The sequence below is a fragment of the Myodes glareolus genome, chromosome 16 (genome assembly GCF_982192425.1).
Source record: "Myodes glareolus chromosome 16, mMyoGla1.1, whole genome shotgun sequence".
Taxonomy (NCBI): domain Eukaryota; kingdom Metazoa; phylum Chordata; class Mammalia; order Rodentia; family Cricetidae; genus Myodes; species Myodes glareolus.
The window spans coordinates 53,274,964-53,347,052 of NC_142041.1; the positions used below are offsets into that span (position 1 = coordinate 53,274,964).

Consider the following 72,089-nt stretch of genomic DNA (forward strand, 5'->3'; position numbering starts at 1 on the left):
GGAGGTGTTAGCTTTAGATTTTAATTTTTTCTGTTACTTAGAGAGGAATATGAAGTCTGACTCTTGCTGTTGAGGACAGTATCATAGATTTTGGGTCTTCATTCTGCCAATGAAGATTGTCCCATACATTCAAGAATTTGAGCTGAGCTGTAGAAAATGTGTAAAGCTGGCATGGTATGAAATTCAAGCTAGAAGTTTACCAGTGTATATCTGAGGGAGGCAAAATGACATGGACCCCACAAAGCAAGGATTAGTAAGATTAGGGAGAGTCAGGAAAAGCAGCCATATTGAGCTGATATTTTGATGTGGTAGGATTCTGGAGGTATCAGTTCAGGAAGGCTCCAGAGGCCATGGGGACAAGCAGAAAAAGACAACTGAAAGACATGGGTTCTTATCCTGTAAGGGAGTCTCCTTTGTTTACGAGTGGCAGATTGCATTAAACTACTGTTCTCTCAATAGTCTAAGCACTCTTCCTATGAGACTATCAAGACTGCCTAGTTAATGAATGTAGGAAAAAATTTCAGCAACTCAAACTATGAAGAGCCCATATTTTAAAGCTTCCTTATTTCTTTGCATTCTGAAAACTAAAACCTGTTAAATGGGTTCTGTTCAGTGATAAAAATGTGTGTGTGTGTGTGTGTGCGCACGCGTGCACAGGCATGCACGCACGTGAGAACACATGTGTGTGCATTTCATTTGTGTTTCGGTTTTTTGAGCTCACGTTTCTGTTTACCTTTTCTTGATGATGATTCTTTCCAATGCTGTCAATAGTTTTACATTTTATAGCACTTCTAACTTTGAGAAATATAAAAGTATCTTTTGTTAAGTTGTAAGAATCTTTTAATCTTTTTTCTTAATAGCAATCAAATTTAGCAAATGACTGAGAATAAGTCATGTTGAAATTTTCTAAACTAGCTTTAGAATTTGGAATTTGGTTAAAATGGAAATTAGGCCACATGGCAGCCAGAACTTCAGATAGATCACCCAGCCACAGACATCTCCACCTTTCTAAGTGCTTGTTTACCAAGTTCTCAATTCCCCCACACCTTCTAATCTCCATGTCCTTGCTCCCTACTTAGGTGGGGGCCTTCTACTCAACAAGAACCCATCCCAGACAACAGAAACACAGGTAGACTATCCATACTTGGAACTCCCACATTCTCTCCGTGCTCCCTCAACCCTATTCCAAATCCGTTCACCCTTCCTTGAAGCCTTGTTCCAGACCCCATCTTGGGTAGGCTCCTTCTCAACCACAGGTCACACCTGTCTTAAGATCAGAATAGAAGCAGAAACCACGTAACAAAACACCCATTCAAGAAAGACTAACACAGAAATACCCACATAGACCGAATCATATGTCTAAAAGGTCTAATTACCCAGAACCAAGATGCCTAGATTTCAACTTAAGAACACAATCAACAATAGCAAAGGCAATAAGCCTAGCTATAGCAAGCCTTGAATATTATGATCATAGATGAAGCATAAGAAAAAGACCTTAAACCAACTTTGTGATGATGATAGACATCATTAAGAGGAAATAAATAAAATCATTAAAGAAATCAAGGAAAAGAAAAACATAAAATTAGAGGAAATGAATAAGTCCTTTAAAGTGAGTCAAGAAAAAAATGAGATCATAACTGGTGAATGAAACTATTAAAACTATTCAAGACCACAAAATGGAAATAGAAACAATAAAGCAAAAAAAGAGAGGGAATTCTGGAATTGAAAAAAAATTAGGTAAGCAAACAGGTACTACAGAAACAAACATTGCCAGTAGAATACAAGAGACAGAAGAGACAGAAGAGAGAATCTCAGGTGATAATATAGTGGTATATTATTTATTTATTTATAAATAAATAAAACTTGCCTAAAGATCAGAGGGCAAAACAGTCACACTAGTCAGTCATACACACCAGGGAGTGGTGGTACACACCTTTAATTCCAAGACTCAGAAGACAGAGGCAGACAGATCTCTTAAATTCAAGGCCATCCTGGGCTATTCATGACTGAAACTGTCTAAAAGATAAACAGAACTCACACTAAGGTGAGCCCAGTACTTGGGATCACATGCCTTTACTCCCAGTTTTAACAAGGTGGAGACACAAGTGATATGGCTGAGCAAAGAGAGAAATACAAAGGGGAAGAGACAGAAACTTAATAGAGTGTGGAGTCTTTGGTTGGTGGAGAGCATTGCAGGATTGGTCTTGTGGTCTGAAAATTTGGTAGAAGTGAATGGTCTCTCTAGTGGTTGGCTATTTTACTTTTCTGATCTTTTTTTTTTTGAAAGTAATTTTATTAAATTATAAAAAGTTTCCATTTACGCCCCTCTTCCCAACGCCCTCCCACTCCCCCCCTCCCTCTCCTCCTCCCTCTTTGTCCCTAAGGGCAGTCAGGGTTTCCTGCCCTGTGGGAAGTTCAAGTTCCTCCCCCCTCCCTCCAGGTCCAGGAAGGTGAGTATCCAAACAGACTGGATCCCAAAAATCCAGTATATGCAGAGGAAACTAGTTGGACTGCGACTGAACGAGCACGTGATCCAACCAGATTCTCTGAATGTGGCTGGCCTGGAGTCTTTCTGAGAAGCCATTGACAAAGACACTGGGACTAGTTTCCTCTACTTTTCTGATCTTCAAGTTGAACTTCAAAACTTGTCTCAGGAGTTCATGTTACAAGATACAGCAGAAGAAATAGAAACATTAGCTAAAAACAATGTTAATCTGGTGTAGGAGGTCCTTCTGTTTATGTGTTGCTTTCATTGGTTAATTGATAAAGAAACTGCTTGGCCTGATAGGGCAGAACTTAGGTAGGTGGAGAAGAAAGAATTGAATGATAGGAAGAAGGGCAGAGTGAGAGATGCCATGGATCTCCTGCCTGAGGCAGACACTGTTTAGAATCTTGCTGGTAAATCACAGTCACATGGAGATACACAGATTAATATAAATGGGTTAAATTAAGATGTAAAAATTATCCAATAAGAAATTTGAGCTAATGGGCCAAGCAGTAATTTAATGAGTAGAGTTTCTGTGTGGTTATTTTGGTGTAAGCTAGCCGGGCAGCAGGGACAAACAAAGGGCCCCATCGTCATGTAACATTAATCTTTAGAAAATTCATGAAACATTCTCACTTCTCCCATTCTTCAACTGGAATTTGGGAGCTCAACCAGTGCTGTGCTTCCAGTTACTGCTTCTGTTTCTAGCAGTAGCTGGATGAAGGTTCTATGTGGTCAAGACCATAATGGAGACACCCACTGAAACAGTTTACCTGAGCTATTGGGAACTCACCAACCCCAGTTGGACAGGGAAGGAACCAGTACAGGACCAAACTCGAACCTCTGAATGAGGGTGACTGTTGTATGGCTGAGGCATACTGACAGTGTCACCAGAAATTTTCCCTACTGCTTTTACTGTTTTTTTTTTTTAGAAACCATTCTCTTTGAAGGGATACCTTGCTCACTTTAGATACGGTAAGAAGGGCCTTAGACCTTACCCAAAGTAATGTGCCTTACCCTCTCTGAGGATTGGATGGGTGTGGCATGGGAGGGTATTAGAGGGAATGAAAGAGAGAGAGTGGGAACTGGAATTGGTATGTATAATGAAAAAGGATAATTTGTTTTCTTAAAAAATATATAAAATATTTCTGAAATAAATCATCCAGAAATATGATACACTATGAAAAAAACAAGCTGAAGAATAATATGAATAGAAGAAGAATCACAGCTCAAAAACTCAGAAAATATTTTCAACAAAATCATAGAAAAAAAATTTTTAATCCAAAGAAGTGTATGACCATAAAGGTACAAGAAGCTTACAGAACATCCAATATATCGCACAAGAAGAAAAAGGTCTTCTCACAGCTTGATAATCAAAACAATAAACATATAGAACAAAGAACAAATATTAGAAGGTATAAGGGAAATGTACCAAGAAACATTTAAAGGCAGACATATTCGAAATGCACCTGACTTCCTAATGGACATTCTACAAGCCACAAGGGCCTGGACAGATTTCACAGATGCTAACTCTGACTACTCTATGCAACAAAACTTTCAATCATCATAGATGGAGAGCACAAGTTATTCTGTGATAAAGTCAAATTTAAAAATATCTATTCACAAATCTAGCCCTACACAAGGCACTAACAAAAAAACAAAACAAAACAAAAAAACAACTCCAACCTAAAAAAGTTAATTACACCTATGAAAACATGAGAAATAACTCACACTAGCAAATCCAAAGAAGGGAAATACACACACATGCATTCCTCCACTACCACCAGTAGCATCACCACCAGCAGCAACTGCAGTAGTAGCAGCAGAAGGACTGCCACCATTGATATCTCTCAATATCAATGTTCTCACTTTCCTCTTAAAAAGAAGCAAGCTAACAGAATTAATTCATAGACAGGATTTTTCCTTCTGCTGCATATAAGAAACACACCTCAATAATAAACATAGACACTACCTTGGAGTAAAGGGTTTGGAAAAGACTTTCCAAGCAAATAGACCTAAGAAAGAAGCTCATGTAGCCATTCTAATATCTAACAAAATAGACTTAAACCAAAATTAATCAATAGACAGGGAGCAATACTTCATACTCAGCAAAGAAAAAATTTACCAAAATTATATTTTTAACATCTATCTATGCTTCAAATAGTAAGGCACCTGCGTTTGTAAAAGAAGAATTACTAAAGCATAAATCACACATTGATCATGCCACATTCGAGGTGAGAAACTTCAATATCACACTCTTATCAAAGAATAGGTCATCCAGACAAAAACTAAACAGGGAAATAATGGATCTAGTAAATGTTATATATCAAATGTACCTAACAGATATTTACAGAACATTTAACCCAAAACCAAAAATATACATTCTTCTCAGCACCTTATAGAACATTCTCCAAAACTGACCACATAGTGAAAAAGCAAGCCTCAACAAATTCAAGAAAATTGAAATACCTCCCTACATCCTATTAGACCACTATAAATTAAGACTGGGTTTTAATAACAACAGAAACAACAGAAAGATTGCAAGCACATAGAAACTGAAAAATCGTCTTCTAAATGACTAGTGGGTCAAGACAGAAGTTAATAACTTTCTAGAATTCATTGAAAATGAATATACTATATACTCAAACTTATGGGACTCAATGAAATGGTTTTAGGAGAAAAGTTCAAAGTACTAAGTGCATATATATGTGTATGCACACACAAAGAGAGAGAGATCACATACTAGCAACTTAATAGCACACCTGAATGCCCTAGAACAAAGAGAAGTAACCACGCCCAAAAGGAGTAGATGGCAGAAAATATTGAAACTGAGAACTGAAATCAATAAAATAAAAGCAAATAGAACAATACAAAGAAGCAATAAAACAAAGAATTGGTTCTTTGAGAAAATCAACAAGATAGACAAACCCTTATCCAAACTAACTAAAACATACTGAGAGAATATTGAAATTAACATAATCAAAAATGAAAAGAGAACATAACAGCAGACAGCCTGGGAATTAAAAAAATCATTGGGTTATGCTTCAAAAACCTATGCTTCACAAAATTGGAAAATCTAGAAGAAATGGATAATTTTCTCAATAAATATCACTTGCTAAAGCTAAATGAAGATCGGATGATCAACTTAAGTACACCTATAACCTCTAAAGAATTAGAAGCATTCATTAAACTCTCCCAAGTGATAAATCTCAGGGTCACTCAGTTTTAGTGCAGAATTATACAAGGCATTCAAAGAAGAACTAATGCTAATCTTCCTCAATTACTCTATGAAATAGAAACAGAAGGCACATTGCCAAATTCATTTTATGAGACCGCAGTCACCGTGATACCTAACAACACAAAGATTCAAAAAGAAAGAGAATTCCAAGTCAATTTCCTGACCAAATCAAAGAATACATAAAAAGATCATTGCTTCATCCCAGAGACACTGGGGTGGTACAACACATTAAAATCAGTAAATGTAATCTACCATGTAAAAAAAAATGGAAAGAAAAAAAAAACACCTGGTCATCTCATTAGATGCAGAAAAGGCCTTTAACAAAAGCCTTTAATCTGTACCCCTTCATACTAAAGTCTTGGAGAGAGTGCGAATATAAGGAACATACCACGACATAATAAAGGTAGTTTGTAGCAAGCCTATAGACTATTTCAAATTAATGGTAGTGAAAATTAGAGCAATCCCACTAAAGCAGGAACAAGACAAGGGTGTCTACTCTTTACATATTCACACTGTAATAGTATTTGAAGGTCTAGTTAGAGCAAGAAGACATCTAAAAGACATGACAAGAATACAAATTGAATTAAAGTATCAATATTAATAGATAATATACATTTAAGTGATCCCAAAAATTCTGGCAGAGAACTCCTACAGTTGATAAACATTTTCAGTGAACTGAAACACACTTAACTGAAAGGATAGATGATTAATTGAAAAAATAACAGTAGTGCTCCTTTATACAAATGACAAACTGAGAAAGAAATCACAGAAACAACACCCTTCACAATGGTCATAAATACTATAAACTATATTAGGGTAATACTAACTAAACAAGTGAAAGACTTATATGACAATAACTTCAAATCTTTGAAGAAAGGAATTAAAAGAAGATATGAGAAGATGCAACAATCTCTCATGCACACGAATTGTTAGGATTAACATAGCAAAACATGGTCATCTTATCAAAATCAATCTACAGATTCAACACAATCCCTGTTCAAAATTCCAAAACAATTTTTTACAGACCTTGAAAGAATAATACTCAACATCATATGTAAACCTAGGGCAGCTAAAACAAACCCACACAATAAGAAAACTTCTTGAGATAACACCATCCCTGATTTCAAGCTATACTACACAACTATAAAAAGTAACAGACTTCACATTATTGGCATAAGAACAGATACATTACTGTGGGCTCACAGGAAGTTGTATCATTCAAATACCTAGGACAAGACACAATTCAATAAGAGATGAGTGATTCCAGAGATCCTAATAGTGACCTTAGCAAAGACTTAATACAAAATTGAAACCTGTGGCTTTATAAAGTCATCATGGAGATTTTGATTTTGGCTTGGTTATGTAGTACTGTTTATTGTGAATACTAAAGTTGACTGTGATATATTTTAACTGAAAATAAAATATTTTATGTAGTACATACTATAAAAATAGCTAGATAGATAATAGATGATAGACAGATGCATACATACATACATATATACATACTTAGATAACTTTCTAAAAGAATCCATAACTAGAGCAATAGTAAGATTTATCTGGGTGTTGAATGATATTTTATTTTCTCTGCTTCTTTATGTTTAAACTGATTTCTGAAATTATTATTAGTTATTTGATTTGCTTTTTGTATAACTTAAGAATTGTTTCAATTTTGAAACATTGGACATTAAAGCTACTGTTTTTCTGAAGGATAAAAACGTTGATTAACGACACTGACTTTAAGACCCAGACGTAAATCCACACACTTGTGGAAACCTGATTTTTGATAAAGAAGCCAGAAATATGCAGTGGAAAAAGAAAGCATTTTTAACAAATGGTACTGGTCTACCTGCATGTAGAAGAATGCAAACAGGTCAATATTTATCACCCTGCTCAAAACTCAAGTCCATGTGGATCAAAGGCCTCAATACAAAACTAGATACAACCAACCTGATAAAAGAGAAAAATAAGAAATAGCCTTGAATGCATTGACACAGGAGACAATTTTTTAAACAGAATACCTATTGTGCAAGAACTAAGATAAATAATTAATTAATGGGATCTCATAAAACTGAAAAACATCTGTTAGACAACAAACACATCAATAGGACAAATTGATAGCACACAAAATGGGAAAAGATTTTCACCAACTCCACTTCTGGTAGAGGGATAATATCCAAAATATATAAAGCATTCAAGAAAATAGATACCAGCAAACCAAACATTTTAATTCAAAAGTGGTATACAGATCTAAATAGAGAATTATCATTAGAGAAATCTCTAATGCCTGAGAAACACTTAAAGAAATGTTTATTATCCTTAGTCATCTGGGAAATGCAAATGGTGTAGAAGTTCATTCTGTTTGTGTGTTACTTTTATTTATTAATGATTAAAGACTACCTTGGCCTAGTTGATAGGGCAGAACTTAGGTAGGCGGGGAAGGCAGAACTGAATGGTGAGAGGAAGAAAGGCAGAGAAAAAGAGAGACACCATGAAACCACCAGAATCAGACATGCTGAATCTTTCTTGGTAAGCCACTGCCATGTGATGATACATAGACTAATACAAATGGGCTAAATCAAGGTGTAAGAGTTAGCAAATAAGATGTTAGAGCTAATAAGCAAGCAGTGATTTAATGAACAGTTTCTGTGTGATTATTTCTGGGCTAAACTAGCTGGGTGGCCAGGATGAATAGCGGCCCTCTCCCTTGCAACATGCAAATCAAAACTACTTTAACATCCCAACTCATACCTGTCAAAATGGCTAAGATCAACAATACAAGTGACAGCTCATGCAGGTGAGGAAGTGAAATAAGGAAAACACTCCTCCAGTGGGGTTGCAAACTTTTATAACCACTATGGAAATCCATATGACTGTTTTTTAGAAAACTGAAAATTCGTATTTCTCAAGACTCAGCTATACTACTTTTGGGCATATACCTAAAGGATACCCTGTCCTACCACAGAGACAATTGTACAACTATGTTCAAGGAAGCTGAATTCATAATAGCCCAAACTGGAAGCAATCAAGATTTCCCTAAACTGAAAAATAAGGGAAAAATGGTATATTTGTATAATAGAGTATAACACAGCTGTTAAAAACAATGACACCAAGAAATTTGCATAAAATTGATGGAACTAAAAAAAAAAAACATGATGAATGAGTCTTTCAGACCCAGAAATACAAAGATGATATGTATTCACTGATAAGTAGATATTAGGTATAAAGTATGTGGGGAAAACTAAACTGAATACTGGAAGAAAGAAGGCAGAGTCAAGGAGACCCAATAAATCTGCTTCTGGGAACAGATACCAGAAACTTACCTGTAAGCCACAGCTATGTGGCAATACACAGATTAGTACAAATGCATTAAATTAAGATGTAAGAGATAGCCAATTAGAACCTAGAGCTAATAGGCCATGCAGTGGTTTTATTAATACCATTTCTGTGTGGTTATTTTGAATCTGGGCAGCCAGGAACAAACAAGCAGTCTCCCTACAACAGACTACAACCCCTCACCCCAAAGTTCTCCTTGAACCCTTAAAATACTTTACCTAACAAACAGCAGAAAACATTTTCGAGAAGACTACACCAAAATTCCCAAAATGATTGTTTATAAATGTTTGTTTTCATATAACAGGGGATAAAATACAGAAATGAATACATCACCTTGGTATGGACTTTAAATTATTGGTACAAATTTAAGGTCAATTTTGTTAAATTTAAGTTTCTACTATTTTTAAAATTATTATGTTTAGACAGATCATTTAAAATGTATAGTTAAAAATACAGATTAATAGATAGTCATTTATTATAGTCAAACTTGCATTCATGTTAGTTAAGTTTTCTAGATATACAGAGATAGATTTCTGTTAGATAACCTTCGACACTTCAAAGACTTATAGAATATCACACTTAAAATTTAAGAGCTTAGACTTTTCTTGACAGTGAGACATGTCTGCTTCTGGCAGCACCAGTTTCTTCACAGAGGTTGATGAGCATTGAAGAAACTCGTTATGGAATTTGCCCTCAATATGACAGGTCTAGTCATTTGGACAAGAAACTGCTCTTGCTTGGACTGCTTGATGGTATGCTGTATGAACTGGGCATGCAGAACCCATAGAAAAATGACTGTTGAACTTACCAAAAGAAAGTGAAACAGTCCTTCAGGGTTCCTGTTTCATGAAAGCGTATGCCAGATATTCTGCAGGACACAGAAGAAAATGACTGACAAACTGCCAATATAGGCAGAACAGTCATTCAAATTTCCTGCTTCATGGCAAAGTCTGCCATGTACTATGGACATATAGGCTGAAGATGAATCCCCCAAAGTTACAGAAGAACTTTGGGTGACTGTCCAGGCAGTGAGATGTCTCTGTCATTTCGACAATTTTGGAAGTCGCTTATAGTCCACTTCCTGTTTTGTTAAGTAATATTATTTCCTTCTGTGGTCTTTGATGGAGTTGAAGACAGATAGTTATAGTTTTCCTTAGTTATGATAAAAGATAAATTAGATATAAAGTTTAGGTTCACAAAGATAGGATAAATGGTAGAGTGTTTTCCTTAATTTGCCAAATGTAAATGGGCCAAATATTATAACTATGATTCTTGCTTGATAACTGTTTTGTTCTATGTATGTAATATTTCTATGTTAAAATTAAAACCTTCCTTTTTATTAGAAAGAAAAGGGGAAAGATGTGGGATGTTCTTCTGTATATGTGTTGCTTTTATTGGTTGATGAATAAAGTTGTTTTGACCAATGGCTAGGCAGAGTAAAGCCAGGCAGGAAATCTGAACAAAGATATAGAGAGGAAGTAGGCAGAGTCAAGGAGATGCCATGTTGCTACTGAAGGATAAAGATGTCTAAACCTTACCAGTAGTCCACAGCCTTGTGGTTATACACAAATTAATAGAAATAGATTAATTTAAGATGTAAGAGTTAGTTAATAAGAATCCTGAGCTAATAGGTCAAACAGTGTTATAATTAATATAATTTCTGTGTGATTATTCAGGTCTAGGAGGTCAGGAAATGAATGAGCAGTCTTCACTTCCATTAGTGCTTTGCAAATATGCTATGGCTGTTAGCTCAGTGTTTCTGTCAGACTTCTAATAGTGGAGGCAGGGATGTCTCTGACTTGTTCTTCTGTTTTTGGACTCTTTCCTTCCTACTTGGTTGCCTCATTCAACCTTGATATGAGGATTTGTGCCTAGTCTCCTTGTATGTTGTTGTGAAGTGGTCCATTGACATAACTGGGAGGACCGCTCTTTTCTGAAGGGAAACAGGATGAGGGTATCTTGGAGAGGAGGAAATGTGGAGGTGGGGACTTCAAGGAGTAGAGGTAGGGGAAACTGTGATAGAAATGTATTTTATGAGAGAAGAATAAATAGGAAGGAAGAAAGAAAGGAAGAAAGGAAGGAAGGGAGGGAGGAAGGAAGGAAAGAAGAAAATCAAAATTAAATACTACTCATTTAGAGGCATTTCCTTAGTGCATTTTACCTACCATGGCAAGTGCTTTTGTGAAACTTTTATTGTTACTGTCATTTTGTTGTAATTCTTAAAATCTTCATAACATCTGCTTAACATATTATTCTGTCTCACTTGTCCTTTGAAAATATGTCTTGAAATATAATTTAAAAGTTAACTAGAAAGTTCAGCAAGGGAAGAAAAAAGAGATAAAGACAAACAAATAAACTAAAGTAGCCCCTGAAGAAAAAAATGGTCAATAGGTTGACTAGGCACTTAAAGGTTCCTGTCACCAAGACTAATGGCTTGTGTGGGATCCCTGGGACCCACATGGTGGAAGAACTGACTCCTACAAATTGCTCTCTGACACACACACACACTTACACACACACACACACACTTACACACACACATACACACTTACACACACACATACACACACACAAACATACACACACACATACACACACACAAACATACACACACAAACAAACATACACACACATACACATACACATACACACACACACACATACACACACAAACATACACGCACACACACACAAATAAATGTAATGAAATGATGAAAAGGAAAGTAATAAAACAGGGAAATAAGTAAAATTAAATGACGAACACAAAAATAATTTAGTAAACTGGTATCAGTTATAGGACAAAAGTGGCTTATATTTAAAAATCTATGATGTATGCTTTAAAGGACCTACATCACTTTTATGTGTTATTTCATGTAGACCATTTCTATAAAATAAAATGAAAGCAGACATATTACAAATGATTTTAATAAGCACATACTGGCAAAAGCATGTCTGCAACACATACAGCTAGACAGGCTGATTTCAGTATGGAGTGAGACTAATACCAGATGTGGTACATACAGGGTCAGTGCCGCCTTCAAAAGATTCGTAGTGTGTACTTTGACAAACAGTTGCATTTTCCAGTTAGAGTGAGCAATACATTTCATATGATTAAATCTAATTGGGGAACAAACTTAATCTCATAGAATTCCATATAAACAAATTTGAAAAGCAATTTTTTAAATCTGGATTTTCTATTTAGAGAAATGTTTTTGATATTCACCCATATTATTGCACACATCAGCAATTCGATTTTATTCCTGGGAAATAGACTTTTCTATGGATATATGATAATTGTATGTCCACTTATTCACTCATGGACATATGGTAGACATTTGTAGAATACATATTTTCATTTTCCCCTCACTATGTTACTAGTAGTAGAATTCTTGGGTTGAATGACAAATGTAGTTTTAATTTCATTCATGCATAAATGGTTTCAAATAGATTGTTAACATAGCTGTAACATTTTAACATTCTACCAGATGCACGTAAGACTTCTTGACTCCAATCCTTCACAGCACTTAGTATTGTCAGTCTTTTACATTTTAACTTCTCTAATGAGAATCTTTAATTTTTCTCTAAATGTTTCACTTCTGGTGTAGGACAATTGTCTGTATTCTGTCACTCATGTTTTAAATAAAATGCTGATTGGCCAGGCAGGAAGTGTAGGCGGGAAAACCAGACAGGAAGTGGAAATGATGCAAGGAGGGCAGGAGAATTCTGGGAAGAAGGAAGCTGATTCCTTCCACTCCTGCCCAGATCACTGAAGCAGCAGGATGTGAGCTGCCCGACTGAAAAAGGTACTGAGCCACATGGCTAACATAGATCAGAAAAATGGGTTAATCAAGATGTGAACCAGTAAGAAGCCTGACCTAACGGGCCAATTAGCTTTATAACTTACAGAGATCTGTGTATGATTTTTCATTGGGGCTAAACATGCTGGGGAACCGGGTGGGACAGAAACCCACAAATAAACAGGCCCTTTCATGTTACAGAATGGCGCCCATGTGGATAACTGCATCCACAGAAAGCCTGAGAAAGCTTGATAAAGACTAGAGTAAAACATTTTGGTTTTCAGCCATAGCAGGAAAAAAGTTGCGCTGTTTTAAAATGTCGGCTTTCTGGGTCGTCCTGCCAGGGAAAGCTCTGACTCTTTCAAGCAGGTGGTCATGAATACAATGTTGCAGCTTGCTTCCTGGTGAGGACCTTGAAAAGCCATAGGAGCTTTTGAGTGTTGTCTTCTCCATATTCCTTAGCAAATTAAAGACCTATGTGGTCAGAAAAAGAGAGATATATAGTAAATAGAGATTCAAAGAAAAAAAAACCTCTAAATGGTTAAAAGTCCTTAGAAATAAAAAAAAGAAAGAAAGAGAATAGTTGGATGTGGTGGTCCACACCTTTAATCCCAAGGCTTGGGAGGCAGAGGCAGACAGACTTCTGTAAATTCAAGGTGTGGTGGCAGACACCTTTAATTCCAGCACTGGGGAGGCAGAGACAGGAGGATCTCTGTGAGTTCAAGGATAACTTGGTCTACATAGGGAGTTCCAGGACAAAGATATGCAGAGAACCTGTCTCAAAAAGTCAAAAGTTAAAAGTAAAAGTAAAAGTAAAAGAAATAGAGGTTAAAATAAAGCTGCATAAAGATGGAAAATGTACAGAGAATCTTGATACTGTTTGCTATTATGCTCTCTTTGAATTGCTTAACTGCTGAGGAAGGAGCAACAGCTGCTAAAAGATATTTGCTTGTAAATGCTGCAGAATTAATCCAAGATAGACATTTTGAAAATACCTTGGCTTCAAAATTGAAGTCAAAAGATATGTTACTTTGGAGAAGAGATTTTGCTTTTGTTTCCACAGAAAATGAGAGACTGTGGATTTATTCACACATTTAATCACAGGCCAATTAGCTTTATAATTTATAGAGATCTCTTGTGTAATTTTTCTCTGGGACTAAACAGCTGGGGGTGCCAGGCAGGACAGAAAACCAACAAACAAGCCAGCCCTCATATTACAACTTCTCTTATGTGGTAACTTTGTGTGGTAATTTTTCTTGAATTTTACATTGCCTATTCTGGCACACAGAAATAATAATGCCATCCTATTACCAAGTACTTTGTGTCCATTTTCTAAATTTGTTTATTAATTCTACCAGCTTATTACTAATTGATGCCTAAATGGTTATGATATGTACAAATAAGAAGTTCCACTCCTTTAGAACAATCTTATACTGTTGTGGAATATTATTTTTAAGGTGTGCTGTATTTGTTTTGCTGTAGAATATTACTTTTGTGATGTAAGGATGCATTGCATTCTTTGATGTTGCATTCGTTTAACTCTGTAAAGTTGTAATTTTGTGTGCCTGAAACACGTGATTGGTGTAAAGAGCTGAACAGCCAATAGGTAGGCAGGAGAGAGAATAGGCAGGGCTGGCATTTAGAAATAATGAATAAGAGGAGAAATCTAGGAAGAGAGGGACAGAGTGAGAAAAGTCGGAGAGAAGGACATCAGATGGCAGCCACCCAGCCACACAGACAACCACAGAGTAAGTTGGAAAGAAAGATATATAGAATAAAGAAAGCCAAAAAGCCCAGAGGCAAAATGTAGTTAAAGAGAAACAGTATAATTTAAGATAGAAAAGTTGGCTAGAAAAAAGCCAAGCTAAGGCCAGGCATTCAAAAGTAAGAGTAAGACCCTGTGTATTTATTTGGGAACTGGGTGGCCAGCCCCCAGAGAGTTAAAAAAAATCTACAATATACCATTTATTTCTTCTGCATATTTATTTTCTCTCATTGTGGTCAATGGTACCTTGATATCCTTAAAGTAACCTTATCTTATATTATTTAACCACAGCTAAATTGTTATTCACTTCAATGTTAGGGTGTTTGTTATGCAGTTTTATCACTGTTTTCATTTAAAGGCAATTTTACATATATTGTATAAACTGTGTGAGTGGGGAGGTGAAGACATACATGCAACAGAAAATATATATACTCCTGCTTTTTGGATAAAAATTTCTTTGGACAATCTTCCTTTAAAGTATTTAGAACAGACTTCTTCAACTTTCTTATCACATTCTCAATATCACTTGTCCATAAACTATGTCTTGAGTGACATTCACTCTGCTATAAAACAAAGAATTTAAAATATATGTTATTATATTTTAAGATAATGTAAGTACATTGTATGACTGTACAAAACTTGAGGAAAAAATAATTTATTTTAAGTAAAGTTTCTGAAAATAGTGGCTTTAAATATCTTCCAGGTTGATTAGCCCAATAAAAGATGACTAAGTTTGTGCAGCTGCTCTGACAATGCCTTGTAAACTGCTCTTATACACAAATATACAAAGAAAACCTGGATCCACAGAGGTGTTATGTTTGAAAACTAGAGAAAAATTCAGCATTCTATATTTGACTTGATCTTTCTTTTGTAGTACAGAGAAGGCAAATTGCTCTTTAAGACAATATATTTAATTGTGTCTTGTATTCAGTGAATATTCAGAATACGCAGAAAAGTTAGTGATTTTGCACTAACTGTGTACTCTGTACAGAGATGCTTGAGAAAGTATGCCAAAGTCCAAGAGCCTTCAGTAATGTTCCTGTTTCCTTTAACTCAAGATTTGAAAAATACTCTTGTACTTTGTTTCTGTTATTTTAACTGCAATTAATTCCCATTCACTTTGGAAGAAGAGAGTCTAGCCTAACTTAATCCCAAATAGAGAACAAATTTTCTCTCAAATATTTATTAAACAATTATTTAATCTTTACTCAATTTATTTTTAATTATTTCTTTGCCTAAGATTACTTGGTTGTTCTATATCATATCCATTTTTCTGACTCCTATATTTGTAAATATATTTATTTTATATCTATTATACATTATTGTGATTAACTACTATATCTTTATAGCAACAATGCAAGTTCTTTGACTATTTTTTTTCTGACAAAGTTCTTGGTTCTTCTTCATCACTTTTTATATGTGCATGATATTCAGTGTGTGAGTTTATGAAGGATTCTGGTAACTTTAAGTATAATTTATAGCTTCACAGTGCTGAGGCTTCTCATAAGAACATACTCTAGATCTCTCTTTATTTAATCTCAGAAATATTATAATTTTTTTAGCTCTTGAGTAGTTATTAAGTTTATTTATGGATAATTTTCTTTTAGAATTTCATACCTAAAAAGATGTTATACCTTCATGTGACTCAGGAAAGGCACCTGTTTGGACATTTGCCACCTTTTTCTACTTGGTCAGGTACAAGTTAATGCCTGATCATTGAAATAAACAAACAGCGATACTCAGGATCTTTTTTAAGAGCAAATGAGTCAAAAAGAAACACTTTTAACTGCATAGTGGAAGTGCATACGGAAGATCAAGACAAAGATTCCTGTTGAGAAGTTTGGGAGAGTGAGTTTGTGCTCAGTTCCATAAGCTCTAGTAGACATCTTTCCCCTAGTAGCTCTTGCACTCTCTTGGCTACAATCCAAATGCTGTTAGAAAGGTAATGTTCTATCTAGCACATTTTAAAGAGGGCAAAGTATGGGTATGATGTAAAGTTTATGAACAAAGTCAGAGGAAATGGTAAGAATAGTTACTCTGTGAAGTTCTATTTACATATTCTTCCAATGGCTATATGAGGAAAGTATAGTCATGAACAACTTAATAAGATGAATTAAAATAGAATTTAAAGAAATAGGCAAAGCCCTTGCTGTGCATGAAAAAGGTAAATTCTAACCAATGAATTTTGACTTGTATGATTCTCAGCCTATGTGTAGCCATATTCTGATATTGTGAACACTGACAAGAAAAATGACAAAGAAGGAAGATGCTGAGGAGGAGGAGGAGAGCAAGAAGGGGAAATGGCAGAGAGAGAAAGAGAGAGAGAGGGAGAGAGAGAGAGAGAGAGAGAGAGAGAGAGAGAGAGAGAGAGGAAGAAAGAGAGAGAGAGAGAGAGAGAGTCACTGTCTCCAAAATGTAGGCTATGGAGTCTGCCACTGACACTGCCTAACTGAAAATGAAGCCGTGACAGAATGATGGAATTGTGGGGTAATTTTCCTTTGTTCAAGACTCACTATGTAATATTCATATTTTTTTGCAAAATAATTTGATAGAATCACTTGAGAAGTTTAGGTGAGTTTTTTTGGTATAAGTCTTAGGCATTATGGAAATGAGGAAAGGTCGAGAAGTTGAAGAATTCTAACTGAGGGTAGAGCAAAGTAAAGGTTTAGCAGTCATTCAATTAATTCAAATTCTTCTTGTTTGCAGTGTCAAAAAGCACATAGGCAATTTTCATGTAGAATTGTTACAGGGCAAAAGTACAGATTAACATTTACTGTAGTAGACAGTTGCTAAAGCTAACTACTTATTATGATTCATCTCAGATGCGGCACATGCAAACCTTTCATGGCAGTAGAACATATTCTATTGCAAGCACTGGGCTGAAGTGGAAAGGGAATGTCACTGCTAAATTCTAGCCAAGTACTTGCAACAGTGCACAAATGACCTTAGTACACAATGTTTTTGTGTTCTCAATCATTAAGAAGGGCTCTATAATTGCTATGTTTAGTGGTTTAATAGAATAAATAAGTTCATGTGTTTTAAGCATTTCATAAACTGTGAGCAATATATGTGTCAGGAGGGACACATAGGAATATCCATTATATAGTTAGGTTTATTTAAGTCTTCTTATATATGCTCCACACAAAACAACAACTAACACTGAATAAAAGTGATTTTTCATTTAAAATATTATATATATTTATTTAGTACAATTTAGGAAATTTAGAGAAAGAAAAAACTCACCAATTTAGACTCAAAACTGGATAATAGCTGTGTAACTGTTAACTATTGATTTATTAATGAATTTAAGAACTTGTTAGGTTCCTTTTGATACATGCCTAACAGCTAATAGTCATGGTTAAAGTTCTGTAGTACTTACCTTTTGCCAAGAAGTGTTCACAAATTATCTCACTGTACCCCTAGAATTGCTTTATGGAATAGAAATTATTTTAATCTTATCACAGAGGAGAAATGGCTTTTATTTTACAATATAAGACATAAGCTAAAACAAAGACCTTCACATCAAAGTTGGACAAGTCAAACCGAAAGACGGAAAAGAGACCCAAGAACAGGCACTAGAATCTGAGACCCACCCAATAACATACTCAGAAGTTTATTAAAATATTAAACTGAAAGCTATAATATGTAAACAGTGGACCTGGTGTTGAACCATGTATGTCTTGTGCTTGCTGCTTTAATTTCTGTGAGTTCACATGAGCTTTGCTCAGGTGAATTAGATTTTGTTCTTCTGGTGTCCTATATCCTCTCTGAAACTTCCACTCATTCTGTCTCCTCTTTTGTGGGGTTCTCTGAGGTGAGGAGTTTGATAGAGATGTCCCGTTTAACGCTGTGTGTTCCAACGTCTCTCTCTTCGCATTATGTCTGTCTGCAGATGTCTGCATTTGTTTTCATGTGTTGCAAGAAAAAGCTTCTCTAATGATGGATGAATAAGGCACTGATCTATGAGTATAGCAGAGTAACATTAGGAGTCATTTTATTGTTAATATTTTTAAGCGATTAATATTTGATTTTTTCCCCCAAGTTTCTGTGTAATCTGGTCTCTGGTTCTTGATCACCCAAGCAGTTTTGGGTATGGGTTCCATCTCAAGGGGTAGGCCTTATGTCAGTCAGACATTGGTTGACTACTCCCCCAAGTTTTGTGCCACCATTATCCTATCATATTTTTCAGACAAGACAGATTGCAGATCAGAGGTTTTGTGGCTGGGCTGGTGTTTATGTTTCTCTTTTGATAGCCTGCCGAGTACTTTCCATACCCAAGACACTAAGAGAAAGTAGTTTTAATTACTTAAATATTATTTCAACAGAAGGCTTAGAGACATGCATTTATAAAATATAGTATAATGTTTGAAATATTTATGTAGTATGGAATAAAACAAAAGAGAGGTAAAATACACATAAACTATATGATTTGTTTTAAGAACACTTAATATTTATGCTTTCTGAAGCTTTTTGAAAATACACTGATATTGATATTAACTGTATTCACCAGCTTGCACAATAGATACCTTGAATTTTCTTGTTCTATCTAAATGAAATTGTATACAGTTTGATGAGGATTTCTCTCAGTTTTCTACTCTACACCCCAAGACTCACCTGTAGTGATATTTCATTTGTATTTTAATAAATAAAGCTTACTGGAAGATCGGAGAGACATTGTCATATTCTAGTTCAGGATGCTAAATTAAGAATATGTTCATACTCCTTACCAAAAGTTTTCCAGCTGTGTGTTTTTCCCAAAGGATCTGATGTTTTCAAGCTTAGAAGTGATCACCTGCAGTTAATGAATCTCTACAGTGCCGTTGGTATGGTACATTATACTGTCTGCAACTGTCTTACACAACCTCCAGATGGATTCAAACATTGTTTGTCCTTGTAAATATTTCTCTAGATCTGCCAGATACCCTCTGATTATGAACTTATTATTTAGGGGAAGCAGTCAGTGAAGTTAAGATGCAATTGTGGTAGTATCTAGAAGGATCTATGCAGTAATGGCTCTCAGTGCCCCTTTATGAAGCCTTTCATTTTGGTTCTTCTATTCTATTGCCAGTGATCAAACTAAGTCTAACAGCTCTTCTTTCCAAGTGACATTTCAGTGGATGAATTAAAACAGAATAGAGCTTCCTGGATTTTTCTGTCATATTACAATGAACACTGGAAATAAATCAGGGAGAGACCATGCACCTACAAAATTGTTAAGTGACTCCCCTGGTGCCTGTGTGTGTATCATTGCACCTGGCTTATGTATTTAGCTCTATTCTAGGAGACACTAACATTCATTTGGAGAGGAGGAGATTCAGACGTTATGAATTTATAGCCATCCCTTGAAGTTCTAAGCGATTAGATTAGCCAAAAAGTGCAGAATAGTGCTGCCTACCCCTAGTGTTGGTTCAGGGCCATAATCAGACAGTCAGACACAAGGGATCTCTTCCCAGGACTTCTAGAATTAAGATTCTTTCCTGATGCTCTCAGATTTGAGTTTGTGGTCATATCAATCTGTAGCTTTGGACCTAATACATAATGGAGTCAATATTGAAGAGACAAGAATACTAGGTGAGGTGAAAAAAATATATCATGGGACTGCTTTTCAAGTCTTTATAAATGAGGCAGCATGGAAACTCAAGTGTGAGGACTTCTTTCCTGTTCAGATGCTAAGTCAGTATCTGCTCATCAGTTAGCTTTCCTGGAGCAAGTCTTTGATTGATTATAATACAGAGATTATAACAATGATCTGTCTTGTTATACACAGATTATTTTAAGAGAAGAGAATTCATCAGCATCAAATAGTTTATAGAAAGAGGCCAAGTCACAAGGGGACGTTCATAGCAGAAATAATGTAGTGGGAATAATTATATTTGCACATACATTTCACATATCCTCTCATTACTCATTTTAAATATTCAGAGTGTTTAAAACACTCTGGCTGTGAATATACGCTCATGCAATGGGTTTTCCCCAGCAGTCCTACACAAAAGCAAATGCCTTTTTTGTGTGTTAATCCACATACTTTCTGCCATTTGAAATGGCAAAAAAACAATCCTTATTAATTCATTAACATGAATTTTGTATCTCTGAAACTCTGAAGTTTTAGGTTTAGCTTAACAACTTAAGTTTTTAAATATATTTTTAGGTAAAATATAATTATATTGCTTCCAATCTTCTTTCCTCACTCCAGCTCCTCCCTTCCCCCTAACCCAACCCTTCCATGTAGCCCACTTCCTCTCAAATTGATGGTCTCTTTTTTTTATTAGTTTCATCACAAAACACACATGTTTACATATACATTATTAAGCACACACATATATGAATAAGTTTACTTCTAGAATTTATGTGCATATGATTTCAGGACTGAATACTTTGTATTGGATATTAAATTATGTAGCTTGAAAACACAACTCCCATACCTAAGGCTCAGGGAACATGAGAGGAGAGCAGGTGGAAATACTGTAAGAGTTAATGGATTGGGAAGTCTTCTGTAAGAATATGTCTTCTAGGAATGGCTGCCTAAACAAGACCCAAACAATGACAATATCTAGACATGCTAACAACACTATTTATTCACATTTTGTAGCCTATCTCACAAACAACTGTATATTTTTAAATACAAAGCATGTTTAAATTATCATTTAAATTACTACAATCTTTGCTTTCAGATTTTCAGGTAAAATTTATTTTCCTGGAGGCAGTTTCATACTTATTATATAGTTCCTCATTCCTTTTCCACAATTACTCATGTGCCAGGTGGCATATCTACTGCTATTTTAGAAACCCAGCCTGAGAAGCTGTGCCCACAACTATAGCATGGAACTTCTGAATATGAAGTTTGCAGAACCCAAAGACACAGAATTGTAATTGTGGTATAATAGGCTTTGCCATAGAAAGAGATATTTGGGACTTCACAGATAGCCAGCACTCACTCTCTCTACTGATATACTTCCTTTGTGGAAGAATACATACGTACAAATAATCTGCAAGGTGGTGACTTGTGATGCTCACAATCTGAATTTCAATGACTCTATTGAAATTGCACTGGGCAAGCAGAGATATCTTACATTCTGAATTATGCCCTACATAATAACGAAGGAAACCAGATATAAGACCAATGCTCCTGGGACTGTGTTGTCCTTCTTTATTTTCCAAAGTTGTTATTTTCCTACAACATAGCATATCATATACTATGAACCCTGAATTTAATATTTTCATAGATTTAGTCTAAGTACTAAACTTTCAAAGGGCTTAGATTTGAGTGGTAGAATAAAAACATTAAGCTCGATGCTAAGTTCACACACTGTAAAGTTCTCTACCCATTGTCAAGTGAGCATAGGCTGAAAAGAGATAGAACATAATCAAGATATCAAATTCATTATCAGTTTTCTCTTAAGTGACTTCTTAAGTAGATGCTTACCTGTAATTTATTACAGATCAGAATAAAATTTATTCCTAGGAATTATTTAAACATGTATGTAACCACAAAAGTCCTCATTCACTTAATTATCAACTTAGGAATTAAAACCTAGGCTTCTAACTTTACTTCATTGTCCATCAAATCATAAGCCTAAAACAAAGTTCACCTATTGTGAGGTTTTTACTCTAGCTAAAAGTGTAGATCAGTGCTTCTCAACCTGTGGGTCAAAGCCCCTTTGGGGGTCTAATGACCTCTTAATAGGGGTCACATAAGGCTATTAGAAAACAGATATTGACATTATACTTTGTCATACCAGCATCATATTACAGTTAGGAACTAGTAATGAGATAATTTTATGAGGAACTCTTAAAGGGTTGCAGTTTTAGGAAGGATGAGAAACACTGGTCGAGAAGATCTCAGAGGGTGAGTCTTCAGTTCTCTCTATGTATTTTATATTCATGAACATTCTTTAAATACAATAGTTTATAATATTAGTAGAAGTTACAGAATAAAGAGTGTGATATCTCAGGCCAAACTTCGGTAGCAGAGTGGTGTCAGTAAGAGAAAAAATTCATTCTTGATCTTCAACTGTCACTAATCTGACCTGAGTGATAATGGTTCCAAAATTATGTTTTGTTTTGAGCTGAAGTATTCCATTTGACCATGCAATGATTATCTTCTTTGAGTATTTACTTAAATGTATTTAACTTATTCTTTCATTTCCTTTTTATTGATTTTATTGAGCTATACATTTTTCTCTGCTCCCCTCCCTTCCTCTCTCCTCCCTTTCAACCTTCTCCCATGGTTCCCATGCTCCCAATTTCCTCAGGAGATTTTGATTTTTTCTACTTCCCATGTAGATTAGACCCATGTATGTCTCTCTTAGGGTCTTCATTGTTGTTTAAGTTCTCTGGGATTGTGAATTGTAGCCTGGTTTTCATTGCTTTATATCTAAAAGCCACTTATGAATGAGTACATATGATACTAGTCTTTCTGGGTCTGGGTTACCTCACTCAGTATGATGTTTTCTAGATCCATCCATTTGTCTGCAAATTTCAAGATGTCATTTTTTCTGCTGTGTAGTACTCCATTGAATAATATACCACATTTTTCTTATCCATTCTTTGGTCGAGGGACATTTAGGTTGGTCCCAGGTTCTGACTATGATAAACAATGCTGTTATGAACATAGTTGAGCACATATCCTTGTGGTATGATTGAGAATCCTTTGGGAATATACCCAAAAGTGGCATTGCTGGGTCTTGAGGAGGGTTATTTGCTAATTTTCTGAGAAATCGTCATACTGATATCCAAAGGTGCTGTACCAGCTTGTACTCCCACACCAGCAATGCAGAAGTGTTTTCTTTACCCCACAACCTCTCCAGCATAAGTTGTCCTCAGTGTTTTTCATTTTGGCCATTCTTACCGGTGTAAATTGGAATCTCAGAGTTGTTTTGATGTGCATTTCTCCAATGACTAAGGATGTTGAACATTTCCTTAAGTGTCTTTCAGTCATTTTAGATTCCTCTGTTGAGAATTCTCTGTTTATGTCCATACTCCATTTTTTAATTGGATTATTTGTTCTTTTCATGACCAATTTCTTGAGTTCTTTATATATTTTGGAGATCAGTTTTCTGTCTGATGTGTCCTTTGCTTTACAGAAGCCTTTCAGTTTCAGGAGGTCCCACTTATTAATTCTTTATCTTAGTGTCTGTGATATTAAGGTTATATTTAGGAAGTGGTCTCCTGTGCCAATGCATTCAAGTGTACTTCCCACTTTCTCTTCTTCTAGGTTCAGTGTGGTTGGCTTTATGTTGAGGTCTTTGATACATTTGTTTTGTGCATGGCGATAGAAATGGATCTATTTTCATTCTTTTACATGTTGATATTCATTTATGCCAGCACCTTTTGTTGAATATGCTTTCTTTTTTTCCGTTTGATATTTTTTGCTTCTTTGTCAAAAATCAGGTGTTCATAGGTGTGTGAATTAATATCTGGGTCTTTGATTCGGTTCCGTTAGTTCTCCTGTCTATTTTTATGCCAATACCAGGCTGTTTTCAGTATGTAGCTCTGTAGCAAAGTTTGAAGTCAGGGATTGTGATGCCTCCAGAAGTTCTTTTATTGTACAGAATTGTTTTGGCCATTTTTTTTTTTGCTTTTCCATTTAAAGTTGAGTACTGTTCTTTCAAGGTCTATGAAGAATTTTGCTGGGCATTGCATTGAATCTGTAGATTGCTTTTGGTAAAACTGCCATTTTTACTATGGTAATTCTACCTACCCAAGTGCATGGGAGATCTTTCCATTTTTTGATGTCTTCTTCAATTTCTTTCTTCAAAGATTTAAGGTCTTGTCATACACATCTTCCACTTGTGTGATTAGATTTACTCCAAGATACATATAACAAATAGGATCTGTTATGATCTTCAACAATATTGAGCTGTTATTAGAAACAAATATCTATTGTTTTTAATAACATGATGATATTGGGCACCAGCAGGGGCAGAGGTCATTGTCTGAGGCTTTAGGAAGTGCTGGCTTTTGTTGTTGTTCTTTGTTATGTTTTGTTTTTAGATGCCAGTGTTCGGAAAGAAGCTGAAATGATTGACAGGATTCACAGGAAGGAAGTATTGAATTGTATATTCTCTATGATATTAACAATTAGACTAGCTATCAGTTAACAAGAATTGTCTATGAGTGAATAGGGGTAAGTATCTAATCTCAACATTCAAGAGATAGAAATATACCCAAATATGTGGACGGGAATGAAGGACTGGGTCTGTGGAGACCAGAGTGGCATTGAGAGTACATTTGTCAATGCCACAAAACTGGACTGTGTCTGATGCTAAGAGGAGAGCCATTATGACTTCCTTCTGTAGAAGGGAATGGTGCAAAGATAATCTCCCTCTCTTTAAAATTATGGTAGCTAGGAAGCCATACTGCAGGGAAGAAACATTTTGTAATACCTCACTCTACATTTCATTGTTTCCTAACCCATGAAGACCCAAAATTTTGTTTTGGTGTGACATCAATTTCATTATCAGAATAAAAGTCCAATTATTTTCTTGCTTTATGAGAAGATGAGAAACCAGTTCACGGTATTTTTTAGTGTAGTCACAGTTTGATATTTCTTCTGTTATTCTCTTCTAAATGGCATATTTTGGAAACTGAGTTTTATTTATCATTATAATAGCAATCTGAACACTTTATCACTTGACCTCAATTTTTTCCTATTGTGACAGCAGGACATATATATGCCGCATTTCAATTTAATGGGGAAAAAAAAGTCTTTCAGATTGGTTTGGGTTTTGGTGAATTGATTGTCACACATTTCAGGAAAATATCACTTGGGGACATGTAAGGGCCCACAGATGTAAGCCTGTTCCACCTTGACTGGAGGTCAGAGAGTTTGAGCTTAGTTTTGCTCTTCCAAAGTTTTTGACAACAGATGTGGCTACAAGCAAGTGATTCTGACCTAGGGTGTGGTTCATCAGTATTTTGTGTATAGAGGTATACCAAAGACTGGAGAATTTAATTCTATTTCTTATATCATGCTAATGAAGCCCATTAGCTCCCCTCTCCCCATTTTGGAGTGAAGTATATAAGAATGTGGAAAAAAAACGCTGATGATTCAGTATTCACTGATTTTCCCTCTGCTTTGTGTTTCTGTCTTTTATTTCTCTTATATCTCTGTTCCTTCATCTTAATAATTCTCATCCTCACACTCCTACCCTGGAACGCACAAACTTTGTTGAGGTTGGTCTACAGATGGAGCAGCAACGTGTGGCTTAGGACGCACAGCAAATAACACATGGACATGTGACCAATAGTCTACGAGATAAACGTGGAGGACACCGCAAAATGAATATTACACTGTAGATATGGAGGTGAGAACTGAGCGCTCAGACATAGGCAATAATAGATAATAAAAGAAGAAAGGCAAGGAATGAAATACCAGGAGTAAAATGTATATAACTGTAAATATAAGACTAAAAAATAGTATTCAACTGTCTACATTTATACACTTGGTCTTATATATTTTCTGATGGCACAAAAAATACACTTGTTTATATTTTGATAGTTAGAGGAGCTGTGGTGGAGCAGAAACAAATGCAAAACTTTTTAGCATTTGTAAATATTCTGCTCCCTCTCCTACAGTGAGCATAGCCGCCACTACTTTCGGACTTCTCTTGATTCGGAGAGGCCAAAGGGTGGCTTCACCTATGCCACAGCTGCTGCCAATGCTGAGTAAACATGAATGCTGTTGTCACCAAGCCTGCCCGCACATGCTGTTGCTGACTCTGGACCGCACTAGCCGTGGAGCCAGGGAAGACAGGAGACACAAAAGATTGGAGGGCTTGGGTGCCAGGAGCCAGTTGGCAGAGAATGGCTAGAGGCATTTTGTAATTAATAAGAAAGCAGGGGTATTAAAAAACAGTGTGACTAAACCCGCCCAAGCTTGGGGGCGCGGCAATCTCAGAGTCGCTGCAATGGCAAGTTTCTGGGAACCTGAGCTCCCTCAAAAATTTGCCGGTTGATCCTGGTCTATGGCCGGACAGCTCAGCATGGCCTGTGCTCTGTCTAGGCACAACAGACAATGAGGGATCGGCCTCCTTGCCGCAAGTTCCTGGTGGGACCACAAAGCAGCAAAGAGCACAGTTGTACCCGACACTGCTCCCAGTTTCTGCTGTGAGCCCAGGCTGGTTTCCAGTCTGAGAATCAAACTGGAGTAGTAGCCTAGGGCCCAGTCAAGTGTCTGCTGAAATGCAAATGCATCTCCTGCCAGGTGTCTGTAAAAACCGGTCAGCTAGGCATCCTTGCAGCTTGCATTAGAAAGATAGTTTACAAACTTTAAATAAAATATCCAGTGGCTATGATCAGATACATATATGTGTGTGTGTGTGTGTGGCATACAGAGGATCTTGAGCCCCCTTAGTGAGATTATTAAGGGGAATAATGATTTTAATTTCCCCTGGCAGTTCACAGAAGTTACTAAACAAAATGCTGGCTCTAAAACAGTATGCAATTAACGTGCCCATAGGGCTTTGAAAAGAAAAAAATGAGGGACTTATACCCTCAGCGTATGTTGTAAAGGAACCAATCCTGTTTTAATATGCGGTTAAGGGCATATGTATGCTTTGTTCATAGGTAGACAATAAAGTTTGATGAAATGATTGCCTGTCAAAAAGAGGATTAGCAGTACTGATGACATCGAAGCCACGGACACCCTCATAGAAGAGTTGGGGTGAGCTTCCTGAAACTGTGAAACTGTGTTCTTGACTTTCTCAAAGCCATTGTGCTGCAGTCTGAGAAAAGATTTTGGTGATTCCTAGCTTCTTGGTGGATCTACTGCACAGACTTCCAGACTTCAGTGTGCCTTGTTTACTTTGGACCTGGCCTAAGAACACTAACTGTGTGTTTGGCAGTTTATCCATACTATATCTTTGGACACAGAACTCATTTTTGAGTATGGTGTTTAATCTTCTATTGAAATAAAGGATCTGAGAACTGAGACCTCAGAAAATTTTTCCCTCTGGGGTAAAGAGACTTGTTAAAGCAATGGAATTATTATGGAGGCAAAGAGCAAATGAAGACCCTTTTCAAAAATGAGGAGAAATAAGCGAAAAGTTTTTACTGCTGCTCAGAGACTGGGAGAGTTCACAATTATCCTTGAAACCTAGAAACTACAATACAATTATACTGTAGGAGGCAAAAGAATTTCATATCTTACCTTTATAGAAACCTCTTCTTGTCTTTTGATTAGGACAGATTTAAGGGAACTGTGATTTGAGAAATTATGTGTTTATTGTTAATTTCCATATAAGAATTATGGTATTGACCCATTAATGTTTGTAATTGTGTTAGATCATGATGAAGATGCTACTGACTAGAAAAAAGTTAGAGCTTGTCTGAGAAAAATTTGACATGATAATTCTTTAGATTTGATATGTTTAATAAGACAAATTTGGATTTTGCTTGTAGCTGAGAACGGTTAAAGATATCCTAGTTCAGTTTTAAAAGGCAATCTCACCTCTGGTCATCCTCAATTCCTTTATTAGGAGATATTGTAGCCATAGGAGTAAATATGTCACAAAGCATTGTCTGCTTGCATAGGATTAACTCTCTTCACAGAAAATTGCCTCAGAGGTATCCAGAGCCCAGAGATGCACTCCCCTTAACCCTTTATTAACAGAGGCTGGTTGTCAGAGACAGGTAAGATCCCCCAGGCAATCTAACACAGTACATATAGGATGGAATATATGTACCGATGACAGGTAAGTCTGGAAAACGGGAAAGAGGCCCCCAAGCCAGGCACAGTCATCTTCTCTGTATTAGAAGCACCGTCTTTATTAAATAAAAAGAAGGAATTGAGAGGGTCCACAAATGTGAGCCTGTTCTACCTTGACTGGAGTTCAGAGAGTTTGAGTTTGCTTTTGTCTTTCAAAGTTGTTGACAACAGATGTGGCTACAAACAAGAGTTTCTGACATAGGGTGTGGGTAATTAGTAATTTTAGGTATAGAGGTTGATCTGCTCCACCTGGACCAAAGGCTGGAGAATTCAATTCTATTCTTTATATCATATTAATGAAATTTGTTGCCTCCCCTCTCCCCTTTTTGTAGTGACGTGTATAAGCATGTGAAAAAGAAGTAGGTGATTTAGTATTCACTGAATTTCCCTCCCAATGCTGTTTTGTGTTTCTGTCTCTTTCTTATCTCATATCTCTTTTCCTTTGGCTTAATCATTCTAGTCCTAGAACATACAAAATTTGTCGAGGTTGGTCTTCAACAGGGACATGGTGTTCCAGTCTGGATTCTGAACTCAGAACTATTGCATTCTGTAAAAAGTTTAGAAAAATTGAAGATACAGTTATGAATCTGCTTTTACCAATAAACTTATGAAGACCCATTCCATATAAAATTAAGAGATACTATGCTGAGAATAATACTGGTAGGTACATTGTGATGGGGAAACAAAAGGTGATTTGTAGCCTCCTAGTTTCTAGAGTTAAGGGTAGGTTTGTGGTTGGTCCCCATTCCAAAGTGAACTGAGGATTGAAAAATTTCTTAAACCCATGTCTTAACATCAAGGTTTACATATTCATACTGCTATATATATATAGAAGATTAAAATTATGTAATATATTTGTATATCAAGACTTGATGAGCATGGAAAAGGTCCATTCTTTCTCATCTGATGATATTGGAGGATTTCTGTTTTCTAAATTTTGTTGAGCTAAGAAGAAAATTAATACTAATTGTCTCTTAAGACTTAATATGTCACCATTTATATTGTTTCCATTTTGTGAATTTGAATATTTTTTATGGTTTCTTCATAATGACAATGAAGTGAATTATTTAGGCTATGCAGCTAAGGTCAACTACAGAGTTCAGGCCAAAACCAAACTGTGGTGGCTTCCCACTGTCCGTGGTGGGGGGGATTGGTCACTACTGTTCTGTCTTCAAATACTCACATTGAACTTTATTGACACCGAACTTCTTGTTGGACATTTTAAGTTGTTTATCCAGGGTCCAACATACTTTAACCTACATAGTTCTGGTGATAATTGCTGCATTTCCAAATTAATAGAAAAACTGGCACAATACTCAGTAATATCAGAGTTTGTTATTTGTGAAGTGCCAATTTTCTGTAATTAGTCAAATTTCTAATTATCACTGGAACTATTCATTAATATTTGAAGCAAGATAAAAATGATAGAAATAATTTTCTAGTGGCTAAAATATTGAAAGACCACCTGCTGTCACCACTTTGATGAATCCATTTCTTTGTATCTTGTCAATCTATGGGATAGTTGTGAAGAAAGTGGAAGATACATTATTTTCTCAAGTGCTATGATGTGATGCTTCCAATGCAAGGCTTATAAATTGTTTAACTCATAAGCTGGGGAAGGCCCACACTTAATCACTTAATACTAGTACGTTTTAATGAGGTCAAAGTGGCATGTGTCATTAAGTAAAGGGCACAATTTTCTACATTTATTCCATATTATGAGAAAAGGCATTTATTTGCAAGCTTTATCCACAGCAATGCTAATTATCATTATTAAATCACATAATGTTAGAAATATGATAAGCTTATGAACAGCTACATAGAAAACGAGCTATCATTTTCAAAGTTTACAGAATATTCATCACGATGGCCTTTGAAGCTTGATTTTGAAACATGTTCTTTGACCCAGAATAAAAACTAGTATAAATGTAAGAGATATTTTCAAAAGAGTTTAAAAATATGTGTTTATTAAAATATAGTATATATTAGAACTGATTTTTATATTTAGCCCATGAGGTGTTCTGAAACAGTGAATTACTAATTTATTTAACAAATATTTTCTAAGATATCTTAAGAAAATAGGGTAGCCATATAAAACTACTAAGTCACAGATTGCAGGGTCTTATTAGGGGAAAACTAGTTGGCCAAGAAGCTTTGTGACCCAGGGCGTTGTTGAAATAAGGATCAGAGCAAGACCAATGAGTGAACGAAGCAGTGCCAGGAAGTAGAGGGTGAAGAAGGTAAACATAATAGTCAGGGAACGAGAGAGTGATAAGTTAGAAAATTGGAAAAGATAACCTTGGCTGAAAGGAGCTGAGGACAGAGTTCGTCACCAGTTCGTATCAGATCAGCTGAGTTACAGCTACATGTTCAATGCATTATATAACAACTCTAATGTTTAAGAAAGAGAAATTGGTCAACACACATGACCATGATATTAAATCTGTATTTTTATTTATAGTGAAAGGAATATATTGTGTTGCATGGTAGAATTTATGATTCAAGGTAATTTCTATGGACTTCAGAAGGTACTTTGCAATTTAAATCTTGCAAACTCACATTGTGTTTTATAGCAGGAAGGGTTCTTAGTTTCAATACCATTGCATTCCTAATCTCTAGGTTAATTAGTAACTCTGGAGAATGACCACGTCAGATCCACAAAGGCGTAGAAACATGTGTTTCCTCCGTGTTCATTCATCCTGGAGGCAACTATCTGCAGAAATAGCCTCAATTTCTTTCTTATCTTATAGACTTTCTAGAATCATTATTTGAGCTTTGCTCCATTGGGATCAAGTTCTAACTTCAGGATATCTTTTCCAAAGCCTGACACTTAGAGATTAATGCAATTTCAACCTATACGCTGGTCAGGAAGAGTCCATGGAAAGCTGCTTAGCTGATTGTAGTTCAAATTGTACTTTTCAAGATATATGAGACTGTCTATCTCAAAAGAGATCCAATTTGGCTACTGGATCAGTCAGCAATCTTAGCTATAAAAGAAATTCATTGTGTCTGATATATAGCTAGAAAGTGAACCATATTAAAAAGATATTGGGTAACTTACACATTCTCTTCCAAGGCCAGAGAACAGTTCCAAGTTTTATACCCATAATGCAGTTGATAATAACATTTCAAAATGTTATGGTTACTGATAGAGACACCACTAGAGCTGGGCACTGGAACTCAGTATGTTTCTTAGAATGCCAAGCTGTACCTGGAATCACAGTCAGTATTGTCCTGATATTGCACAGCTGTCTAATCCTTGCTGTTTGAAGATGAGAATGGGTCGATCAGTATCTATGTGCAAGGAGGCCACACTGTTTCAGACAAGGGGAGGCTCTCCATATACAGGCAGAGGCTTTCGTATCTGGCCAAACCCTTGGGATGCCTTTCTTACTTCTTTTCTTCTCATAATAAAATCATGTCAAAGACAAAAATTGATTTATTAATGTATTATTTCATAAAATTCCTGGGACTATATAGGAGATTAAATGTCTTTTAATCCTTTTTAAATTCTACTTTTTTGCCTTACTAGTTTACACATATACTACATACAAAAATAGAAACACAGAGGACATTATTCTTTAAGTGTTTTGTAAGGTGTGCAAGTCTTAGCAATGTACTATGTACCTTTGTACCTAAAGGTAGTCATACAACACTATAAAAAATTTTATAAGGAAAGATCATAAGTATTCTTATCATTAAAAATAATGATGATAAATAAAGAGGAAACTTTGAGAGGTTAAAGGTGAGCATATGTACATATTGTAGCAGTGAGATGAATACAAATGGAGTGTCCCTTATTTGAAATGTTTCAGACTAAGTGTTTCAGATTTTGGAATTTTTCAGGCTTTGAGATATTTGCATATACTTAATGATATGTCTCGGAGTGAAGCTAGAAGCTAAGTGCAAAAATGATAAATGTTTTATAAATATCTTACATACATAGTGTGAAGATAATTTTATATAAATTTTAAATAATATCTCATGACTTGTTGAATGAGATCAGATGTGTAGTTTTCATATGTGTATTATCATCTTGCATCTCAAGAAATTTCAGATGCTGGGAATATTTTATATTTTGGGTCTTCAAATTGATAATACTCAACTTACATTTACCTCCCAATTCATCAGGTTATAAATGTTTTAAGTTCATTTATATAATTTTCTATGTCAATCACCCCTGCATAGATGGATTCAGAAAATGTAATCATTGTGACATAATGGTAAAGTATGAAAAACCTTCTATTTCTGTCATCTGTGATATGGAGGGATCGTGTCTGTTTCCTGTCCTTGGACGCCATTGGAACTAGTAACAGAAGACATAGCGCTATGGATGATCCGACCCCCTGAAGTGTGCACTATTACTCCTAGAGAAACTGTGATGCTGCTAATATATAGGATGCTCTTACATTAATAATGGACCTCCATATAATCATAGCATCAACTTCATCACACACCTACCTGGAAACTAGACTCCCTTCTGACTAATTGATTTAGGAAATAATCCCATGGAATCTCTCCTAGAACCCTCAGAAAAATGCACTGTCTTTGTCCCCTTTTACATGAGAGGACATTGGAGCAGAGAGATTAAGTTTTCCACTCAGGGTGCAATTTTTCACACATGTCGTAGGCCAGGTTGGGACCCAGGTATTCTAATACTCTTAGCCTCGCTGAGCTTTAGGAAATTAGACACTGGGGTTCTCTAGTGGGTCTTTGCGGCGGATAAAAGCACAGTTCTTAAGGGAAGGGTACATTTGCTTTTTCTTCTTCACTGAAATGAGAGGTCATTTTATTGCCACAGATATAGAAAATATGTCATCCGTTTTCTTCTTTGGTCCGATCTCAGCTGCAGGGAGCCACGTTACCCAGTGTGAAAAATATTCCAAGCATCTCAGCTGATAAATTCTAATGGAGACCTGATGGTTTTTGTATGTGCATGACTTTGTTCAGATTCGCTTAGTGCACCAAGCATGAACTGCTTAAATCTTTTACATACAGCCATTCTAGTGTCTATTAATTAGAACCGTCTTTTAATTGCCCTGGTGCTTCAGAATTAAGTCAATATAGTTACAGGGATAGAATCCCCTAGGGGGGAAATTCTTATGAGAAGCTAGTGGTATTAAAAACAACAGAAGCAGCAGACAATAAAATTCCCAATAACATCTCCAATCCCTCCCCCAATCTTTATAAATCATTTAAAGAGAAAACCTCATTCTCATGCTGTTGATTATAATATGCGTGTTGCTTAGTTTCCATGGCCTTCCTCAGTTGTAATGTTGTAGGTTTCTTTCTGTGTCTTCAGCTCCTCCATTTTAAAAACAATGCATTTTTTTTTTCTTTTCCCAACAGCCCTTAGGGGAGATAGCCAGGACACTGCTTTTGTTTTCGGATTTACTCCTCAGTTTAAACTGGAAAAGATCACATACCAATCTTTGCCAACAACTCATTGAATGGGTCTATTTACTTTTATTTATACACTGAAATGAGAGGCTATGTTATTGCCACAAATATAGAAAACATGTCAACTGTTTCCTTCTTTGGTCCAATTCTTGTTGCTGCAGGATACTTCATCCAAGTATTTGAGGTTTAGGGCATTTTAGCTTTAGTGTCTAAGAAATGTCATCTATCAAAAGGTTGAGTAAATTCGGAGAAAAAGGAAGGGAAGAAATTATTCAAAGGCAGGCTCTGAAGAAAAAAACTTGATTGAACACTTGATATGATATTGAAATCAGTCTCTTAGCAGAAATAGGTTCATGACCTTCTTCCTAATTTTCAAAATCTCTCTGCTGGTGGAGAATGATGCAACCTAAACACGGATGAGTGCTAAGCCAGGGCCTTGATATTTTCACCTTTTTCAGAAGACCTCTCTCCTTAACACTGTCCAGGCTTTCTTCTCTGCTAAGCCCAGCTCTTCGCTTTCCTTGCTCCAGCCAACCCCAGACCCCTGACTGTCCCTTGGTCTCTCAGGAAATGTCCAGAATTTGCTATTATTTATCATCAAAAGCTATTTTGGTTACCGCCTCGAAGTTCCTATGATTATTCATTATATATAACTATGTGTAAACGTAATGATGCTTTGATAACATGGCCTTCAAAAATAATCTTACAAAACCTGGCCACCGGCCACAGCCTATATTACAAGTCACATTACCGCCTACTCTCTGGAGTTTTAGTCAGACTTTTATAAAAAGTTCACACAGCCTAGATTTGTGAGTCGCTGCACATAATAAATAGCATTCCCACGGGGACCAGAAGTCTTGGAATGAGTGCCAGGTGTATCAGCTATGATGCCTCTGCCTGCTGATGACAAATGTTCTGTGGAATCCATGCGATTCGGAGGCCTCCCTCTCTAAAATGAGAGACTGAAATAAATTGATGGTTTTCTAACATTTATTTTAAATCAGAGTCACCTCTTTTATTTCAAAAGAAAACAAGTTGCATTGTATTACTGCCTCTAATAACATTTTGTTTCATGCTTCAGGGCGCAGCTCACTGAAGTGGCAAAAAGAAAACAGTAAAGATACAAAAGCAGACAGAAATGTTGGGTCATGTGTTCTATCTTATCTTCCAAAGGAAAAGAAAATGCATGCAGGAAAGCAGCAAACGTATACTACACTATTCTATACTGTACTGTACAATATTCTACTATACTATACTATATGCCCACTCCTCCCCCCAAACAGGGTTTCCCTGTAGCTTTGGAATCTGTCCTGGAACTCACTCTGTAAATCAGACTGGCCTCAAACTCATAGAGATCTGCCTGCCTCTGCCTCCCAAGTGCTGGGATTAAAGGTTTGAGCCACCACCACCCAGCTGTATACTATACTCTTAACCTTGGAGTCTTAGACAATACAATGTTTAAGAAATATTTCCATTTTCTAAAGATTTTTCTATATTATTGAAATACATTTTAGTATGTAAATAGACTACTCAGCTGACACAGAAATACATGTAAATTGAGTCAATGCCCAAGAACCAATTGAAAATTCTCCTGCAGAGAGAGGCAAGGTCACCCACTGACAGCACTTAGTCCAGGAGTGGGCAGGATGGTATTGAAGGGCCTATGGCTCTCCAACACTGTAACAGCCAACTCAACACAATGTCTATTGAGTTGCTACATTTCATGCTTTTATTGTAAATTTTATGTGTAACAAAACGTACTATTTGACACCCTCCTTTTGGCCTTCTCTGTTTTCCTTCCTTCCTTTTACCTTTCTTTCCTTCTTTCTTTCCTTCCTTCCTTCCTTCCTTCCTTCCTTCCTTCCTTCCTTCCTTCCTTCTCATATGTGCTATGCAATCATACTACCAGTGACATTTATACTCATCTCTCCTTTGTTAAATTTTAATTTATTGTTAGCTAATCCGCAAGATATTGGGTTTATCTTGCTGTTTCTTGTTTTAACTTTGTTGATTCTTACCTCACTTGTATCTTTTCATTGACATCTTAGGTTGGTTCTTAAGGATGAGTTTATTTTCAATAACTCTTGTAGTTACAATTGTTTTATATATATATATATATATATATATATATATATATATTAAATTCAAGCTACTAAGAAACTTGTCATATGGCAACTTCTATGTATCTAAAGAGCACCTTTCTTAATCCCCAGTTTTTCACAATGTTTCAGGGATGGTATAAAATTTCCCTAAAAATTAGGAAAGAATAACTGCTGGTATATGTCCCCAAGGTGCTAAAAATAGTGGAAGAGCATATTGTTTGAGGAATGATGCTTTTTTAATGAACAATACATAAAGAAGATAGTTTGAATTTCCCAAGTGAAACCCCTGACAACTTGTGAAGGCCGTGAAGGCACCAAAATATCTCTTTGGTGACTTTGCTACTACGGCCCCTATACTGACGTCACAGAAAACCCTCTGTGCATTCATTGATATGTGTTAATAAAATAATATTTATGATTAAGCTTTTTTCCTCTCTTTTTAAGTATCAAGCTGTGTTCTGGAGGAACAAAAAATAAAAGAAGTTGATATCTACAATGTAACTATTAAGCAAGAATTCGCTCCACTGTTATTTGGGTGTAATGGGTACCGGGCATCACAAAGCACTTGTAATTGGGTCTATACTTGTTCACTTCAAGGGTTCCGTGTTATTTCTACTTGAACCCATTTTTTGATGCCGTTCGGCTCAGCAGTGCTAGCTAACTCTTGTTATGCAGTTGAAAAACTGTGGCCATTAAAAATAGGATACGGCGCGATTTTGTTGTGCAGCACGGCATGGAAAATCAGTTGCTGTTCATAACAGCTCGGCGGTTGGTTGATTTAAATCAGGGGGGTGACTTGGGATTGACAAGCAGACAGTTTGTGAAAAGGGATATTGTATCTTTAAGGCTTTCTGACTGATTGTGTTTAACTGCGCCACCCAGCAGGCAGTAATTAGGCTGTAGCCTCACCGAGAGCCTGAAAGCTCCAGAGCTGGTTCTCAGGTCTCCAGATTTTTTTTTTAAAAGAACACAAATATTTTGGAATTTGAATGCATGATAATTTTTTTTTTTTTACTTGGATGAGTGTGTGAGAGTGAGCAAATTATAAATCACTCCCAGAGCTTCCTTTGTTAACCATCTCTGGGGCTATGTTGGACCCATTGGTTATGGGGAGGAAGAGATGGCTCATTGAAGCAGTAAAAAGCCAGACAAGCGCATGCTCCTGCAGGAAATGGTCAAGGTTTGTGCCTTGGCTTTTGGGAAGCAGTGACTTCTGGGCAGCTGACTTTGTTAATGAGACTAGAGTTGAAGCATGTTACTAAGATTCATAGAGACAATGCCCAATGGCATGATAAACTTTTCCTTACTAAGACATTATGAAAAAAAGCGAGTACTTTAGAATTAAATCCAAGAAACCATAAATTTAAAGAATATATTCCATGCATTACTCAGATTCCCTGACTCTCAAGATACTTACTTGGTGCGTTCATAAGTGGTGAACACTGTAAAATTTTTGTTGTTCCATAAGATTAAGTTAGGAACTCTCTGTATCCATTTCATGGAGGAGCAGTAGACAGAGTTCACCTTGATGGTGTAAGAACTGGATGTGTGGGTTTACTGTAGTGACCATCTTTATAACCAAATGACAACAGTGAGGGCGCACGCATTGTGTGTATGACCATGTACTGAGGTTTTTCTAGACAAAATAGTGCTGAAAATGTAAACATTGTCTACACATTTTTCTTCTGTTTGTCATTTTTGTTGGTGCATTATCTCATATAGGTTTGGACATGATTGATCCTCGAAATTCTATGTTCTTTTCTCTTATCAAGTGAGCTCATTTTTAAACTGTTATTGCTTTCTTTTTCTACTTGTCCAAACCCTTCTAACAATATTCTCCTTCTAACAATCATGGTGTATATGGGTTATAGAATTTTTTTATTTGAAATGAATGAATTAACATATATATATAAACATGTTGATATGTTATTTGTCATTTTGTCCTCTCTATAACACCATGAAGGGTAATAAATATCTTTTTAGGGACTCATAAACTGATTGCTTAATAGACTTAATATTAGGAATTGGGTTTCTTAGTTCTCAGCTCTTCTCATAGGTTACTGATCAAATACTCAACTCCAGAGTCAGCTGTCTCCTGATTTAAGTGTAAGTGGAATATTTTCATAAGATTTTATCATATTGAAGCAAGGAAAAGGCCAAGCAAAAGCTACCCAAAAGAAGGAGTGGCTTTTGACAGTTGTTGCTAAGAGCTCAAATCTAATACTTGTGTTTGAAAACACCCAGGAACACTTTTTATCTTGTTTTTGATTTTTGGAACTGCCTTGAAGATTAAATTACTCAATGGGGCAAATTATACTTGTGCATTTATTTCTCACCATGTTTTGTCTGAAGGTAAGTAAGGAGAAAGAGGTGATCTAAGTAAAATATAAATGTGTATCAAGATACATTTGTTGCCAAACATGTTAGAAATTTGTCTACTTATTACTTTGAATAAAAGAAGTATTTCCTTTTGGTATTTCAAAAATGCAAATGTGTGCATACTTTTACATATGCCTGAATTTGGAGGTCAGTATTACCACAAGTGCCCGGGATTCATTAATTTTGTAGTATTGATAGATAGTCCTTGGAATTTGGATGTACAGAAGATCAAAGCTTAAAGTGTATTTTTTTTCCCCAAAGTGACAATGAGCCTAATTCCCTGTCAGTTAATGCCAGGTGTTTCTCTCCCTAGCATTAAGTTCTTCAAAACAGTGGCTGCATAGGACACCATTCACAGAGGCTTAACGCTGGGGAGAAAATGATTACATTAAATCGAATGGTATGAATAATTCATGACATCACATTTTGTAATCCTGGTGTTAAGCATAAAACCGGTGGTTTATTTTTCAGCAAAATGGTTTTGTATCATTTAAGATCGTGCACAATGCAAAACAATAACTGCATGCATAGTGCAAGAAGGATGGTGGTGAACGCAGGCCTTAAGAGTGCTTGCAGCATCATTTGGGGTGTGATCATAATAAACACATTTTGAGCCAATGCCCATGGGTACCCAACCTTTACTGGAATCTTCTGAGTCCAACAGAATGGCTGTTTTTTAATTTGTTTTTGAATATTGCACCTGACCTTTACCATGATTCTGAAAGTCAGTCCTTGTATTTTGCTAAACCTACAAACCCTTTTGTCCCTTTCCTTTCAGTCTATGTGGAGAGCAATCTGCTGATGGTAAGCAATTTTTATAAATAATGCTTAATTTTTTTATATGGAATTAGAACTACTGGAAAAATCCATAGACTCTAAACTGTAGCCTTCTATAAAGAACTTAAATCTTCTGGGAGAAAATGTCAGTTATTTAGCAATTCAGCCAAGTTCTGCTCAAGAAGGCCATTTATATTTCTAAGACCAAATAAATGGCTCTGGGTCTTAGATGAACTTTCTCCCTAAATTCTATCTTTCCCTTGGAATTACTGAAGAAGACTGAGGATGCTCTCAGCTCTCACGAGGCAGCTTTCAGGTCATGTGCTTTGCAGCAACACTCTAATGTGAGTCTGTTTATGCTGATGCATTTCAGGCTGAAACCTTTGTGTACCTGAGCCATCTGCAGCAGCCTCTTCCAGCACCTTCCTGTGGTCAGCTCCAAGGCACTCCAGAGAAGCCAGAGTGGACTCCTGCTGATTCACCCACGTATTTGTCTTGATTGAAAGGTTGGCCTGTGCTAGTGGATTTCAAAGGCTTGCACACTCACACACACACACACACACACACACACACACACACACACAAATCTCTCCATCAAAAGTCTCAGGAGTTTTTGTTAAGCATTTGTATTGCTTGTGACTGATTAAATATAGCATCCATCTTTTACAACATGAACATATTTGCTGATATTTTTGATATGATACTATTATTATTTATTTAAAATAATGTGTTCATAATTAACAACTTGTGAGTATCCTTAAAATTATAATCTAAACAGAGATAAATTTTCATGAATATAGAAAACAGGTCTTTTAAAATATAACTTTACAATAATAATTGGAATCATATTAAAATGCCTTTCTATTCAGTGTTATTTATTTACTGAGTTACCAAGAATATGTTCTTGTTTTACGTTTTTTAGGAAGACTTGAAGAATGAGTGCGATATGAAAGTTTTTTGTAGAAACATTCACGAAGTTTACATATAGAAGTAAGTTGTGCTTGCTTGTAACGAGAATGTTTAAGGGAGAGAACCCCACTTAGTTATTGAATTTGAATATAATAATGTTGAAAGTGTGGCAGAGGGTAGTTTCAGATCTGTCCACTTCATCAAAGAGATATATAATTACCTCAAATTAACCAAGAACACAAGTTACAATATGTAAAGGAAATACGTTTTCTGTGTCATACCACTTCTATGTCAATGACACAGAGCCATATCATTTAATATCGTGGCATCATTGGAGAATGATAGAGGCTGATTCCTCTTTCTTCCTCATCCACTTATCAGGTTTCTAGTTCATGAGTGACTGCTTCTAGTTTTGACTACAAGATTCTTCATTTGACCAGTGGAGTTCTCCCTCTGCGGACCTCTTATAGTACAGCAAAGGTGCTTTATAAGCATCTGGCTGAAGGAAGAGTTTTAGCTGCTTAGAGACTCCTCTTTCCCCATCATTTAATGAATCACATAAGATTAACTTCAAATTAAATTTTGTAAGACCGCAAGTAAACCACACTCATTAGCAATTTTGTGTGTGGCTTCAAACACTCTTTGAAGTCTGCTAGATCAGTGACACGGACTGGCCTGGGCACCTTGTCTCCACATGCTTACATGCTTTACCTTGAAAGTAACAGTTTGCTGAGCTAGCTCTTTCCCTGCCTCCACAGAACATATGTCAACCCAGCAACAGAGAATTAGCTGTAGAGAAAAGAAAGATAGTTCAGAGGAAGCCTGTTCAATAATTAATCTACCAAGTAAGTGTCTGAATATTTGATAAATATTTAGTCAATTATGTGTACCATGAAACATTGGTTGCATACTAAAGAGTTTGCAAAGGTAAAAACTGCCAGTCACACACAACAAAGATAAGGCTATTTCAAATCAGATGTCAGATATGAGTAAAAATTTCCCCATCACATAAATCCTTAACCACTCACAGGGGGCTGCTCTGTATCTGTATTGTGTATGTGTGGTTGGTGTCTCACTTTAATTAATAACTGTTGCCTGCCCCATTGTGTAAGGTAAAATATTCTGATGCATTCACAAAATGGGTACTTAAACATTTGCCCTATGCACTCCTGAAATTCAAAGTATAGCAGTAAGAAAAGTGTGATGAGTGATCCCCTGTGATATCCTGAATAGGTGCAGTGTTGGCTGCAGAGTCTAGAGATCAAGCCTTAGAACTTAATTTAATCCACAACTGTCAGTTCCCTGAGGTACTTTGTGCACTGTACAGAAAGAAAGAAAAAAAACAAAGAAAGAAAGGAAGAAAGAGAAAGGAAGAAAGGAAGGAAGAGAGGGAGGGAGGAAGGAAGGAAGAAAGAAAGGAAGGAAAGAACAAACAAGAAAGGAAAGCTAACTTGTAAATCTTTTTACTGCAGAAAATATAAAACTGAATTATTGAGTAGCAAAATTGAACATATAACTAGGAGTCTGACTTTAAGAAAGATTGTATTTCATAGCTAGAATTAAAAGTTTTCTTTCTCCCCATGTAGCTAAGCACTCCTGGGGGTGTCTGACAAGCATACTTCCTGAAATCACTTTCTTCTTCTTCTTCTTCTTCTTCTTCTTCTTCTTCTTCATTATTTGTTTGTTTGTTTGTTAAAAATCCCTCTGGGGAGCCCTTGACCTGCTCGTGGCATCTCACAGGAGGCATCTCAGTTTTCGGTTGTTGGCTTTCTTAGAGGTAGGTGTACATCCCTGCAGAGGTGGGAGTGATGCTCTCCTTGGCACCTCCTGCTGGCCAGAGTAGCACTAATGATTGTGCCAGAGAGGCCTCATCTTCTCTCTTCCAGCCCATGTGAACTGTTGTCATGGCAACCACTGTAACTAAAGGATAGAGCCCAGGGTCTGCAGCTTATGGAAGAAATAGCAGAACCCAGTGAAGCTTAGAATGTCTCTAGGAGCCACCAACACAAACGACTGATTTTTAGGGAACATTACTTTGCTCCCAGAAACCAGGTCTCTTCCTTAATTATTGTTTCTTTGCCCATCACACTGACTTTGTTCCTCTGCCTCCTACTAAGGTTTCATATCCATGACAAGTTAGGTGAAAATAGACTAAATCAAGGCAAACAGAGACACAGTAAGAAATGTGTTTTACAATATTAAAAGCAGTTTATGGCTCAGGGCTTGCTATTTTTAAAATGACAAGATTTCCCAACTTGATGAGCAGATAAAATCTGATCCTGATAAATCTCCCAGATGGCTTCTTTCTAGAAATTGGCAAGCTAATTCTAAAACTCATAGAATTTCAAGAGGCCAAATATAGTCAGTCTTGAAAAGGAAGAATGAATTTGGAGAAGTCACATGTCCCTCATCACAAAACTGTCCCTTGATGGCCTCATAGCTAGGAGTCAGTGCTTCTAAACTTAACTACAAAGAAGTGGTAATCAAGATAGGATGATAACAACATAAAGACATTTATAACATTATATAAATATATATCATATTATTTAAGTTTATATATATATATATATATATATATATATATATATATATATAATGATGAAAAGAAATTAAGAATATAAAGAGAACCTGTATGTCTCTATTTAGCTTATTTTCAACAAAGAGGTCAAGGCTATCCAGTGGGCAAATTAGTCTTTCTTAAGAAGGACTAGACAAAATGAAGGTGGACTTTACATCACACCATATATGAAAATCAAATATATTCAAGAATTCTATATAAAATGTAAGTGTGGGTAAAATATTTAGAATAATATAGGAATACATTTTCATGACTCAAGAATTGGTAATGTATTATCAGAATTAGCCTTTGAAGTATGCTCAACTAAAGAAAAAAAAGAATGAACCACATATGAATTACAAGTGTTTGTGGTGCAAAGGATATGATATGTTAAATAAACTTAAAAGATAATTCAAAAAGTGGGAGAAAATATTTGTAATTCATTTTCCTGAACAAAGATTTGTCTTGTGAATATAAAAAGGATTGACACAATTAAGGATGAAAGATAGCTTTTAAAAAGCTTTCTTGTTTTATTTATTCTTTCTGTTTTTCACATCATGCATCCAAGTTCCACCTGACTCCCATCCCCTCTCATCTGTTCTCTGCGGCCTGCAATCTCCCTCCACCTCAGTCCCCCCAAAAATAAAATTTAAGATAAAAAAGAAAAAAAAATGAAGAAAGGGAAATCTCGTTGTAGAAGCTGCCCTGTGACACAGTGAGTCACGCAGTCAACCCCTTTATTGACATATTTACATGCAAGGACATCACATTCATCACAAGGAATCATCAGTTTGTTTCGAGGTCTCTGGTCTCTGCTACACTATCGACACTGGGTCCTCACTGGGACTCTTCCTGGATATCCCATTGCTGCTCTGTGTCATGGAGATCCTGGAGCTCTGGATTTGCAGGACCTTTCTCCTGCCCATGCTCCAGCAGATCACAGATGGGGTAGGCCAACACTTAACCCTGGTTCAGGACCTGGTTAGGTGCTCAGCCCACCAGCTCTCCCCTGTCTTCACCACCAGGATGATTTAGGATGAAAGACATCTTAATTAGTAATGGAAACAAGTTGTAAGTAAAACTACATCAAATAATATATAAAGTGGCCAACATGCACATAAAAGGGTGATAATGTATTCAGGGAAATGTAAACCTAAGCTATACTGAGATATTATGTCTTATCCTGTAGAATGGCTAGAATACAAAAATGAAATAAATGTCAGCAAGGATGTGAAAACATCAGAACCCTTAATTATTGCTGATGTGGATGTGCACTGCTGTCATAACTTTGCAAATTCTGTTTTAATTCCTTCAATAATTAGCATTGGACCAGCATATGACCCACATACTCCACTACAGGTAACCCCTAAGAAAAATAGAAATATTTGTAATTCAAAGGAGATGATTAATAAAGTGAAAAGACAACTGAAGGATAGGAGAAGACATTTACAATCCACTTGTTACATAATAGGCTTGTATTAATATATAAAGAAAATCTACAAACCATAGAAATATATGTCATAATGGACAAAGGATGGTATCTCACTGTATAAAATTTCTGCTGCTAATTTTTCAGTTGTAAGCAGATGGGAACAGACAAAATCAGTATCGTCTACTGAACAAATAAATGTGGTGTATGATTCAGCTATTAAAATAAATGAATTGATCTTGGAAACTCAATGCTAAGGGAAAGAACAAAGAAAGAATGTTATATGAACAAAGAACAAAGAATACTATATGAATCCAGTTAGCTGAAATCTTCCGACTCTGCCAATCTATAAATATAAAGGATAGACTCATGGGTTTGGGGCCGATGGTGATTAGACATAGCTAGGTGATAGCTGCAGGGTGCAAGTTGAAGATGGGATTATGGAAATGTTCTGAAATTGGCTGTGGTAATGTTTGCACAAGTCTGTGACTATGCTAAAAATCATTGAAATGTACACTTGAAATGTGTGAATTATATGATATTTAAGTTATATCTCAATAAAGCTGTTAAAAAATGAAATGACTTTTACAATATTAGAAGCAGTTTACATGGGAAAGGGGCCAACTCCCATCCAAACTGTGTCCTCCTATTTGCATGACCCTTTGACAGCCTGGCCCTTCCTCGGCTCAGCAACTGCCTCTCTCACCATCCATCCCAGGGCCTGAGATCCTTTCGCTCTCTGTAGAGGCACGGTGTTATCACTCACAGTTGACCTCTTCTTGAAAACATCCTTAGTTCAAAACTCTGTGCTTTCCAAGAAAACATTCAGCTTGTTGATTTAAACTGATCTAAACAGATACAAAAAGACGAGCAATCCTTATGGTTTGCTTGCCCTCCAAACGAAGTGCATTTTGAACATAGATTTTAGAGGTTGTAAGACTTAGAATCAGAATGTTTCTTAGCTAAACATACACTACAATACACACACCCATTCTGCCTGGCCTCAACCAACAAGAGAAGCTAAAATCACAATTCCTAAGTCTCTTTTGCTGCTAGGTCTATTCACCTAACAGTTTACTTGAGGTATAAGCAGAAGTACACTGGCAACTTGGGAGTGGACTTCTTTCTTGTCAAAGCTGACCCAGAAACTTTTTCTGTGTTTTTCTTAATTAAAATTTCATATATGTGGCAGTATAAGTGTGCATATGCACATGTGTGTGTATGTGTGTATGTTGATCATCCATGTCTGCTTATACAGAAGCTAGAGGTTGGCACTAAATGCCCTTCTCTGTAGGTCCTCATCTTACTTTAGAGACAGGTTGTCTCAATGAACCTGTAGCTCACTGATTTTGCTACAGTGGCTCACTATCAAGCCTAGGGGTCTCTTTTGACTCCTCCTTCACAACATTAAGCCTTTTGTATGTGCTGGGGAGAAAACTCAGGTTTTTTTTGCTGCAAAGAGGTCACTTAACCCACAATCACAACTGCCCACCCTTCAAGTTCATGTAGTTTTTTTCTTGCCTTGGATATTTATGTCCGTGATGGCACATGGGACAGCCATATTGTTATACTGTCAGTAGACATTTAGAGATATTGATGCTAACATTGCTGAGTTACAGAATCCATGACAATACCTTACATCTTGAATTCAGAATTCTCAGTAGGAAGAAAATGATTTTTTTCTTCATATGTTCATCTGATTCTTAAGTGACCAGTGATGATAATCCCTTCTGGAACCTCGTTAAGTCCACATCATCCATCTATTCCAGAAGAGTTATGGAAATTCTAGGCTTTGTGTGAGAAGGAGAATCAGAATAGAGTAGTAGGAAAAGGTTTGGAAAGAATGGAGTCTTGCTTCACTGTAGACACCACAGAATATATGCTATATACAATTCATACTTATAAGACGGAATATATGCTGTGAACAATTCTTTCTTATACCTCAGAGTGCATGCTGTATGTACTTCCCTGTTGACCAAAGTTCCTGTCCTGCCCAGTCCTGCAGCCATTTAGTCCCAAATAAATACAGAGAGTTCTACATTACTTATAAACTGATTGACCTAGTAGCTCAGGCTTCTTAGTAATCAACTCGCACATCTTAAATTGGCCAATTATTATTATCTATGTTAGCCACATGGCTTGGTATCTTTTTCGGAGAGGCAGTCACATCTTGCTTCCTCTGTGTCTGAGTCACGAATACAGAGCGAAATTTCCCTCTTTCCAAAATTCTTGTTGCCTCACCAATACTTCCTGCCTGGCCTATACTTTCTGCCTGGCTACTGGTCAGTCAGCATTTATTTAAAAATACAAGTGACAGGGTACAGACCATTGTCTCACAGCACTTCACAGATGCATAAATAATCCTAAGATTATAGCTTCCTTCTAATAACTTGTTTGTCTGTATGCTCTGTATAGGGATGGAAATCCAAGGTTACAAAAAAAGAATTCAACTCCAGAGTCTTTATTAGTTTCTGTTACCTTTCTCTCCACTTTATCTCAGGTTCCTAGGAGAGTTACAAATACTAATCATTAACTAGAACAGACAATTACAGGTGAGAAATGAAGAGATTGAAAATGGAAGGTGACAAAAGCATGCATTTGCTCTTGCCTGGAAGAAATGTGGATTAAAAACAGTCTGGATTGAGGAAGTCAGATGATAACATTGGCAGAAGAACACTGGAATGAAAAACTGCATACTGACCACACATCACCACCAGGACAATGACAAAGTCTAGGTCTATTGGCCTCAAATGTACTACAATCTCCACAACTCAGTCTTCTAGCTCCTGGGATTATAGATATGAGCCATCATGCCCAGCTAATGTGTAAATTGAATTCTAAAATTGTCTCTATAAAGTAATACATTTTAATTTTTGATTATAGCATAGGTTTATCATTTCCTTTTTCATTTCCTCTATCCAAACTTTCCATTGCTCTCTCTCAAATTTGTAGCCTCTTTTTCTTTAATTGTTGTGAGATTACATATATTCCTAAGTATGTGTGTTTTCAGGGCTAACCAGTTGGTACTGAATAATTGATTGGTGTATTCTTCCCTGGGGAAAACTATTTCTCCTGCTCTTGGTGCTCCTTAGTTTCCTGCAGTTCTTTGTTTAGGACTGAGGCCTCAGGAGTTTTCCCCCTTTCCATGTTAGCATGTCTATATCTGTTTTCCTTGTTTCGGGGTCATGTGTAGGCAGCCATGTTTATGAGACTTCACAGGTAGCTTCTGTTATTGCTAGGTCTCTTATTTTGATGGAAGCTCTGTGTGCTTAGTCATTTCTACTTGGCATTCTTCCAGGGCTTACTTCCAAGCGAAGGAGGAAAGGTGTATATGTCCATTACTCACCGAGCTCCTTGCCCTTTCAATCTTTATTATTATTTCTAGATCTTGACCTCATGCAGCTGGTTGCTTGAAGTCCTGGTTTCCTAATCATTTTATTTTCAGTTTAAACCCACTGGAATGCAGTCTTCTCTATTCTGATCATTGTACGTATACCTCCTTTTCAAACCACAAATTAAGTCTGAGTCACCACCTATTTCCTCTCTTGCATTTGTATAAAGACCCTCCACCATTCCAGGTCTCCAGTATTCTTGGAACTCTCTTATGCCCCCTCCCTGTCATTTCTCATCTGAATGTGCACTTCTGGCTCTTACCACAGTGGGGACTTTAATATGTGCATTTCCACTGCCATCTCTTCTTCTACTTTTGAACCCTCTCCATTGTTTTTTTTGTTTTGTTTTAAAAACAGGCACATGCACACATATGCCATGCACACCTATATAAAGCTGTCTTCTCAAGCACCCTTGATTCAATGCCTACAGAGCACCTTATAGCCTAGAAACCCTACTGTACATGATTTCTTTTCTTTTCCTTCTCTTAGCATCCTATTATACCTTCTCTTTTCATTTTTAACCTTCCCATTTCTTTTCTTTTATTCTTTTATTTTTTTTACTCACAGGTAAAATTTATAAGACAATTCTCATTTAGTATCTTTTCTCTTTCCATATCTTCATAAGGAAATTTAATTATTCTTATGTTGCTAAATTTAGTATCATATAATTTACAGCCATATTCATTTACATTCATCCTCTTCTTTGCTAATTTGCAACATAAAACAATAACTTATATCAAGACCAGAAGAATGAAAATTAGTAATCTTTCTCAGGATAGTTTCAGATCTCTTGTCTGGCTACTTACTGTACATCTCAGTACATCTGAACATTAGAAATCAAGTTCATTCTTAAGCATCTCATACCTCATTCCTATTGACAGTACCATCATCATTCACTTTGTGTCTACCCCTGGGCTATTTGGACCCACACTTTACCCTTTGTCTGGGCACAACTTATTTCTCTTTTACCACCCTCATTTTCCTCTCTCTAGGAAGATGCTGGAATAATCCCACTGACTTGTAATTTAAATGATCTTTAAGTGGCTCCTTGGCCAGTGTCGATCATCTTTCCTGATGCATGACTTCTACATAGCTCTTCCCCACAGCACAGGCTGCATGTCTTATTTAAAAATATACTTACTTTCTCTTAACAGCAGGGTGACATTGACACTCCAAATATCAGTCAGGAGGACCCCTATTCCCACTCCATTTAAGCTATCCATTTCAGATGATCAGATTAAACCTTTTTTGAGATATTCTGCATACTGCTTTGTGAGGTAAACCTTCCTTCCAAGTGATTTTTGAGTTTCAGTCCTTCCCAAATGTGACTGACTACTCCTCTCACCCTTATTGGCAGAAAAGCATTTTGTTTGGTTGGTTTTTTTTTTTGTTTTTTTTTTTTTTCCCCCTATGCACCTTTCTACATGATGCTGATTACAACTGTACCTGCTGTCCTGTGGGGTCAGTCCCTCATGCCAAGGCATGCCATATGGGTCTAGGAGTCCTCAGGCCACTGGCCAAGCTTCTCAATGAAGCTTGGTTTCTCCCTTGCTGAAGAGAATCACAAGTTCTTAATGTCTTCTTGTACTTTTCCTTTCAGTACAAAACAAAAAAAAAAAAAAAAAAAAAGAAAAGTGCCTCTAATAATTTAGACTTTCTCTAGTTGACTAGATATTTTGCTCAGTGGCAAAGTGTTATAAATAAATATAAATCCTAAAACATTTCAGTTTGATGAATAATGATGGTATAGCTTCTGAGTTTTTGTCTCTAGGAGTTGCTTTTATTGGCTCTGTCCTCTGGGATTTTAACATCCAACCGTGAATGATAAGTCATCATTTCCTGTGTCACCAAAAATAAAATCTGAGCATGTTATGCTGCCTGCTGGTGGTAGTGGGGCAGAATATAATTAATTCATGGCCTTGCCATAGAGGGACCACCTTTATTCTCCTTCTAGGAAATAAATAGCATCCCAGGTGGTGATACCTTTCTTGCCTGGATGACTTTCTTTCTGTTTTATTTGTCTGATCAACCTTGTGACCCCCGTTCAGTCCCCCAGGATCGACTACCTTAAGGATAATTTTAGGTATTCCCTAAATGCATGCACCAAGAAGTGCTTGCTTACAGGAGCAACTGTGCTATTGTCTCTTAGGCAAACGCATGAGATGCTGGCCCCACTGTTATTATCATGTAATTCTGTGAATCACCCAGAAACAAGAGTGTGCTTTTTACACATGTGTATTTTCTTAGTTTATCAATATATGTTTCTTTTTCTTTAGTTCAAAGTGTACAAAATAGGCTCTATGGATCTTTGAAAAAGCCTAGTGGGTTCAGAAGAATAATGATCTCAAGGATAAAAGTAGATGCAAGATTAAAAATAAGGTATTTATTATTAAGCATTACTTTTTATGAGTAAGTAAAAATATGCAGCCATAACTGAGTTATTCTGCATAACCAATGTCTAGTTTGGAGCAGGGGACTAATTTTAATATAAATTAAGAAATAATTAATTCTAGGCTTATACATACATATGATAAGTGTTTACCGATAAATGGAGTTTTTAAGGTGTCTGATTCAATTTACTCCTAATCTGCTTTAAATTTTCTATTTAGTAGCAAATCTACTTTTCTCTAATGCCAACAGTACTGTAAGAGCCAGAAACCAATGGCTTTGATGGTTCTTTCAGTTATTTTGGGCTTGAACTTCCCCATGCAAATTTCTTTCTCTATTGTTGCTTATACAATTTGATTTATTCCTAATTGATGAGGAGCTGCTATGGACAGTGGTCATTTGGGCTTGTAATATGAAGAAAATGGTTACCTAACAAGTGCTGTTGTTTTTTTAATGTGGGCATACATTTAAATTTCTCCAGCCTTTCCCTCTCCTCCCCCCTCTGCACAAAGCAAAATGCATTTAGCTTTGAGCTGAAGGGAGCTCTGGCTGAAGCCACATCTCCTGGCTCACTCAGGCATTAGCATATACAGGCATTGTCTCCGTCGCTTCCTTCTGCAGCTTTATATAATAAAACAAACTGCATCAAATAGGCTAGGCTGTAATATTAGACAAAATCTAATTTCAGTTTGGTTATCATATAGTGTTCATTTCCCTAAGGGAGGAGAGAAATTAAATTTGTAACCTTAAGATTCCAGCTGCAGCAGTGGAGAGTGAGAACGGCCCTCCTCGGCCCCCGATTATTCACTTTATGAATTAGCCTTAGTTTACTTGTTTCTATCGGGTGTCGACATATTTCTGAATACTATTAGCATAGCAATCAGGGCTGTTCTCAGGTTATTGAATGGTGTGTTGACTTCCGAAATAAATAGATATGCAGTGTGAAGGGCGAGCTGTCACTTTAGGAGAGCTTTTCCGTTCTAAATTAAAAGGCACTTCTAATTGAAAACTATAATAGCAGGAGGGTTAGAGAGACAATGAAACCGCTCAGTCCCTTTCAATTTTCACAGATTCTGTTAGTGAATGTAAGAGAAAAAGTAAAATGAAAATATTAAATTATAAATTGCAATTTAAGCAGCAATATTAAATTATACCTAAATAGGCATATTGCTCTGAAGCAATTTTAGATGCTTGATTTAAAGACTCTTTGCACCCGAGCTTCCTCTATTATACTCTGATCTCTCTGTTTTATCACTTAACACATAATTCCATGTTTACATCAGGAAGTGTGTCTTTATCTATGAAAGAAGGGATACTTCTCAAAAGATTTTCATTGTACACTCTGGAATCATTCATTCAGTGCTCTGTTCAGTTTTGTGTGTGCCTTTTATCATACCTGAGGAAATACATAAGGAGAGGGAATCTCAACTCGGGACAACCTCACAGAATCTATGAAAATTATTCATGAGTTGTCCATCTGAAGTATTTCCAGAAATTAACAACAGTAAATCAATTATGAATTTTAATAATCGGAGGAATTATTAGCTGTTTCAGCTACACAAAGAGCGACCGGCTATTGAGTGTATATATTTTGGTCCTTTAAGGGTTAACAATTGAGGCCTGTCTATAGCTCATTTCTGTAGTAACAGCAAGACTGAGACTTTTTATGGGCACCTAATAATTAGAAAGTGCTAGAAGGTATAACAATATAATGAATCAAAACTGATAGACTTGTGGGTTTCCATAGAAACATGTATAATTATGATAATCGGTCCCTGGCGAACCTTCCGAATCGTATACATTCAGTTAAATGCAATAAACATTAGGCACTATTTAGTGAGCTCTGATGCAGATTGACAGTGTGAGATATAGCGAGGCTATGAATAAAATCGCTGTACAGTTTATCTTCAACTAATTTCCCGATTGCGTTAATAGAGGTAGTGTGTAAATGTGAAGAATTGAAAGTGTGTTTTGGTTAGTGGTAAAGCTAACAAAGATAATATTTCACAAAGCAACTGACTGTTAATTTCAGTGCACATCAAAATGGGCTCTGGAATATTATTCAATGGGAGACCGCAGAGCCCTCAGAGCAAATGGCAGATCAGGCCTCCCTTTGCTGATTTATTTTTAAAGCAAATTATAAATCTTTTCATGCTTGTCCATTTTATTTTTTACCCTTTTCTTTTCCCTCGTCCTACCTCCTCCTTTTCTGGAGGATTTTTCATGTCTGATTGTGGAGAGAGGACTTGTCAGTGAATATTTCCGTTATTCCTGGTCCTAAAACGGCGAGGTTTATTGCACAGCTAGCTTTTAATTTTCCCTCAGCTTCTAGATTTAAAGTGAACTGAAATTTCCAACTTGCAAAGGTGCGGGAAATTGCCAGAATTCCTTGCAATGTGGGGCACAAAATAACTTGTGCTTTGTGTGTGTGTGTATGAGTATGGATGTGTGGCTATGTGTGTGTGGGTGTCTCTGTGTGTATGTGTGATATGTGCCTGTGGGGGTGTGTCTGTGTTTGTGGGGAATGTTTGTGCATGTGTATATGTGTGAATGGGTGCCTCTGTGTGTGTATGATGAGTATTTGCATGCGTACATGTGTGTGTATGTGGGGGAGGTGTGTGTGTAATTGTGTGTACATGTGCATGTGTTTGTGTGTATGTGTGTGTGGTGTATGTATATGTATGCATGTGTGTGTAAGTGTGAGTGTGTGTGTGTGTGTGTGTGAGAGAGAGAGAGAGAGAGAGAGAGTGCTTTGTGTGGCAGACAGTATAGCATGTTAGACATTCTTCTTCTTTTATTTTTTTAAACAGGGGATTTAACACTCCAGTTTGGAAGATGCCAGACTGTTCTCAAGAGGAATAATGTGGCTGGGATAAGGTGATGTGGGCTGGGAACTGTATGAAAATTTTAATGGAGAATGACAGGAAAGGGAGAAGCTTCTAAGCATGTGTGGGGGTTGCATGATTATGAGTTTGCATTATCTAGTAGTACTGACCTTCACTACCAATGCCCATGATAACCTCTCAGAATCGTTTCATAAGAGAAACGTGCAGTGAGTTCCCCCTAAAGCAGATGGAGAAGAATGCAAATTTGGACTTATGAGATTGGATCCCTTAGTAAGGACAGGGTCTGGCTTCAGGATGAAACCACACAGGTGTGGTGCATTATTTCTAATACTAAATTTAATAAACAAAGTGAATAAAATGTCTTGTGGGGAGAAACGCTTTTCTGCAGCAGTGGCTTCAGGGCTGTTGCAACCTGCCCTGTTTTGTCCTGTGGGTCTTTAGTGGACCTCATGCTGTTTCGAGATTCAGCATGGGGGGCTTTTAAGTCACAGGGCAGTGCGGCTCGAGCCTCTCTGCTCTCCTTCATGACTGTGTGACTTCCTAATACTATAATGGTGTGCCACAAAAGATTCTAGCCCCTGCCTGGCAGGAGCTGAAGTGGAGAGGGGGTGGGGGAGGGGGCTTGGCCAGGTTCTCTTTGAAAACACAATCCTCCTGGCTTCCAAGGACCCAATATAGGGGAAAGGAGTCCATAGGTGTTTACTTTGCATGACAATGCAAATGAGTAACCAATTCCCTTTCCTAACATCTCCTTTTCAGTCCAGTCTCCTTCTTATCTATAGTGGGGGGGGGGAAGGATAGTAAACATTTATGTGTAAGCTTTCTTTTTTTAAGTTTATTTTATATTCTTTAGCTGTTCGTTATTTTCATCCAAATTCCATCCTCATAGCTCAATCCTGTGACATTTGACATGCAGATTTCAAACCAGTATTTATGCTGTTATTTCACAGTGTCCGAACACTTCTATAGTCTGTTTTTAAACCTATGTGAATATAATAATATGCTAGTCAATAAATAGACAGAAAATACTATATTACTCTTAAGTAATATAGTATATACATATCCACACATAGCACATCTGTGTATTTGTGTCATTGAACTTGTAGATAAGCATGTACATGAATGACAGTTCAATTCCACATTGTTGTATTTTATAAAACCTTTACCTGGCTTGATATGAAACTACGAGTCTACATTTCCAGATAATTTATGATTGCAGTGCTTTTCCTCCACAAAAGTCACTAGTTTCTTCTACTTGTCTTTCATCAGCAGATATGTCCCCCCGCCCCGTGTCTCACATATGTGTTACTTAAATAAGAGACTCGCATTGGTGTGCTTGACAGACATTGACTGCATGCTGCCCATGTTCAGGGGACTGTCAGTTTAAATGCAGCTGGAGAAGCATGTTATCTAGTTTGTATATCTTTATTTACAAGGAGTTGGGTGTGCCACTGTTCATTGCAGTTAGAAGTGCTGCTGTCCGCTCAAAGGAAATACATTTGTTTTCCTTTTAGCAAATGTTTATTGAATTTTCCTGTTTGTAATAGGCATGATGTTTTTCAACTGAATGTTCATAATTGAACAGTATTTCTGCCCCTTGGTCTCCTAGGCTCTTATTTTGAGGGTAAGAAGTTGAAACGGATAAGTAAATGGATACTAAGTAGTGATAAATACCATGAAATAAAATATATAGGAAATATTATGTGGGAAATACAGATAAACTAAGTAAATTCTCTGAACTTATGTGATGGTACTATAAACAAAGCAATATTCAAATTTCATAGCACGGGTTACATGAACATCATAGTATTAGTATTTACTGCAGAATCTTTTAAAAATGAAGGTGTAAAATAAGTATTTGTTGAACAACTCATTGGTGCCTCGTGCTCAGTTAACCTCCATTCTCTCTTGGTGGATCATTGACTATATGTGAATGCTCAGAGCTATGAACAAGCATTGTTACCCACAGTGTACCAGGAAGGAAGCTGAAATTCTAAGAGGCCGAGCCAAGGTTATGCTGCAGATAGACTGGGACTTAAGTCAGCTCATCACTTTTCTATGCCCTTGCTCTATTAGCAGCTCGGCCCCTTTATACCTTCAGAACAAAGGAGAATTAGCATCTTCACACCACCCAGACATTTATCCAGGCTTCGCTTGCTTTTTATAGCTTGAGAGCTGTGCCTCTGAGGGAAGATGGGAAATGTAACCTGACTGGACAGATCTAACCCACCACTGTTCCGTACCACACTGCTATTATTCTAAACAGTCTTATTCAAAACCTTCAGGGATTTGTAGGGTAGAAACTCTTTCACATGACTGAATCTGTGCTGTTTATTTTCAGCTTAGTCCTGCTGCTGTGGGAATACATCTACACTTTCTGTTGCACTGCGCTTTATGCCTTTAAAACTAAATTGTTCGTTCTGCATGGACTCTGAAAGCCTTTTTAGAGTGTGGCATGTTTGAAGATCCTTGCTTATCTCTCTTGATTGAGGTTTACCAATCTTTTGATGAAAGGGAAGAAGGCCAAGTATTTAAACATTTGCTTACTGCTTGTTCTAGTTGAGCAGGTATTATCAGTGTGGTCCTGAGTTTTATTCAGAATAGATCAAATTTGCCTGTTCATTAGATGGTCAGAGAGCAGAAGTGACAATATCCATCTATATTATAACTAGATTGGTACATTTCTTTCAAGGAGAAAGGTGCATATGAATTTAAGCAAGAAAATGTATTACATGTTTATGTAATTCCAAAAAAACACAGAAAGCAGAAAGATATAGGATTGATACATGCTTTAAAAAAAGCATGGTCAAAAAAAAAAACAAAAAACAAAAAAACAAAACAAAACAAAAAAAACAACAAAAAAAACATGGTCAACATAGTAAGTTCCAGGCTAGTGTGGGGCTATTTAGTGAGACCTTTTCTTAAGAACTAGATTAATTTATTAATTAAAAATAAATTACCAAAATAAGTATATAATGCACATGCCATATTTGCACACAGCGATCCTCATTAGCAACTAAACGAACAGCGATGGGCATCTGATAAGATTATTAAATGTAGTTAGCATTTTTATTTCTTGGATTAAAAATTATTGATTAGCCTAGTAACAAAATGCAATGAAATGTAAAAATTGTGTATGATGCATTTCACAAACACAATAAATCCTCTTTTTTGGAATTGGTCTAATCAATTCTAATGACCACTTTACTGATGCAGTAAAGATTAGCTAATATTTTCATAGACTTTGTTAAATACATTGTTTGGACTGGTAAGCCTATTACTTATATGTTCACTAAAATGGTGAACTCGGCTTAGGCTATGTCTCAGTGGTCTAGCACTTGACTAGCATGTGTAAGGCCTCATGTTCAATCCTCAGTGCTGAAACACAAACAGATTCACTCATTTGACCTTAGTCCTCAAGTGTGTGAGGAGTGCTTTCTACCTTTAGCTTTATTTTTTTCCCAAATGGCGAAAGAATATAAAAAGCAAGAATTTTTGTTATATTTTACTTGTCTTACATAACACACATTTTCTCACATTATTTTTTTCCATTTATACAATTTAGTGTAGCAACAACTCCCAATTGTCCAAGTGGGACTGACAAATGAATATTTGTGAACTGAAGAAATGTAGTTCTGATTGTGAAATACAGGCTTTTTAAAAAAATAAATTGGTAAATAAAAGAAAGATATATTGGAGAGAAGACAAATAGATATTTCTGTCTTAGCCATGGTTGGCTGCTGTCTCAAAACTACTTTTATTTTGTTATCCTTCTAAAGTACTCTTTTGTTGTTAATTAAGCTGAGAATACCTAAGTAGGTCTAAATTTGATGCAAATAAAAAATGATTCTCTTGATTCTCTAGTCAGTTTGTATATTATTATATACTATCCTAGTATATCCTACCTCCCATCTATCTATCTATCTATCTATCTATCTATCTATCTATCTATCTATCTATCTATCTATCTACCTATCTATCTATCTACCTATCTACCTACCTACCTATCTATCTATCTATCTATCTATCTATCTATCTATCTATCTATCTATCTTTCTGTCTATCTACCATCCATCTATGCATCCAATTACCTCTTTTTCTTGTTCTTTTTGTCTTTGTCTCCCTCTTTCTGTGTCTGTCTCTTTGTCCCAGCCCCACACTTCCAACCACAGTTTACAACTTGCAGCAAGCTATTACTTGAAAAAACACTAAAAATGCCAAGCTCTGTAACTTAAATACCATATAATCTATTCTCAAGATGGTACTATCATTTAAGGCAAGGTTATTCAGCCATTGCAAGTGGTATTGAGTGAGGTTCAGAAGATTATTACACATTACAACTTGGAAAAGTAGATTAAAACAAGAAATAATAGACTATTGTACACTTGCTATAAAATGATAATGAGGATATCTAAATGTTGATATAGGATTGTGTTATTTTCCTCACATTTTCTAGAGACCCTAAAATAAACAACCACTATTATTATCATAAAATAGACTTTTAAAAGAAAACAAAGTATTTTCTAAATTGTAATTATACCATAAATACATATATGCACAAAGAATAAAAGCTGAAATGTTACTAAAATTTATTTTTGAATCATAAGATTGTTTAGATATTTAAAAATCTTTCCTTCTAAACTCTGTTTTTCTCCACTGTGAATGTATGACTTTTGTAATCATGCAAAAGACACCCTACAAGTGAAAAGGGCTGGAATGTTTCCTAACATCCGTGATAACAGTTTGCTTGGGAGATAGGAGTAGGGCAAAGTTGCTCAGTGGCTCTTCACATAGGAAGCTACAACAATTGTGTACCATGTGTGCAGCCTTGAGACCCACCAGGAGTTTTGACCCGTCGTCTCACCATGCTGGCTGTTGTATTGTAAGAATGTGTGCCATTTTATTTGTTTTGTGATCATGAAATAACGGGCTGATTGTATCCAGCACCCCAGGACTCTCTTATCCTGTTCAGAGGTTTAGGGAATCTCGTCTAGGACTTTGTTCTTCTTTGTTACTCGGTACCAATGATCACCTGAGACAGACTATTTTTATTAATAGCTACAGATGTTAGATATAGCTACTAAATTCAAGCTCTATCTTTTCCAAACTGGACACTCTTCTTTGTGGCACTGAAAAGCAGTTTGGAAAGCGCTGTCTTCCAACACATAACGTGGAATCTTAAGGTTAGCAGAGCCCATTAACAAATGAAGAAAGAAAGAAAAGTGTGTGTATGTGTGTGTGTGTGTGTGTGTGTGTGTGTGTGTGTGTAAGAGAGAGAGAGAGAGAGAGAGAGAGAAGAACTACTAACACTATTCTCTAGTAGTTACAGAAACAGTTACATTAGCATCTTCATGACCAAATAAGACATAACTTTATAGAACAGCTAGGTGGCCATCTGCCCACAGAACTTTCCATTCTCTGGGTTATGTTCCCAAAGACCAAATGTGCAGCACTTTCAAAGTTTTTCCTTTACCTCTCTCTATCTTCACTTTTGAGACCGAGTCTCTCACTGAATTTGTGTTAGATTCAGCAAGACTATCTGGCCAGTGAGCTCCAGAAAACTTCTTCCTTTTGCCTCTCTGGCACTAAGACTACAAGAAAGTGATAGCAAAAGTGGCTGTTTATGTAGATGCTAGGGTGTGGACGCTGGTCCTCATACATGAGCAGCAGGCTCTTTAGTGACTGAGCCATCTTTTCAGTCATCTTTCAAGAATTTTCTTTTGGATAAAATTACTAAGGGCGGAATCTCCTGTATTCCCAATAACACTCACTGGTAATAGGTGAGAGGTATGGTAACTCCTGCATCATCTAAGAGAGCTGAAAGTCACTGAGCTGATGCATTTTGAGTTGGAGAACATTCATATAAAATGTCATCCCTATGGGGGTAGGGAGCCATGTCTCTGGATTTTCTTTGAAAGATTGAAAAAGATAGTTTTGAAGTACATATTGGGAGGTGTGTACTAGAAACTGGGTTGAGGAGACAATTTAAGTTCTGAAAGCAAATAATAGACAGGAAATCATAGGGAAAAAAGCAAAGACAAAGCAAACAACATTGTAAACATAATGAAAAATAAATTGTTTTCTGCCTTAGGAATTTTAGATCCCAAAATTAAAACTGTTGCTATTTGCCCTCTTAGTTTAAATAGTATTAAATAATGAGAAATTCGCTGTTGCAATACATCCCTAAGCTATTTAGACAGTTTAAACATAAACCTTTTATTCCTTAGATCTCAGTGCTAGATTTGTATAGATTTTAGGCAGAGGCTCTAGATAGGCTCCAGTCAAAATACTATTTGTTTAAATATGCATATTATTTTTCTAGCCAAAACAGAAGCAGAATAATACTACTGAAAACTGAAAGAAAATCAATGTAAGCAGTAAGGGAGTACTGGAATCTTCTACCTGTAAATCTCTATTAGTGAGAAATCAGGGCCATGAGGGAGACAAGGAGAAAAGGAGAAGTGGGGAGAGGGAGGGAGAAAGGCATGAGAAAAATGGGAAAATGTGCAGGAAGGAAGGAACCCGTGTTGTTTTCTGTGTCTGCTCCAACACTTAACACCTAAGCTGAAGAGGTCTTACATCAAGAAATGTTTAGTTCTAAGGCAACCCCTGCCCCTTTGACTGAGGTTTCTGTTCTGCCTGGTTCTCACAGTCATTAAGTCCCAAAGAAACACACAGAGGTCTACATTATTATAAACTTGTTGGCCTAGTAGCTTAGGCTTCTTATTGACTCTTAAAACTTATACTAACTCATAATTCTTGTCCGTGTTAGCCACGTGGCTTAATACCTTATTTGGCGAGGCAGTCATATCTTTTCTCTGTGTCTGCCTTTCTCTGTGTCTGGGTGATGACTGCAGACTGAAACTTCCCTCTTCCAAGAATTCTCATTGCCCCACCTCTACTTCCTGCCTGGCTATTGGAAAGTCAGCATTTATTTAAAATGCAAGTGACAGGGTACAGACCATTGTCCCACAGCACCCCACCCAGATTCTCCATGGCACAATACAGTCTGAACCAGAACAGCTGGCCCCTTCATAGCCACATTGGCTGAAAGCTCCAGGGCAGGAGGAGGCTCAGAGAGCAGAGCTCTTGTCATCTTGCAGTTTTTCATCCCTTTCCTATTCCAGAAAGGATGGATGAGTTAAGTATTATGAGAGAGACATCCCAGGTCAGTCAGAAAATCAGCTCTGCCCATGCTCCCAGGTCATGAGACCCTCTGCTGAGCAACAAACTAGGCAATACTCTTTAATTATATGTTTGTAAATACTAGCAGTCATGACAAGCACTTAAGCAGTTTCCACCATATATAGTTACTTGGACACTATATGGCCATTTGAACTTAGAAAAAGAAGTAGAGCTATGTTTTTTGAAAAGGCGGGTTTCCTTGTTAATTTTTAAAAACCTAAATCCTCAAAACAAATGCCCACAGTCAATGAATAAAATTTATCAGTGGCCAAGAATCTATTTTGACTTCTTCTGAACTCCTTGCTGTGTACCAGTATATCACAATTTTTGGTGGACATGGCCAATCCCCCTTTCTTCGGGAAAGTCTAGGCACATCCTTAATGGAAAAGCCAAGTGTCTGCTACAGTGGCATAAGACAGGCTGAATACGTTTTTTGTTAAATGAAGTCACTTTAGGTTCTGGTGTCTATTAAATCAATTTATTTCTCAATGCTTAAATTTTGCCATGAACTTGCCTTTAAGTTTTGACTTCTCTCGAAGTATTTCTTGTTCTCACACAGGTAAACACACACACACACACACACACACACACACACACACACACACATTATATATACAAATATAATCTGTATTTCTCCTTTTTAAACAATTCTCCTTTATTCCACATCATTTAATAATGGTAAGAAATATAAAGCATTTGTGATTCACATCAAAAGTTACACTTTTATATTCTTATAATTATTCAGACAAGAAAAGAGAATGCAATTACTGGAGTAAATTTAGCTTTTGTACAAAAGAAATCTATGGTAGAACTATAATTATTATAATAGCGTAGTAAATATACAGACTGTAACATGCAACTATTTTTCAGTATGATTATTATAGTGTTGCTATTACTAGAGCCAATTTACTATAGTTTTACTAGACAAATATTAGTTACTCTATTTTACATGTAATTACTCTGGTTTGTTATGGTTTTATGACAAAACTAGAATGCTATTGTAATAGATTTTATTATGTTGTTTTTATAAGTGGTAGAGAGGGACTTTCAACTTGCTTCCCAGTTCAGCTTTGTGCTTGCAGTATGACCTAAAGCATGTCACTTGAGCTTTCATTATCCTTGTTTTCCGCTATGATAAAAGAAATGTTTATTAAAAATAATAATCCTATTAAAACATAAGGTCCCATGCTAATTAATTGCTTTTATATTCTCTTTGTGGATTAACTAAGGTGAAATAGTAACCTTTTGTTATTGAGTATATATATGTTTGTGTATTATTTGTCTACACAGTGAATTAAGTACTCTTAAAAAACATGATATTTGCTCCAAAATTAAATAATGGAAGCTGGACCATGTCTGGGGAGATCCATGCACTCATTATTATTTTCCTCTAAACTCTTTGCCTTGCTGAATCCTTCTGAGTTTTAGTTTTTTTTCCCTGTTTCATGTTTGCATTCTTCATTAATCTCTAGTTCATCATGAGTTTCTACTTCTATGTATTGCTAAATGCAGCAAAATTGCTTTTAGAATTGGTTGTGTATTATGACATCTATTGTAGTTTATTGTTCTAGCTATGATGTGCAAAGCTGAACAGCACAATCAAAAATAAAATTATAAGGGCTGGGAAGATGACTCACTAGGTAAGGTGCTTGCTCCACAAGTGTGAGGATTTGAGTTCAGATTCAAAATATCCATTAAAAAAAAAAAGCCAGACATGGTGACAACCAACTTTAACTCAGGGACTACAAAGGGAGAGTTATGCAAAGGCAAGCAGACCATGGAGGCTTGCTGGACAACTATGCTATCTAAAATGGCCAGTTTAAAGTTCAGTAAAAAGACCCTACTTTAAAAAATAAGACAGAAAATGGATAACAATATCAATACACCAGTTTCTGACCTCCAGATATGCCTACATGTGTTTTCACATGTCAATGCATGTGTGAACAACACACACACACACACACACACACATCCATAAAATACATTTTTTAAAGCACAGTTATGGAATATCATGTGTTATATAAAATCTGCTATTGTTCTACTCTTCATGAACCTTCTGGGGCAATAATGTGTTCTGTGAGGTGTTAAGTCACCTTAGGCCTATATTGATCTTATTTTATATATTAATCTACTACTACATTAACAAAGTACATTTATGAGTAGATTCTTATATAACAAGTGATGCTCCATTTTCTTCCTCTGAAATTTTATTTCATTTGGAAGAGAGCATTGGGACAGATAGAAATCAAGATAGAATTGGTCTTACTGAAAATTTTAATTGGAGAAGCAGACTTGATACATAGTGAAACTGTAAAAACTTTGCAAGGTATTTGCACTTCTAGTTCAGGACAGAGCTACAAGGTGACTCTCAAAAGGCAGGAGCTCCCTGTAGCGGGAAGACAAACAAGAGTTGTCTGAGGACAGCTGTTCATGAGAGGTTGCATGGTGTTAGGAAAGCTTCTGTGCTTCCTTCACATTCATTCATTAGATGAGTTATAAAATAGAGTAAGGGAGTATATCTTAGTTTATTTTCCTGTTCCCGTAATAAAATTCCCCGATAAATGAGACATAGAAAAATAAGGTTTACTTTGCCTCACAATTCCAAGTTACAGCCCCACCATACCAAGGAAATCATAGCAGCAGGAACTTAGAGGAGCTGGTTGCATCATATCTACAATCAGGAGCAGGATTTGTACTCAGGACTCACTCTCTCTCTCTCTCTCTTTTTCAACTTCTCTCTCTCTCTCTCTCTCTCTCTCTCTCTCTCTCTCTCTCTCTCTCCCTCTCTCCCTCTCTCAATTTCTCCCTCTCTGTCTCTCCTTCTCTCTCTCTTTCTAGATTTCAACTGACTCAATGTTGCCATCTAAAGTTTGTGTGTCCTCCCACATGAATTAACTTAATGGTGATAATCAGACACTGGCAGTTCAGAGCCTAGTCTCCCTTGCAATTCCAGATTTCATCAAGTTGACAATTGAGGTGAACAATCAGATCAAGATGTAATTAACACCATGTCTGCCTGCATGCTGTCATGCTCCTTGCCATGATGATAATAGGCTGAACCTCTGAATTGTAAGCCACCACCTCAGTTAAATGTTTTCATTTATGAAAGACCTCAATATAAACGTGACCACACTAAACTTGATAGAAGAGAAAGTAGAAGGTAGCCTTCAATTGGGCACAAGAGATGACTTCCTAAACATAACACCAGTAGAACAAACACTGAGAGCAACAATAAATAAATGGGACCTCTGAAACTGAGAAGTTTCTATAAAGCAAAGAACTCAGTCAATAAGACAAAAAGGCAGCCTACTAAATGGGAAAAGATCTTAATCAACCTCAAATCAGACAGAGGATTGATCTGTAAAATATATTTTAAAAAACTTGAGAAATTAGACATCAAAATATCAAATAATTCAATTAAAAATGGGGCACAGATGTAAATAAAGAATTCTCAACAGAAGAATCTCAAATGACAGAAAGACACTTAAAGAAATGTTAAATATCCTTAACCAACAAGGAAATGCAAAACAAAACACCTCTGAGATACCATTTTATACCAGTCATAATGGCTAAGATCAAAAACACCAATGATAGCCTATGTTAGAGAGGATGAAGAGTAAGGGGAATACCCTTCCATTGCTGGTGGTACTGCAAACTTTGGAAATCACTATGGAAGTTTCTCAGAAAATTGGGAATCAACCTACTTCAAGACCCAGCAATACCAGTCTTGGGCATATACCTAAAGAATGCTCAGTCATACTATGAGGACATGTATTCAACTATGCTTATAGCAGCATTGTTTGTAATAACCAAAACCTGGAAAAAACTAGATGCCCTCAGCCAAAGAATGGATAAAGAAAATGTGATACATTTGTACAATGGAGTACTACTTAGTAGTAAAAAGCAATAACATCTTGAAATTTGCATGCAAATGGATGGAACTAGAGAAAACCATCCTGAGTTTTCTTATTGGAGGAATAAGATCTTCCTATAATAAGATCCAGAATGATGAGCATGGTATTTACTCACTCATAAGTGGATAACACCTGTAAAGCAAACTAATGAGCCTATAGTCCATGATACTAGAGAAGCTAAGTAAAAAGGAGAACCCCAAGAGAAATATATATATATATAGGTCCCCTTTGGAAAGGGAAATAGACAAGATCTTCCAAGAAAATTGAAATCATGGGGCTGGAGTGAGAAGAGAGGGCAAAAGAAGATGGGAGGGGAGAAGGGGAGGAGGGACTACATGAGGGAACAGGATGATTGTGATGGGGGAAGGACAGAGAGGGAGAACAAGAAAAGAGTTATCTTGTTTTAAGGAGCTATAGGGCTAGCTAGGAGGAACATGGAAGAGAATGATACTAAGAGTTATTTGAACTGTCGGGGACCAGATCAAGAGGGTTCAGAGGAGAAAAGTTTTAGAATGTTGCCTAAAGATTGTTCTTGTAATATTTTGGTGAAGAAAGTGGCTGCTTGTTGCCCTTGTCTGAAAAGTCTGCCTGAGGTTAAAATAAAAACTTTTGAATTAATCCTCTTGGCCTAGTATAGACTCTGTTGTATGGTTATTAGTAGCAACTCGAAAGATTTGTGATGAAAAGGAGCAAGCTGAGCAAGTAAAAGTACAAAAAAAGGGTGCCAGAAAGTCATATAGAGTTAAATTCTGAGTTCAAGGAGATAAACAGATTCAATTTAAGGAATTGAATAAAGGGAGTGATGACCTCAGGGCAAGATCCCAACCAATTAAGTTTCCAATTTGTGAAAAAAAAATTAAGAAAAGCTTAGAGAAAAGTATAGTGGTACTTTCCTTTAACTCCAGTACTGGGAAGCAGAAGCTGGTAGATATCTGAGTTTGAGGCCAACTCTACAGAGCAAGTTCAAGAATAGTCAAGCATAGGTAGTGAAGGCAACAAACAAAATCAAAACACTGGTGAAGATGTAATTGAATGATTGAGCCATGTTCCAGGCCCAGTAAGGTGCAGAACTTGACAACTTTGGCCAAGTGATTCTGGCTTTAGAATTAAGGATAGAAAAAAAGGTTTATAAAATTTGTCTCCACACTTAAGAAAAGAAACTAGAGAGGCCAATTCATGAGGCTGTGAAGTGAAAGTCTAGATTGCCTCAAAGACCCAAGATGTTAGAAATGCCAGTCATGGGATACCTGCTGTGAAAAGTTGTTAACGGGGAGTGAAACCAGTCCAGGAGGAAGAAAAGTGTTGCAGGCAACAAAGCTGAATGAAGTTGGAGTTCTGAAGCGTGCTTTGACATCAGACATGGAGAGGCAGAGTTTAGAGTTTGTCCAGCTGGTTTTGGTCTTGCTTTGGTCCAGTATTTCCTCACTTTGTTCCCTTCCCTGCATTTTGGAATGGTAATATGGATCCTGTGCCATTGTATGTTGGAAGTATATAATCTGCATTTTGATTTTAAAGGGATTTACAGTTAAGAAATTGCATGAATCACAGCAGTAACTTTAAACTTGAAACTTTTTAATAAGTTTGAGACTCTTATAGATTGTGGGGACTTTTAAAATTGTACTGAATGTGTTTTTGCATTATGATAAGGTTACAAGCCTTTGGGGATCAGGGAATGAAATGTGGAGGTTTAAAAGAAAATGACTCCCAAAGGAAGAGGTACTGTTAAGAGGTATGGCTTTGTTGGTATCTTATATTGATGGATATGTTCTTCTTGGAAGAAGTGTGTCACGTGGAGGCTTTGAGAGTTCATATATGCCTAAACTATGTCCAGAGAGACAGTTTCCTTCCAGTTGCCTTTTGATTAAATTGTAGCTAGCCCTATGTCTGCCTGTATGCTGCCAAGCTTTCTGCTATGATGCTAATGTACTTAATTTCTGAAACTGTAAAGCAGTCATCCCAATTAAATATTTTCCTTATAACAGTTGCCGTGGCAATGGTGTATCTTTACAACAATAGAAACCCTAACTAAGATAGATATCATACCTACCTACAGAGCCACATTGCAAATGCTATTCCTCTATAAAAATGACCTGTTTTGACTTTTTATGATAATTCTATTAGTTACAATGTACATTCAGTAATTTTTTTAGAAAACATAAAATTTAATAAAATAAATGATACGAAAAATAGAATTGAATAAATTATATTTCTATAAGTGCACTAGTTTAATACTGCCCAATAAAATATAATATGCTGACAAAGAATGTAAAGGAAGGATGTTAACCCAGTTGTAATATAAACCACAGAATCATATTTAAATTTTCTACTATCTACTAGGAAAAACCCCAAACTAATATGAAATAAGTAAGGCATATTAATGATAAATGTCATTTGGCCCAAGGTAGACAAAAATATTTTCATTTTAAACTGTAGTCAATAAAATTGCTAATGAGACATTTTACACATTTTAATTTGCAAAATGCACCATGAAGGTTCTCGTTACTGCACATCCACTGTGGACTGCTACTTTTCAAGTGTTGATGGACACACGTGTTAAAGTTCTTTGAGGGATGCTATTGATCTCCAACTCCACGTACTTCAGGATTTCTTTCCCAAAATTCTGACTCATATTTTCAGTTTTATCATTTACTTTTAATTACAGAGATCTAATACTTAATGAGATTCTTCTATACCCCTTGCCTCCAATCTCTGGGCTTTACTTTTTGGATTTGCTGATTTTGATCAGCAGAATGACTAGCTTTATTCCTATAATCATTCAAATTAGAATTCAGAAACCTGTCTCCTTCTCTTTAGGCTCTGTCATTCATTTTCAGTTGAGTACAGGTCCAAACCCATCCTGAATCTGTACCTTCTTGCTTCTCAATTATTATGGAATTATTTAAAATTTTAAGTATTATTTCTAAATTATTAAGAACATCCTAGTACTTTGGTCTATATCCATGCATTTACACATCCTCACTTTGTCTAATCAACCTGTACACTGAAAAATATGGTTTCCTAGACAAAGTATGATGAATTAACTTGCTAAACCCAGAAGGGTGGGCATTAAGGATATAAAGACATAAGGATATGAAGGTATAATTGTATAAAGGCATAAGGTTATAGGGATATAATTGTAAGTGTTTAGATATGACTAGAAATCCTACCAGCTTAGAAAAATGGTTGTACCAGGTTCTGTTCTAGGGTTCATTACCCTAATAGACACAGGTTTATGGTATCAGGAATGATTCCTCCCTATTGAGTGTGCTTTTTGTTCCACTACGTGGCTGTTTAGTTGTCTTCAGGACAGTCATACCACTAATGTACCTCTCAGGATATCTTGTTATTTCTGGCCATTGTTGTGTTTTGTAGACATTAAAACTGGATAGGACTATTGGTTGCTTTTCTCCCTTGGCAACTTGCATAGATCCTCCTGCTACTATGAGAGTATTCCTTAGGGAGGGGATTCAATCTTTAGTCTTTTAAGTCCTGTGTCTGAAGTATGTGGTATAGACAACAATAAGGTCTTACCATTAATTTTTCAGAGGTCACCAAGATAAATGACCTTGTATTGTTTTGGGCGACTCTTGGATTCTTTTGCTAGAAATCTTTAAAGAATGATTTCCATGGTTGACACTGGGGTTTTTGTCAAATTATTTATGGCATTTAGGAAAGCGTTACTGATATGAGTGAAAAACTTCATTTAAACTGTATATACATGTAAATATATATACTTCATTTAAGCTGTGTATACATGTAAATATATATACTTCATTTAAACTGTGTATACATGTAAATATATATATGTATGAAATTTTAAATACACATAAAATAATATGGTTTCCTATGGTTCTAAAAACATTCTTAGTGTTATTTATCCTTTCTTTAAAGTTTTACTTTGTGTGTGTGTGTGTGTGTGTGTGTGTGTGTGTCCATTTGTGTGGATGCATGTGAAGAAGAAATGTTGACCTAAAGTGTCTCCCTAAATTATGCTTTATCTTACATTTGGATGTAAAGTCTCTCAATGAACCTGGAACTCACTGATGATTGATTCAGCAAGACTAGCCACCTGGAGGGCTCCAGAGCTCTTCCCTTCTGCACCCACCTGCCCTGCTACTCAGCAGGCTCCAAGGTCAATAGCTCCTGCTACTGTGCTTTGCTTTCCATGTGGGTGGTAGAAATCCAGATTCAGGTCCTTAGCAGAAAGCACTTTACTAACTGAGCCATCCCCCTCATTTCCACAAGACATGAAGATGTTTTAGGTCCCAGTGTCAGTTAACTATTGACAAGGAAAAAGAAAATGGGGAAGTTTGGGAGGACGGGGAAGACTCTATGCCTTCTCCTTGATTACAGAAGTTTGTCTTGGGAGATTTCTCAAAAGTATACACTTAACAATTTGTGTGTACATATATCCCATATGTGTTATATTTCAATAAAAACGTAATAAAAGCAGCTTTGTTTGTACTTCTTTACTCTCTCAACATAGTACATTATCTTCTTGCTTAGCTTCACTCCAAATGTCTGCAAGGAATAATCTATGCCTGTTGTCTCTCTCATTTTTACATCCCACTCCTTCCTAGCCCATTACAATCTAGTAATTTTTTTCTAGATTTTATTTGCTGCTCTGCAAGTGCTTTCGCCAGAGTAACCAGTGACCTCCTAATTGCTAATTGTCCATCTTCAGGGCTCATTGTACTTGACCTCTCCTGGCCATCTGACACTGCTGGCCACCCCGTATTTGTAATCCACTCCTCCCCTGACCCATCCTCATTCTTTTCCTTTCCCTTGGACCATTTCAATTAAGTTTCCTCCTCCCTTGCTTGATCCCCAAACACTAGCGTTTTTCAATTCTGCTTGTGGATGCTATAAAACCAGAACTAAAATCTGCCTCCCTGAAGTGGTGACTTCCATATTTCAAAGCATATTTTTTTAAAACTATGAATGTGTTGCCACTGAATAAACTCAGCAGATTTTTATAAACTTATTGAACCATGTTTCTGGTATTGGGACATTAGAGAAATTTGGTAACTTTGAATAACGTTGAATGGATCTTTTCGAGGAAGCATGAATTTGCCAAAACCAATTTATTTTTCTGTAGAAGAGAAGTCTCACCTACTACTGCATTTACAGAGCCTGCTTGCAAGTCCTAATGTGCTTGAGTCTCTTTCAATAATGGCACCTGTGTCTTTAGAGCTGAGCTGCCCAGCAGTATATGCAATCACCAAGGAAACTCATCTAAATGCTTTTGCTCTACATCAGGAGAAAGACTGCTAGTGGTATTAGGTAGGGTAACAATAAGTGCCATTAAATAATCCAAAACCTATATAAACCCAAGACAGACCAAAGACCAACATGGAGAGAGGAACTGGACAGATAACTCTATCCCAGTTTTAGGGTAGATGGTGATTTTAGCTGACAGAAAATAGAAAACCTGTTTTAGTTGGTCATATGCATGTAGAAGATCATACATCCAAGATTGTTTGGGTATCACAATGCTGTGGGAACTCATTCTTGAAAGTTTTACTTTTTAAAAGACAAAATAGTTCTTGTGTATGCTGTCTATGGAAGATTCCATTTAGGTTGTTGTTATTGTTGTTATTATGATGATGATGATGATGATGATGATGTGTGTGTGTGTATATGTTGCATTTAGGCAGAGTTTGACATTAGGCATTGTGCTTACTTTGTTTTCAGTTCATCAGCATATGTAATACTTGGTAGAGTCATGTCTACCTGTGGCTATTAAGTTAGGGCACAATCTTGATTCAATACCAGTAATGTACTAGATGTCGAGGAAAGAAAGAAAATGAAACAAATTCTGGAAGAGGAAAAGATGAGTGGTTTCTGAGATCTAATGAGAGTTTACCAAGGCCAGTTGGACTGGGACTGAACGAGGACGCGATCCAACCAGATTCTCTGAATGTGGCCGGATTCTCTGAATGTGGCTGGCTGGAGTCTTTCTGAAAAGCCATTGACAATGGCACTGGGACTTGTTTCCTCTGCATATACTGGATTTTGCGGATCCAGTCTGTCTGGACACTCACCTTCCTGAACCTGGAGGGAGGCGGGAGGAACTTGAACTTCCCACTGGGCAGGAAACCCTGACTGCTCTTAGGGATGGAGAGGGAGGAAGAGAGGGAGTGGGGGGAGTGGGAGGGTGGTTGGAGGAGGGGCGGAAATGGAAACTTTTATAATTTAATAAAATTACAAAAAAAAAAACAAAAAAGAAACAGAGGTGGATGCTCCCTCCCTGTCCCTTTCTTTCCCTTCATTTTTCTGTTATCTTTGCCCATTTTCTGAACACACAGAACCTAACGGGCAAATGGGAAGAGGAGAATTCAGCCACTGGGGTTTTCTGTTCAGGACTATCCTAAGATACTATGGCTAATTCAGGTATGGTATCCATGCAATGACATTTTCTGATAAGAGGACTGTGTGTTAATCCAAAGAAACACTTGTAGACTGACGTACCCATGACAACCGCTGTAGAAAAGGACAGCAGAGCCATTCCACTTTTGATCTCAGTTAGAAGAAACTGATTCGTGGACTTCATGGGACATAGTTTAGAAATCAGGCTTTCTCTTATAAAGAAGACAATGGAGAAACAACCTCTGGATCAATGCAGTATTGAATCAAATCTTTTCCTCAAACATCCAGCTGTTTGGGGATTTCCTTTATCATGCTGTTGCATAGGTATACACTAAAGGCTGTTTGTTACCATCCACCTTGTTTTATTCAGTTAATTGACGATAGTAAATAAACAATCTGAGTATAAAAAAGAAATTCATATAAAAATAAACAACAAACTCTAATTAACACTGTGGAAAATGCATTTCTTTTTATCAGAACAATAATAAATTATTTTATTGATGTCTTATTATACATGAAAGCTAATGTCTAGGCCTAGTGAGATTTTTTTTTTAATAAATCAGCACAGAGACCACAAGTAAAGATGTAAAATACCATAAAATACAATTTTTTAAAAGAGTTTTATTCCAGTAGAGACATATTTATTGAACACCTTTGTACACACTATGGCTACTTCAGAGTTTGAGATTCCATAGAAATACAACCCTACAGACATGGGGCAAGCAAGCTGGACACGGTGGCTAATGGTGGTATCATAAATGAGGCACAAAAAAAATCAAGAATTCAAGCCAGACTAGAGTACATGAGGCTATCAAATAAAAAGAAAGTTTCAAATGTGGAAGAAAAATAAAGGACACAAACCCTGTTTCCTTTGCCCCATGTTGTCTTCTTTCATTCAGCCATCTCAGACAGATACACAGTGCCCTGAGGCCTGAATATACTGGGTGTTGATCCTCTGTGATCCCTACCCATCCTTCATAGCAAGCACTGCTCCCTTAAGTTGGAATTTTGGTGCACATAACTGAAGAACCACACAAAAGGCATGTGACTAACTCACAGGTCAAGGACAAGAAGGAGAGAAGTGTCACAAAAGCTGTCACTTTATTGATGCCAATGTGACCTGGACCTCTGCTTCACTCACTAGATACCAGAGATTTTCCATTCCTAAGTCCCTAGACCCTCCTGACCCTGAACCTGGCAGTGAGGTTAATAACTGAAAGAGACCCCAGAGGGAGAGCTTCCAGGTTTGCAAGTGCAGGACAAAACCACTCTTCCACCAACAGAAGCCACATAGAAACTCAAAATTGTCTTTCTGAATCCACAAGACTCTAGCTGTCCCCGCTGTCCCATTGTTCTCCCATCATCCTCAGCCTGCAAGGTCCACCTCACTGCACATCATTTTGTTCCTAGCCATGTTAGCAGTGACTGATGCCATGAGTCCCGAGTCCCCAGGTGAGAGATCTGTCCCAAGCCTTCCATGTCTTCAAATCAGAAGTCATGTTCCCTATTTACTGCCAGCAAGGACAAAGTCTGGCCCCAGGTCATAGACTCAGCACTCAACACATTTATAGCAGGTAAGGGTAGCAAAGAAAATTCCCTTGGGCTCCCTTCTGGCTCTGAGTGTATCCATGAGCTAAGGGCAAAGGTGGGAAAATCTCTCTATGGACCCTGCCATCAGCCAGTGCTCACAGCTCCCTTAGGTTAACTTGTATGACAATGACTTCTCCATGCACATCCTGGAGGACCTTTTGCACCACACAGCCAACTTGAGGAAGTTGAGTGTGGAACAGTACCCTTCATCTCAGCAGTACTATGATGAGTCGGGTTCCATCTCCATGGAAAATGCATTTTTTAACGATGAATTTAACAGTATACATGGTTAAGGGCCCAAGCATGGCAAACATGGTGCCAACAGACCCTGCCTTCCTCCCTTCCTTCTCTCTTGCAAACCATTGATTCTTATCAAGAACCCTACCCGTATTTGGCCACTTCCTTATTTCTGACTCATTCCTAAGGCTGATCACCAAGGTCCAGCTATCCCAATTTCCCATTTAGTTACCATGACTAACACATTCAGTCAAAACCTACCAATTCATCCCAGCTGACCCTAACACAG

General features: G+C 36.7%; 1 long non-coding RNA gene across 1 annotated transcript; it reads left to right on the top strand.

Annotated features, from left to right (window-relative positions):
* The first annotated feature begins 12,783 nt into the window (after positions 1-12,783).
* LOC148119584 (uncharacterized) lies at positions 12,784-31,671 on the top strand. Its single transcript, XR_015735185.1, has 3 exons — positions 12,784-12,859; positions 25,806-25,924; positions 27,186-31,671. It is a non-coding gene; the product is annotated as an uncharacterized LOC148119584 (long non-coding RNA).
* Positions 31,672-72,089: the final 40,418 nt, after the last annotated feature.